Raw genomic sequence first — 72,089 nt, 5'->3', positions numbered from 1 at the left:
TCCTTCTTTCCTTCAGCTCCTGGCAACCACTAATTTACTTTGTGTCTCTATGGATTTGCCTATTATGGAAATATAAATGGAAACATGCAATAGGTAGCCTTTTGTATCTGCTTTCTTTCACTTGGTTCATCCATGTGGTATCACCACTTCAAGGTTCTTCCCTGTGGTGGCATGTATCAGTACTTCATCCTCTTTATGGCCGAAAAATACTCCATTGTATGGATATACCACACATTGTTTATCCATCGATAACTGTTGATGGATATTTGGGATGTTTTCACCTTTCGGTGAAATGAATACTCATGTACAACTTTTTCTATGAACATGAATTTTTAGTTCTCTTGGGTATAGTTCCAGGGTAAATCACATTGTAACACTATATTTAACCTTTTGGGGAACTGCAAACAGTATCCAAAGTGGCTGAGCCATTTTATCCTCCCACCAGCAGTGTAAGAGATTTCCAGTTTCTCCAAATACTCATTAACACTTGTTCTTTTCTTTTTTTATTTCTATAGCCATCCTAATGGCTGTGAAGTAGTATGTCATTGTGATTTTGATTTGTATTTTCCTAAGGGCTAATGATGATGAGTATCTTTTCATATGCTTTTTGGCCATTCATATTTCTACTTTGGAGAAATGTCCACTCAAATCTTTTGCCTCTTTCTAATTATTGCTGAGTTAAAAATTTTTTTATATATATTCTGGATACTAGATCCTTGTCAGATTAATGATAAGAAAATATTTTCTCCCATACTGTGGGTGTATTTTCACTTTTCTTGATAGTTGCTTTGATGCAAAAAAAAAAAAAAAAAAAACTTTCTGATTTTTTTAAAAGATCTTATTTTTAACTAATCTCTCCACCCAGTGTGGGGCTCAAACTCACAACACTGATATCACTAGCCATCAGGAAAATACAAATCAAAACTACAATGAGATACCACCTTACACCAGTTAAATGGCAAAAATTAACAAGACGGAAAACAACCAATGTTGGCAAGGATTTGGAGAAGGAGGAACCCTCTTACACTGTTGGTGGGAATACAAGGTGGTACAACCACTCTGGAAAACAGTATGGAGATTCCTCAAGATGTTAAAAACAGAGTTACCTTACAACCCAGCAATTGCACTATTTGGTATTTATGCCAAAGATACAGATATAGTGAAAAGAAGGGGCACCTGCACCCCAGTGTTCATAGCAGCAATGTCCACAGTAGCCAAACAGTGGAAGGAGCCAAGAGGTTCTTCAACAGATTAATGGATAAAGAAGATGTGGTACATATATACAGTGGAATATCATTCAGCCATCAGAAAGGAAGAATACCCACCATTTGCATCTACATGTATGGAACTGGAGGGGATTATGCTAAGTGAAGTCAACCAGAGAAAGACAATTATTATATGGTTTCACTCATATGCGGAACATAAGTAATAGTATGGAGGACCACAGGCAAAGAGAGGGAAATCTGAAGGGGGAGAAACCAGAGAAGGAGACAGAAACATGACAGACTATGAACCCTGGGAAACAATCTGAGGGTTTCAGAGGGGAGGGGGATGGGGGATTGGGTAACTGGGTGATGGGAGTGCATGTGTTGTGATGAACACTGGACGTTATATGCAACCAATGAGTCACTGAACACTGCATCAAAAACTAATGATGTACTGTACAGTGGCTAACTGAACATTAAAAAAAAAAAAAGAGAGAGCTGCATCCAGGCTGAGCCATCCAGGCACTCCAAAAAGTTTTTAATTTTGATGAAGTCCAATATAGCTATTTTATCTTTGGTTGCTTGTGTTTTTGGTGTTTTCTAAGAAGCCATTGCCTAGTCAAAGGTCATAAAGATTTACACCTATGTTTTCTTCTAAGAGTTTTATAGTTTCAGATACTACATATACATTTGATTCATTTTGAATTAATTTTTGCATATTGTGTGAGAAAGTGGTCCAGACTCATTCTTCTGCATGTGGATATCAATAGTGCTGTCAAACAATAGTGCTGTCCCCGCACTATTCGTTGAAAAGACTATTTCTTGCTCCATTTGAATGATTTTGGCACCCTTGTCCAAAATCAATTGACCACAGATGACTGAATTAATTTCTGGACTCTGATTCTATGCCATGATCTATAGATTTATGCTTATGCCAGTAACACATTGCTTTGATTTTTTTGTTTTTGGTTGGTTTGTTTTTTTTTTTTGAAGTAAGGTTTGAAATCAGAAGTGTGAGTCCTCTAACTTTGTTCTTCTTTTTTAAGATTCTTTTGACTATTTGGGGTTCCCTGCAATTCCATATGAATTTTAGGATCAGCTTATCCATTTATGTAAAAAAAAAAAAAAAGGAAAGAAAGAAAGAAAAAGAAAAGACAGTTGATGTTTTGATTGGGATTGTATTGTACCTGTAGGTTAATTTGGGTTGTATTGTTATCTTAACAATATTAAGTCTTCCAATCCAAGAGCACTGGGTATCTTTCCATTTATTTAGGCATTCTTTAATTTCTTTCAGCAAATTCAGTTTTCAGTGTACAAATCTTGTCTCTCGTTGGCTAAATTCCAAAGTATTTTGTTCTTGTTTATACTTTAAAAATGAAATAATATTCTTAATTTCATTTTTGTATATTTTTTTCTAACATATAAAACAACAACTCACTTTTGTATAGTGATCTTGTGTCCTGCAAACTTGCTGAATTTATTAACTATAATAGCTTTTCTTCAAATAGAGGCAGCTTTAATTCTTTCACTCCAATTGGATTCTCCCCTTCCCCCTCCCATTGAATAGAGACATTCTTTGCTTGTTCCTGATTTGAGGAGAAAGCTTTCAGACTTTTGCCACTAAGTATGATATCTGCTATGGGTTTTTCATAGACATTTATTACTTTGAGCATATTCCCTTCTGTTCCTACTTTGTTGAATATTTTTTATCAGAAAATGCTTTTTCTGCTTCTATTGAAATGATGATGTTGAGGGTTTTTTTCCCCTTTACTCTATAATAAGGTATATTTCATTGATTCATTTTTTTATGTTGAAACAGCTTTGGATTCCTGGATTAAATCCCACTTGATCATGTTGTATAATTCTTTTTATATGTTGCTAGTTTTGGCTTAGTAGTATTCTGTTGAAAATTCACAAGTGATATTGGTCTGTAGTTTTCTTTTCATGTTATATCCTTATCTGGCTTTTGTATCATAGAATGAGTTAGGAAGTGTCCCTTTCTCTCCTATTTTTTGGAAGAGTCTGTGAAGGATTGGTGCTAATTTTTCTAATAAATACTTGGTAGAATTCACCAGAGGAGCCGAATGGTCCTGGCCTATTCTTTGATATAAGGTTTTTGATTACTGATTTAACCTCCTTGCTGATTATAGATCAATACATATTTTCTATTTCTTCTTGAGTCAGTGCTGGTAATTTGTATCTTCATAAGAATTTGTCCATTAAAAAAAAAAGAATTAATCCATTTTCTCCAGGTAATCTAATTTGTTTACATGTAATTATTTATGGCATTTCATTTTAAGCTTTTTTATTTCTATAAGGTTGGTAACAATGTCCCCTATTTCATTCCTAATTTTAGTAATTAAATCTTCTCTCTTTATCATGATCAGTCTAGTTAAATATCTGTCAGTTTTATTGATCTCTTCAAAGATCTAACTTTTAGTTTCTTTGACTTCCTGTATAAAGTTTCTATTCTCTATTTTCTTTATTTCAGCTCTAGTCTTTATCACTTCTATCCTTCTGCTTTCTTCAGGTTTGATTTGCTCTTCTTTTTCTTATATCTTAATCTTAACATAGTTTAGATTGTTGATCTGAAATATTTTCTTTTTCTCCTAGCTTACAGCTATAAATTTTCCTCTGATTACTGTTTTGTTTTGTTTTGTTTTCTGTGTCCCATAGTTTTGGTATGTTGTGTTTTCACTTTCATTCATCTCCAAATACTTTCTAAATTCCCTTGTGGTTTCTTCTTGGAAACATCAGTTCTTCAGATGTGTGTTGTTTAATTCCCATATATGTGTGAATTTTCAAAATTTCCTTTTGTCTTTTATTTCCAATTTCCTCCCACTATAGTTGAAAGAATATATTTTGTATGATTCCAATCGTTTTAAATTTATTGAAATGTGTTTAACATAATGGCCTAACATAGTGGTCTATCCTGGTAAACATTCCATGCACACTTGAGAAGAATATATATTCTGCTGGTGTTGGGTTTTTTTTTTTTTCTATAGATGTCATATCTAGTTGATCTATACTGTTGTCAAATTTACTTCCTTGTTGATCTATTTCACTATTCATTATGGCCAGTGACATATCAAAGTCTTCAAGTATTATTGTCACATTGACTGTTTCTCTGTTCAATTTTGTCAGCTTTTGCTTCATACATATTGAGTCTCTGTTAGGTACATAGATGTTTATATTTATTGAATCTTCATAGCATATTGACCTTATATCACTATAAAATGTCCACCTTTCTCTCTAGTATTATAAATTATAAAACAAATTTTTATTTTTAAGTCCATTTTGTCTAGTATTAGTATAGCCACTACAACTCTCTTTTGGTTACAACTATCTCATTTCTATTCTTTAACTTTTAACATATTTTTGTCTTTAGATCTAAAGTGAGTCTTTTAGGCACATACTGTTGGATCATTGGTTTTTGGGGTTTTTTTTATTTGCCGTTTTGTTTGTTTGTTTGTTTTAAAATCTATCTGCCACTCTGTCTTTTAACTCGAAAATTTAATCCATTTAATGTAATTGTTGATAAATAGGATTTACTATCTATAGGCATCTATTAGGTCTATAGATAAATTTTATCTATTTCTGTTTCTAATTCTATTCTATTTCTATTTCTAATTCTTCTATTTTGTTGTTTTTTATATGTGTTTTGTGTCTTTTGCATTCTTTAGTTCCTCAATTACTGCCTTCCTTTGTGTTAAATAGATACTTTCTAGTGTTCTATTATAATTACCTTATAGAATTTATCTTTTACTATACACCTCAGTTATTTTCTTGTTGGTTTCCTTGGGGATTACCATTAATATCTTAAGGTCAGCTAATCAACAACCTTAATTCCATGTGTAACCTTAATTCCTCTTTGCCATGCAACATAATTTATTCACAGTTTTCAGAAATGAGGATGTGGAAATTTTGAGGAAACCATTATTCTGCCTACTATAGGCACCTAAAAGTCAGTATTTGCAAACTTTTTCATTAAATGTTGCCCACAAATATACAATCACTTACACACACACACACACACACACACACACTCCACAAAATAAACAAGCAAATGACAAACCCCTGGTATTCTCCCAGTGATTCCATATCTCAGTACCTGGCTGAATCATTTGTTATTGTGTAAACTAGATGTAAGTATTATCTTTCACAACTTCCTTTCTCTCACTCTGTTCATTATCAAATCCTAGTTGACTTATCTCTCCCCAAATTTTCTGTGTTTCTGCATTTCTACTTCTATCATCCTAATCTAAACAATTTTTACTAATCTCTTCCTCATTATTATGCCCTAAGAAGCCCTTTTAGACTTTTTTTCCTAATTGCCCCATCCACAAATGTAAGCGCCACAAATATAATGTATAGCTGTGATTTATATATTAAAAACAGTCAGTATATTAAATACAGGAATTTTTTTATTCACTATATGATTAAGAATGGCTAAGTTTTGAAGTTAAAAGGTAAATCAGAAAGCTATCAACATTTAACTTAACTTTAAAACTGTATTTGCTGAGTAACTCCTTTTTAGTAAATAAAAAAATTTATTAACTATTTATTACAAACCAGGTAGTCTGATTGACAATTTTGAAACACAATATGTCATTTAACCTTTTTCCTACAAGTTTTAATTTTTATCAAACTTGTGCATATACATTGTTTTAAATGTTAAATAAAGCTTACTATGGAAAATAGCAATCCTCTACTTTTGTCTCTCTTCCCTTCCACAATTTACACTAGGTAAATTTTAATGTAATTTATATGCTTATGTAAATTACAATGTATCAGATATATGCATAAATGCAAATGAGCAATTTATATAAATACATACTAATAATAGATGTGTAATCAAGTTTTCTTAAAAAAATCATTAAATTGTATTTGCCAGGGTGGCTCAGATGCTTAAGTGTCTGCCTTCAGATCAGGTCATGATCCAGGGGTCCTGGGATTGAGCTCGGAGTCCCACTCCCTGCTAAGCAGGGAGACTGCCTCTCCCTCTGCCCCTACCCCTGCTCATCTTATCTCTCTCCCTCCCTCTCTCTCTCAAATAAATAAATAAGTAAAGTTGTGTTTTCCAGCAAAAGTATAATTAAAAACTGAATTAATTTTTAAATTAATTTCTTAGTTATTTTAATTTTGACTGACTTTTGCCTGATATTGGAGTATAAAATTTAATTTAATTAGTTGCTAAATACCAATTCAAATATTGTTGACATTTTCTTTTCATCATTTGATAAGATGAATGATGAGTTGATTAATTTCTGTCAAATTAAATAACATAATATAAACTGCTTTTATTTAATTCTCAAAGCCCAATTCACACACAAAAGCATTACGATCAGATATAAACAACATGTAAGGTAGCCCAAAGCAGCCCACACCCATGCTCAGACTATATCTTGTAATATAAATTGAAGATCAAATAATCCTGCAAAAGAAAATCCCCAATTATAGCCATCCATTCCCTGTTGTTATGTGACACTGACTTTGCATACACTTTGCGTATCATCCAAAATTCCATGCCAGTGTTGCTCATGTAATATCTCGAAACAACACTAAAACCCAATGAGAGACATTAAATACTGAGGAATAAGATTTTATCAATCCTAATCGGAGGGTTACAAACTATAATAATAATAGCTAAGATTTTTTTTGCCCCCAAACGAACAAATGTTTGCCCTGTTTGGGGTGATATCACCCCCATCAAGAGATCGTGGTTGGGGAGTCTGGGTGGCTTGGTTGGTTGAGCATCCGACTCTTGGTTTTGGTGTGGGTCGTGATCTCAGGGTTGTGGTATCAAGCCCTGCGTCAGGCTGCCATACCCAGTGAGGAGTCGGCTTGGTATGCTCTCCTTCTCCCTCTGTCCCTACTCCCACTCACAGGTATGCATTTCTTTTTCTCTAAAATAAATAAATAAACCTGAAAAAAAAAGGAGGGGGGGTTAATAGCCTAAACAATCAACATATATCACTTGTATTCCTAAAATCATCTCCTAATAGCTCTCAATACCACCTTCTTACCTCTCTGATCTATTCTTTACAATGTTGTCAGAATGATTTTCAGAACAAAGTTTAATCACCCTACCTCTTTTCATGCTTTCAGCAGCTTTCCAAACAAAGCAAAAAGACCTAACAATGCCTACAAATTATGCATGATCTCGTCCTAGTTCTCATCATCTCATCATCTCATCATCTCATCACCTCTCTGCACATCAGCAACACTGCTCTTGATTTCACTGAATACTCTCTTGCCACAGAGACGTTGCACATGCTGTTCTGCCTAAAGATCTTCTCTGCCTTCTCTGCTTTCTTAAAGGCTATTTCTTCAGATTTTTGCTTAATCATTCCTTCCTCAAGGCATCATTTTCTCTTATTTCCAATTTTATCAAATCTGCCTTTAAGAAACTGTAACTCCCCCATATGACACTCATCGCCGTTGTAATTTTATTTGTTCTGTAAGTTCTATAGTCCCTAAGTTTTATATCTTTTTTTCACCAGTATCTCCCCAATATCTAGCATAAATCTGGCACATAATTTTTTTTCATGGAGCAAAGAATGTAATTTATTACTATTTAATTTTATCTGTATTCTTGAATAAGTCAAGGACATTCAGGTATATATCCTTGAATTTTATAAAGAGAAAGACAAAAGTGAATAGAGCAAATCAATATTTAACTACATTTTTCTTTGTTTCTATTTTAAAACTACAGCTATATTTTTGCTAGTTCTTTCATATTTGCAAGAAAAATCCACATTACAAGCCATATTATCTTGTTCTGGAACCCAAAGAAGAAGCAAGGATTTTCAAGTTTTATTACACAACACCAAAACTCTTGCTCTTAAGAAAATCCCCATTCCAAAGCCATATTGTGTTATTCTGGAATCCAAAGAAGAGGCAAAGATTTTCAAGCTTTATTACACAACACCAAAACTCTAACTCTTAAGAAAAATCTCCACCCCAAAGCCGTATTAAAATTTATTTATTGAACAAATACATAATTGATGAATTAATTTTGTTTTAAGGAATTCAAAGGTTAAGTAGTTTGAACAAGTAAAAAAAAAAAAAAATCATTGAGACCCATACCATAATTCTCAGCAAAGGCTTAATGAGGCAAAAGTGAAACTATAATAACAAGTATAAACTATAAAAATAAGCAATGTTACTCTAGACCTTGAGATTTCTATTAAATTATATTCCAGAAATCTTAAAGTCCAATTAAACAAATTGTGTTTGACTGAGAACTGCCATATTGTCACCTAGGAATGCTATCAAATATAGTAAATGCTAAGACTGTTCCAAATACAATAACCCTTTGATACTTCAGATCACATCCTGAGAACCTGCAGTGCCTTGGGGACATTGTTGCAAACCACAATTATCACAGCACAACTCAGCAGTCACAGACAACAGGAGCTTGCTTTCAGCGATCTGTCAAAAATGCTGCATGAGTCTTCTGCCTCCCAGCCTTCTGCTGTGTCTGGGCTGATGACAATACCCTGGCATACAAACAGGCACGGAGAAGTAGCTCTTACAAGCCTTAGGGTGTGAAGGCAGCGACTAATCTCCATCCACAGAAAATGGCCTTCATGGCACTTATGGCACAAGCATTTAATGCTGTCAATGCTGAGGACAGCATTAATGTAGTGAATAGTATAATGGGTTTTAGTCAGAAATTTGGGACTTAGACCTATCATTAACCAGTAGCACGACCTTGGAAAATGCATTTGACCTCATTAGACCTTTGTAGAAGTTAAACCAGATGAGAGGCTGAAACATTGTCACTATTAACTCACCTGCTAACAATTTTCACTCGGGGACATTGTGTTTCAAAATATTATGTCTAGAAAAAGTTACTTAGTGAGCAACAATTGTTTCATTTTTTTTTGTTTTGTTAAAAATTCTGACAAATCTCTAAGAAGGATTAGGAATGGGTGGCCACACAGATGGAGGAAGCTGTGGGAGGCAGAGGGCAGCATAGGTGATTGGGCCAGAAGGAGATGTCAATTTCATCAAGTAATTAAGCAACAATTTGATGTCTTGTTTTTAAAGAACAAAGACCTATAAAAATACACACATTAGGTGGAGAAAGCCCAGCAAAAGTATGATTGTGTCAAAGCATTTTGAAATATTGAAAATAGCGTATGACATCTTATTATTACCTTTGAAATTATTCAAAGATCTCAGACTGGATACAGTGTACACTGTACAGTGACTGAAGTCCCTAGAAAAAGTGCACTCCAGAATGAATTTTTATTAAATGAACTTTGGGATCACTGATTCTGTAATCAAGTTAGGGAACTTTTTGGGGGGGGCAGTAACCCCTTATACATATAACATTATATGTAAGAAGACAAATTAAATTAAATAGTTCCAGGGAAAATATATTTTTCTTGCAAATATGCACTTTATAAATATTTTCTCTCAATGCTTTAAATTCATTTAGATTATGCATTCTCAGTGGGGCACTGTTGCACCAAACAGGACAAAAACTGTTCCTTGGGGAGTGTTAAGAAAAAAACTCAATATTACAATAGAATGAAGCTCTCCAAAGTGCAACTCTACCTAATAAAATATTATTACTTCATATTTTATTCCTTTTGTTGAGTTTTGAGTTTTTAGGGGTATCACATGAGCAGCACTGACATTGGATTCAAGGAAGGTACAAATGTATGCCAGGTCAGTTCCACAAAACTATGGCTAATAGAAGGCTATGAATCGAGGACTTTCTCTTGCTCAATTGTTTGATCTCAAAGTCACATTTCAAGAGGTAGCCTGAACATAGGTATGGGCTATGTGGCCTGGTGATGTTGTTCCCATGCTTTCAGGGGTGAGGTGGAGTTTGAAAATTAAATAAAAATAGTTCATATTTTATTGCTTAATTTGATAAAAATTATTTGATATGTAATCAGTTATGTCGAGTACTAAAAGAAAAACTTTCAACAATATCTGCATGATAAATTAGCAACTAAATTAAAAGTCACATTTTCACATCAAGCAAAAGCTTAAAGTTTAGTTTCCTAAAAACAATTTAAAAATTATTTTAAATTTTTCACCAGTTTTACTTTTCCTGGCAAATAACACTTTTGAGTGATTTCTGAAAAAAAAAATCAGCTACATTGCTATCATTATTATGCATTTATATGTATTGCTAAGATTTGACCCTTCTCTGGAATTTAGTTTCTTTTGGCTTTTTTTTTTTTTTTTGCATTTAACAACTCTCTCTTTTAATATATGAGTTCCTAAGTTTATGTAATTGTTTTTCCATATAAGATGGAGATGACTGTCACACTTTCTATATCCTAACTAGAACAGAATGTCATTTAATTTTTCCATTTTGATAAAGGGAAAAATCAATAGTATACAGGGATTTTATATGTTTGATTTAAGTCTTTAAAAAAGGAGGAGCAAGTCAGCATCTGAAATGGAGATTACTTCTCCAGTCTAAAGACACTAACACACTAGGTTATGTATCCTAAAAGGGGTCTCAATACAGGGGAGTAGCCAAAATGAAATTCTTAGAAAAGGAGTACAATGCTGGGGACAATGCTAATTCTTAGATTTTCTTAGATTGTGGGACAAGAGCTCTTCAAAGCCTTCCTAAGTAGAGTCGGTTGATCCTCACCTTGTAACTAAATTTTCTCATGGCTTCCTTATAGGGTCAAAAGCAAACATGAAGCCTCATTGGAGTTCTTTTCTCCTTGTCTAGCAAGAGATATTAGTCAAAATACTGTAAAACACCAGACTAAATTAAAGATCTAAAGAGGGGTTCTAGTAAATGGAAGAGATGGATGGGATTTAAGGGGTTTCTCCTTTGGACAGAAAGTGAGTCTATTCTGTGTGTGAAGAAAAAAGTGTGCACAGATATCTGGGTGGCTAAAGAGAGGCACTGTGGCTGGGATGGTAGTGTACTGGTGTTCTATTGCTGCTATAACAGACTGTTAATGTAGCTTAAGACTACAGGCATTTATTGTCTTACAGTTCTATAGGCCAGAAGAAGTCCAACATGTCTCCCTGGGTTAAGATTAAGGTGTTGGCTGGGCTGTGTTTTTTTTTTCTGGGGGCTTGAGGGGAGAATCTGTTCTCCTGCCTTTTCCAGCTTTATAAAGGCCATCTGCATTCCTTGGCTCATGGTCCCCTTTCTTCTCCAAACTCAGAAGTGGTGGGTTGAGTTCTCTTCACATGGAACCTCTCCGACACTCCTGTGGTCACATCTGCCTTCTGACCATAACCAGGAAAAGTTTTCTGCTTTTAGGAATCCATGTGATTATACTGGGCCCACCTGGAGAGTCAAGGATAATCTCCCCATCTCAGGGTCCTTACTGCAAAGTCATTTTTCCATTTTTACACATTCACAGAAATATCCTGGGAATTAGGATGTGGATATCCTTGAGGGACTGTTATTCTGCCTGTTAAACCCCCAAATCTATTTTCTTCTTCTTCAAAAGTAGAACCTCCATGTTATTTACTGGAAGCAGGGAACATCATTGATCAGAAAGAAGACCATGTTTCCCTGCTTCCTTTAATACATTTGATGTGACTAAATTCTACCATGGGATATAAGTGGAAGGGCTATATGCAGCTTCTGGAAGTTGCCTTAAAGAAAGAGAGCATTTCTTTCTTTTTCTTTTATCCTTCCTGCTGGCCAAAAGGTACACATGAGGAATAAAGTTGGATCAGTCATATTAGCAGATGACAAGCTGTAAAATGAGGATGACAGAAAGATGAGATAGGAGACAGCATCCCAGTTGGTCATGGAGCTACCATATAAACCCTGTGATTTTTAAATTTTTTTTTTTTTTTAAGATTTACTTATTTGAGAGAGAGAGAGCGGGGGGAGGTGAAGACAGAGAGAAAGAGAAAATCCCAAGCAGACTCCAAGCCAGGGCATAGAGCCTGATTTGGAGTTTTAATCCTACCACCCTGAGACCATGACCTGAGCCAAAATCAAGAGTTGGATGATCAACTGACTGAGCCACTCAGGCACCCCTCAATCCTGTGATTTTAATGAGAAGGAGAAAATTAACTACCATCTTCCCAACTTCTGTTATTAGAGGGTTTTGATGCTCAAATGTATTCCTATCAAATATATAGGGTGCAATGACATTGACCAGCCAAAGTACAGAAAACAAGATGATAAACAGATAAGGAATGAGAAATTGGGACCTGGGATTTCTCCAGGCTTTGGCCAACTAAAGAAAGAGAAGTCATGGATATGGCTATAGAAAACAAAACAAGAACAAAAACAAACAACCAAACAACCAAACAAACAAAACTCGCAAAGAAGGTATAACCAAAGTGATCCAATGGAGGTGTAAGGTTCAGCCTTTTCACTGTAAAAGCCTCTTTCATTGTTTTCCCTGGGAACTTTGAAAGAGTCAAATTTTAATTTTAAAAGTTAAAAGGGGGAATAGGATCCTAAAATCTCAGTGGTTTAAAATAACAAAGATTTGGGCGCCTGGGTGGCTCAGTGGGTTAAGCCTCTGCCTTCAGTTCAGGTCATGATCTCAGGGTCCTGGGATCGAGTCCCGCATCGGGCTCTCTGCTCAGCGGGGAGCCTGCTTCCTCCTCTCTCTCTGCCTACTTGTGATCTCTGTCAAATAAAATAAATAAAATCTTTAAAAATAAATAAATAAATAAATAAAACAAAGGTTTATTTCTCATTCACTCTATCTGTTCACTGCACGTCAGCAGGGAACACTGCTCGTTTCAATAATTCAGGGATCCAGACTGAGAGAATTCATCTTACTGTATGCCTCTTTGTTCACAACAGCAGGAAAAAGAGCGAGTATGGTGAATCAGACACTGACTTTTTAAAAATGGGGCTCAGCATAGCACACTATTCACAGTAGCCAGGAGGTAAAAACAACACAAATGTCCATAGGCAGCTGAATGCACAAACAAAATGTAGACTACTCATACAATGGAATAGTATTCAGCCTTAAAAAGGAAGAAAATCCTGTCATATGCTATAACATGGATGATCCTTGAGGGCATTATGTTAATAAAACAGTCCACAATGACAATAATGCGTGATTCATTCCATTTATAGGAGGTACCTACAATAGTAAATTTTATACAGAAAGTACAATGGTGGTCACAGTGTAGAGGGGAGGGAAGGTGAAAAGGGAAGCTGTTATTTAATGAGTACAGAGTTTCAGTTTTGCAAAACGAAAATGTTCTGGGTTTCATAAGTACATTCATGGGAATATGCTTAAAACTACAGAATAGTAAACTTAAAAGTGGTTACGATGGTAAATTTTATGTCATGGGGTTTTTACCACAGTAAAAAAAATGGTACTCAGGAAAGACAAGCATCACTTATCTTCATATTTAATTAGCCAAAGTAAGACCCATAGCCAGACCTAACTTTAAAAATGGGAGGAGGAAAAGGATAATTGCATTAGAAGTAAAGCCGATGAACAGCACTGATTATTACCATAGTCTTCTCTTCTGGGCATGAAATATTTCTTTCATCCTCCTTCCTGCAAACAAAATGCATTTACTTGATCCCTTCTGAGCAAAGAGAACTCAAAAGTCCCAGTGATGATATCAAGATCAAAACCCAGGACCTCTGGGTGATGTGTGGCAGTCTTCATATCAGAGAATACTATCCTCTCCACCAGGTCCATGTACATCTCCTCTTGATCCAGAGATCTGCCTGGGAGTAGGATCAGGATGACTTTAGTAAATGCTTTAATAAAATAACCCTTTAGTAGCAATAGGAAGAATGGGAAACACACAGCAGTCACTGGCCTTTTATAATTCTGATATTAGACTGAGCAGAAGTTTTAGTCCTCCTACCCCAAAGGTGAGGAATTGTCCTGAACAGGCTTCATGTATGTTTCCTAGGAGGGGCTCCCCTGTGTATTCATCTCCATGGTCCTTGGATTTTCCCTTTGGGAGGCTCCTCTTTTTCTATGATTCTTCTTGACCTTGTCTGAAGTAGGCAGTGGAGAATATATTTGCCTTAGAGATCGAGCAGTTTTCTCAGCATACTTCTCATCCAAGGGGCCAAGGGTCATTTTAAGTCTCAGTCACAGTGGCATTTAATCCAGGTTGGTGCCTCTTTTAGGTGAAACTGTCTTCCAAACTCAAACTTGGTTGACTTCTTATCTACTCCCGTGTTTCCTTTCTAGACATATGAATTTGTCATATTTCTGTGCTTTCTTGCACCAAGGCCCTACTCCCTCCATCTCTCCATCTGTCTCTCTGTCTCCATCTCTATCTCTACCCCTCTCTTTCTCTGCTTCCTTCCCTCCCTTCTTCCTTCCCTTCCTAATTGTAGGTTCCTTGACCCTAGCAGTGAGAACACCTTTCTCCCGAACCATTTTATTTTATTTTGAAAGGAATTTCAGGTCCAACTGAAAGGAATTTCAGGCCACCACACCCTAATCCATGTTCAGTGATTTGCTTGCTACAAAGCTGAATTTTAATAGTTCCTTGTGGCTCAAAGTATCAATTTTATCCTTTACTGTTTAGGTTGAGAACCAGTTGCATTTGAATCCCTGAATTTGTAGACTCTCTAGTCTTTTCTTTTTATTGTTGCAAACTGACCAATTCTTCTTCAAACATATCTCTTTCTTGTAGTATTGTGCCAAATGCAGTTGATAGCAGCAAATTAAATGGTAATATTGTTTTCAATCTCTTCCCTAAAGTTAGGTGTGCCTTTTACCTTCCAATATACTGTAGACAACACCTTTTCCAAATGTTTCGCCACCAGAAAATCCATTTCTCCAGTCTTCAGCAATTGTGTCTTTGATTCTCTCTGACCAGTTGTTAAGCCAATGCCGCATATTTTAGGGTTTATTATTAAAACAGTAGCCGAAGCTCTTAGGTTCTAAGTTCGATGTCATTTCGGAATAAGACAGATAATCTCGTGATAATAAATTTCCCCCAAATATCAACAACTTAAATAAAAGGTTATTTTCACTTGTATCCCATTTCCATTGGAAGGGATTTCAAAGGGCTCTGTTCACAGTGGTCACTCAGGGACACGCACAGTCTACATCTCCAACATCTGTGCCCATAATCATAGGTTCAGATGGAAAAGAGGGTGCCCCTTAAAGCTGGAAATATCTTGTAAACAACACTAATAGAAGCTCTACAGCTCTGAGTTCAAGTGCAGGGAACAGAACCAATTATATCTAATTTAAGGGGGAAGAGATACATAAAAGGAGTCAACGGCTTATGGAAAGCTGGGAGGACTAATGAAACAGACTCCACCTTTAACTTTCAGAAAACTCCCAAAGTTGCACCCCAGAACCAGGTCATCAAAGGAGCATTGCTTCTTCAGAAGTCAGGACTCCACTAGCATCAAGAATCCATGAGAATAAAAGTACTTTCTCAATCAGGAAGCCACCATTGCTCCAGTTCCAGACCACGTCACACCGGCCACAGTCTATGTCTGCAGAGTGGATGCAGGGAGTCCTGCCTAGCAAAACCCACAAAGCCAGTGCCTGGGATCTCTGCTGATGTTGTTGCAGGAAAACAGAAAGCAGCAGACACAGCAGACATAGCCTAGTGTGGCCTCCTCCTAATCTCCACTTTCCAAATCTCATGCTAGTGCATCTAATTGGCCAAATCAAAATCACACCCAGAACCCGAGCTGCATGGGCTCTGGGCTGTGGTTTTTAGATTCTAGCATCAACAGTACAGGGAGGCATATGACAGCAAAGATGGAGTTGAGCAACAAGCCAACATATCCGTCCCTTAACACATGGCAGTAGGCCATAGTTTAGGGTAGCACATTCTACAACAACAATAAAACTTGTTTATAATGTTTATCTCTGCCTGTTTCAAAGTAATTTTAAGACAAACATTCATAATCAGGCCTTTAGAGATTCAGAAAAAGTTAGATTTTTCTGTGTTCTATTTTATAATCTAGGAGGGAATATAATATACATTTTTCTGTATTAAACATTTTATTAATTTATTTTTATTTAGTTTATTTTTTAAATTTAAATTCAATTAATTAACATAAAATGTATTATTTGTTTCAGGGGTAGAAGCTGTGATTCATCAGTCTTATATAATACCCAGTGCTCATTACAACACTAATATACTTTCTTCAAACAAAATATGCTAAGTACTATGCAGCAGGCATACGTGCATTCCTATAGTTTATTGTCTCCTATTTTCACACCAAATCTGTGAGGGATTATATTCAGCTGTATGTCATAGGCACCCACCTATGATGGCCTGATCAAGCAGGTGCTTATTTTCCATGCATAAAAAGTACTGGAGTGTTGCAATCCAGGGCCAGTACAGAAACTTGCATCCCCGTCTTTCTCTTTCACCCTCGACTTGTGTTTCTCGTCCTCTTGGACATAGATAAATGTTCTACTCTAGACATCATTACCAACTTCTGGGATGGAGGAAGGGGAAGAACAAAGGCAGAAGGCAGCTGTGGAGCTGGGTCTGCCCCTGATCTGTTTTAGGTGGTGTTGACAGGATGGACTTGAGATGGCTGCACACACCTCATTCACCAAAACAGTGTCACATAGCAACCTCTCCCTGCTGGGGAAGTGGAGAACTAAGCCTTTTGTTTTGCTTTGGCCAGGTTTATTGCGAAAAACCAGGATTCTGTCAGTAAGTCCGAAGACTAGTGTGACTATTGGGTTGGTAACTAGCAGTGTCTGTCTTGGATCAACATCATTATTGTCATTTTACAGCAACAAAAAAAGCAGATTTCAAAGAGGTTAAGTAATGGGATCGCAGTTCAATGACTTGAGATTTGAGTTCAAGCCATATGGCTCCAAATTCAGGAATTTTTGATGGCCATTTATTTAAAAAATAGTCAAAACTTCAGAAAAGTTGCAACATATCCTATATTTAAAGAGGTAAACTGGATCATTTGGGAAGAAAATTTTTAAAAAATCTTTTAAAAGTTCCAAAGGCCAGAAGTGGGAATAGGAATGAGAGAGGGGGAGAGGATGAGATATTCTGTGGGTATAACGCAATTCCATGCTTCAAAAAAAGCAATGAGAACAACTCTGTGTAAAAGCAACCTTAAAGATTATGGCACTTTTCAGGCTAGTGTTCCACTGCTAAGTCAAAATGTACTGCCTTGAGAATTATGACAGTTTTTAACCAAGCTAACCTGAAAAATCTTCTCCAATTGCCTTTCGGTGTTTTCCAGAATGATTCATTTGACTCTCATTTCCCTAAGCCTGGATTTTGTTTCTTTGTTTTCACTGAGGAAAGAAAATGGTTCAATCTGCCCCGAAAGGCAGGACCACTGGGCATAGTGACAAGAATGGGGCTATTGGATGTTTCTTGCAAGATCCCAAGGATTCTGAGGTTTGAAGAAATACGGAAGACATTAGAAATGGGTAGCCAAGATTGCCATCTTAGAAGGCAGGGTGTGGTCCTGAGAGTGTACAGGCAATGGCCTTAAACTACAAGAATGTATAACTGGGTCGGAGAGATCTACAACAACCCCTGACTAGTTTCTGGCACTTTGCAGCTATAAACTTTTCCCCTAAAGGTATGACTGGTGTCCTTACCTTGCTGTGTCCTCACCACGAAGCCTCAGGCATTCCTGCCCTTAACTTTGACCTCTTTGAACACAGCTGGCTCTTGGCACCAGACACACTCCCAATCTGGCAGAAAGGGATGGCTGAACAAATGGAGCCCAATCCCTGGTTCTAGCTACTGAGCATGGCTAATTCACCCCAGATAGTCATTGGGGAGCCACAAAGAGCAAATCAATTACACTCCGACGAGTTTAAGCAGCAGCAAGAAGAAGGAGAGGTAAATAACACAGAGATTGAACCTGAAAAGTACTGGGGGTGGGAAACCTGTGTAGAACATACCTAGGGTAAAGAATGTGCACACAGATTAGATTTGATTCTCAAAGCTGGGAAAAACAACAAGTTGGTTCCTGTTAGAAGATCACAGAATGTCCTGGCCCCTTGCTGTTAATACAATTACAAGGTATGCTTGTACAATCGCTGAGATAATAAAACATTGCAAGGGTGTGGTTTGTGGAGCTTTGGGCAGGTTAGGTTCCCTTTGAGGATGTGGGGCCAGGGAATTTAATCTTGTTGGGGGCTCAAAAAGCTACCTAGAGCATTGCCAGGGAAGAAGGGAGGAGGTACTATTCTAGGGATCTCAAAGTGTACAGTTTCTAATGACCCTGCAGGCTCCTTGCAAGTACAGGGGGGAGAAGAATGCAAAGAAAGCATGCAGTGCCAAGCAAAGCTGGAGCCAAGGAGAGATGGAGCACAAGCACAGGGGGAGGTCCACGATGGGGAAGTTTCACCCGCAAAATTAGGCTCCTTCTCTGGAAGTGTGGTAAGTAGGAAGCACACTTTTATATCATTTGAATCTCACTGCTGGCATTCAGCAGATAGTTGTTGAGAACTAGGCCTAGCCTAAAATTCTCAAGTTCTAATATAGGAATCGCCAGAGAAGGGCGCCTGGGTGGCACAGTCAGTTAACTATCCTACTCTTGGTTTCAGCTCAGGTCATGATCTCAGGGTGGTAAGGGAAGCCCCACACCAGGCTCTGAGCTCAGCACAGCAACTGCTTGAGATTCTCTCTCCCTCTCCCCTAGCCCCTCCCTCTTGTGTGCACACTCTCTCTCATTCAGTCTCATACATACATAAGAAGATCATAGGAGAAACTTGTCTGATGTGCAGACTCCTAGGTCCAGTCATTACAAATTCTGATTCAAGTTGGGCTTGGGGTCTAGGAACCTGCAACAGACAGCTCCTGTGATTTGGGGTTGGTGGTTCTTAGACCTGGTTACTTTGTAAAAACTAGACATGGTCTCTCCAAAAGTTACTGTTCAGCAAACTAGAGATTTGACTAATAAAAATACGAACAAAATACAGTATTCCTTTGCCACCTCTTGTCAGTGGTTTTTGATGTTTTGTTATACTCCCAAAATCATTCACCTCTGGAATTCTTTGGCCAATTTTCTGAAGAACAATTTGTTCCAAATTACAGAGCTATCAGAAGCAACAATAGATAGATTCTAGATATTAATTCTCCAGAAATTTGCCATTAATTAAAGCAAAACCCTGCCTGTGTCTGCCTAAAAGAGAAAAGAAGGGACAGATCAAGAGGGAGATTATCATTTCCCTTCAAAAGTTCCTTTCAAGATCTGAAGATTTAAGTGCCCTTCTTCAGAGGAAGACATTGCTGGAACCCCAAAGATCCACAAGATTCTCTGGGGCTGTGAAGGAGCTTTAAAGTTTTTTCACCAGTACCTATCCTAAAAATACATTTCAAGTCACAACCTAGAACACTCACACACACCTACACACACATGTATGCATGTGCACACAACTGTGTATGTATGTGTGTGGTGTGTATTTATGTGGGAATGTATGAAAAATGGAAACATTTTAGAAAACACTACTTCCTTTTACCATGTGAAATGCACCCTGACATCTTTCATTCTCTGCCTTTTTTTTTTCCTCCCTTCTCTTTCTTCCTCTTCCTTAATAATAGCCATGATACCACCAATGGGTTTGCCCTGCTGTTTTGAAAAATGCTGTGGTAGGTATAAGATTCCAACTGTTTCGAATAGGAAAGAAGAGAAGAGGAATCAGAATTGGAAAAGAAGTCTCTTCCCTAATTTTACTTTCCTTCTCAGTAACTCCTTTCATTTGTCCATTGTCTGTCTTGACTAAGATAGTCTCCACATCTTGCAGGGAAGACTTTACTGGCTTAGAGGTTGATATTTTGAAACAAGTGAACATTCAGCAGAATATACTGATAAACAAATGAGTCTTCTTACCAGGTTTACCTTGCCTCCTCATTGTCTGGTATGAGGCATGCTCATTTCTGCTCAGGTGTCCTATCTCCTAAATTGGAATTCTAGCTACCCACTAAATCATTCTCTTTGCCTACTCCTCTTTACTCCACAGGTCTGCGCTTATTTTCTCAGACCTTAAAGCTACTGAAGGTACAGGAAGAACCCTCCATCCTGGAATGTTCTGCTCAGGCAGGTGCAATCCACTTCAAAAGAAAGAGAATTGATGTTGTCATTCATTTCAAAACTAATCTGTTATTTTCATCACTTGTGAATGAACTAAGAGGCTCAGATGACTCAAGGTTCCCACAACCAACTTTCTTTACCCAACTAGCAAATTTCATTTTCATTGAAACTATTTTATTATGTAGCAGTAAAAACATTCACAATTTTGTTTGCTGTTGACTGCTTAGTCTTGAAAAATATGAACTAAAGAAGCCAAATTGTGAACCGTTTATCGAAAAATTCACCCTAGATTGCCTTTGTTGTGAAACATTTTGATCTCAGAAAAAAAATTTTCAACCCTGATTGCAAGTGCTACCCAGCATCCTTCCCACATAATCTTATTAAAAATGTCTTCACTGGCTTTTTTTTTTTTTAAACAGCCAAGCATTTTGCAAATAAACTTTTTTCTGAGACAACTCCATTATAAATATTATTTTTATGGTAAAATTATTAACCTCAAAGTTTTTATCCACTTCTCAAGAAAAGAACTGGTTTTATCTGAGTTATTTTGAATATATTGTGATCTACTGAATGCCTGAGAGCAAGAAACCCATCAAGACAAATCTGTCAAAAGGACCAACTTGAAAAACATCTCAGATTGGGGGCAATATGAGCATAAAAAATAGTAATAATGGCAATAGGTTGAAGCATATCACATATATAAAAATCCATGAGTTCCTAAAGATATTACAAAAAGAAAGTCATTGACCACCTCTGGAGTTTGCTAGGATGTCAATTCATTATTTTGGAAATGAATAAAGAAAAAAGCCAAGCGTTAAAATTAACTACTTGATGACATTATTTAATACATATTTGCAGCTTCTGCATGGCCAAAGTGGACTTAGCCATGTTTGTGGTGTGAACTTTTGCCTTTAATAGGATTATGAAAGTAAGCTTGCCCAATTTTGCTTTTCCTCTAATTTCTTAGGAATGAAATAATTCAGTATGGTCTTTTGTATTTTACTTCCTTCATGTGGCATCTTGTTTTTGGCATTTGTTCATGCAGGGATATTTTGTTCTGTTTTATTTCTGAGTATTATTCTATTGCACATGGTTACCACAGTTTACTTACCCATTCACTAGTGCTTTTCCTGTACCTGCTGAAATGATCATTTTGGTTTTTTACTTTATTTTATTAATATAGTGAATTACATTGGTTGGTTTTCAGATGTTAAACCAACTCTGAATTCCTAGGATAAACCTCACTGGTCATGATGTCTTATCCTTTTAAATGTTGTTGGGTTTGATTTACTAAAATTTTGTTCAAGATTTTTGTGTCTATGTTTATAAGGGATATTGGTCCATGGCTCTCTTTTCTTTTAAGATCTTATACTGGTTTGTCATCAGGGTAAAACTGATCCAATAAATTCAGAAGTGTCTCTGCAATGTCAGTTTAATGCCCTGAAGAACTTTGAGAAACATTAAATTATGTATATTTTAAATATATTTATTTAAATATATGAAATATATGTTTCAAATATAAAATAATCTGTTCTGACCTTGTTCATTCTTTTTCTAATTTCCATAACAAACATATCCTATTCATCTTTAAGCCTAGTTTGAAGTTGGCTGAATTAGCGAGTGATTTGTAATCACAGATTTTAGGAAACTAAAACTATGTAACTTTAGAGATTATTGTCACTAGATATCTAGGAAGGGAAGTCGAGACTCTGAAATTGCCACACTCTCCCAGAACAGGTTATCTTCTCACTCTTACAGGTCTCCATCACCTAACATTCATTACAAGCCTTTACGGGGTAGGAAACTTATCAAGTGCCTTGATGTGTCCAAACTTACTCTTTTTCCTGACTATAAAGGCCCACACTGTTCCTACTGACAGGATCCAAATAGGGAGCAGCAAAACAATGAAACTCCAGGACCGTGGGGCTTGGGGGTTACTAGTTGAACTGGGCATGCTCAGTCACCAGGCAGATTTTTTTCGGCTAAGTGGAAACTACAACAGCGCTTACCGTGTGCACTGAGGTGGGCGTGCCCTCGTGGAATTTAGAATGTTGCCGCAGCCAATGGGGCCTCGCGGCCGGCTGTCGGGGCTCCTCATTGGAGGAGCGGGGAGGCGAGCGAGTAGAGGGCCCCCGGAGGGAGCCGCGGAGGTGCAGGTCGGAGAGGCCGGGCTACGCCGTGCCCTGCGCTTGAGCAGCTGCAGCGGCGGCATCCAGCGGCGGTGTCTGCAGTTCCAGCCCGTTGCTTTACTTTTTAGCTGCACGAACGTAGTCATGCCGAAGAGAAAGGTAAGTCTTACGGAGAAAGATTTCAAAGGCCTTCAAATTGTGCTTCCAGCAGATCTTGTCATTGCGGTGGGTTGCGCGGAATGCGCTCGGTAGTAACTCGGGTTAGCGAATCTCTTCCCTTGTCCACGCTTGTTGTCAGATGCCTGTTGCGGACATTCCTCCTTCCCTCTCTCCCTCCCTCCGCCCTCATCGATTTCTGACTGTTACTTTCTCTCCAGCGACGCTGCTTCCCTTCTTTTTGAACTCGTGCTAGCTGGAATGGTTTCCACCTCGAACAACGAGAAGCAAAAAGCTTTCCATTACCCCTTCCAGGAGGGGAGTTTCCTCTTTGAAACTGCCGGGTTGTGATTAGTGTGGAGGGAAAGCCGTGATGGGGGGGAGGGGAGGGAAACAAGTCCATGCATAAGGAGATCGGAAAAAAAAATAAATAAGTCGGGCAGATGTTGGGGTTGTTCCCAGGTGGGCCTAGCCCACGGCTGGGCGCGCCGCGTTGGCTCTGAGGCCAAGGGAAGGGAAAGCCATGTTTAAAATAGCACTCACCCCCCTGCTCGCCTCTGCTGCAGACCCGTATGTACCAACTCCCGTGTCAATCAGGGCTGGGGACTGCGCAGGCGGGGCCGGGCGGCCGGGACCTGCCGGCAGTTCGCGGCGGGAGCGGAGGAGTTAGCCACGCGCAGGACGGGACAGCGCCGGGGGCGCCCGCCGGGTCTGCTAGGGACCGGGGCCGCCAGCGGCCGGGGCCACCCGCTCCCCTCTGGCGACCCAAGCCCACACTCAGCCGGGAAAGGCGGGGTGCGTGTTCCCCGGCGCCCCTCGGTACTCACAGGGAACTGGGGACCATTTCGTCTCAGCTGCAGCTCCTTGAGGTCTATTACGTCCCCTTCCGCGCGGGCCCGGGACACGAAGTATCTCGCACCTCCACGCACGTTTCGCTCGGAGTCGCCTCGACTGACTGACTGGTCATTGTCCCGGGGAGGGAAGGGACGGCTTTCCTCCACCCTGAGAAATCCGGTGTGTGGCAGCTGTAACCTAAGAAAATGTTTTGCACCCTTCCATTGCCTGCCAGCAGGGTAAACCAGCCAGTGTCTTAAATTTGAGGCAAAAATTACAAATGTTATCCTGATTTATCAGTTAAAGACTGTGGCCTGATTTGTGTCAGTGAATGCATTATTTTAAAATATCGGAGTATTAAAAATACAGAAGCTTTTGCTTCCTTATCTGCCATTACCAAGAATTTGATGGGAACTTGTCTCCTCTACTTTTAAAAAAATACAACAAAAGTTTGTTTGCTTTTTGGTCTTAAAATTTATTGTTCACATACTATGTGCTTCATACTGTAGGAAGAGTTTGACTTGTATTCTTTCTTTTACTGCTCAGAACACCTTGAGAGGTGTTAACGCCATTGAACTAGGGGTTAAAGACCTGTTTCCCAACGTTTCACTGACCAATAGCTAGTACCAAAGATTTAGTGGTGGGTGGGTCAAGATGAATTTAGGAAATGCAAAGAGATTAGGAACCTGAGAAGTTGGGTGGCATATAAAGAGTACTAATACTTGAGGTTCACTATTTAGATTTGTTTATGAAGATGTTGCTTTCCAGGCCTGTTTTACTAGAACTAGGGTATTTAAAATGATACCACCATTTTCAAAATTGAACTGAGGTTTAATGACCAGGGTGGGAATTCTAGCAGAGTTAAAAGAACCAATCATCAGGAGATGAGTTATAGAGTGAATTCGTGCCATCCCTTTTCCTGAGAATTATTAACAAGTTTAAATGAACAGTAAGGTAGATGTGCACAAACCCATTATCACAATAGACTCTGATGTGCTGGAGTCCTTGTTTTTTAAGGGCCAGAATTGGTGAAACCATTACTCTTACTTGATCTCATTGTTCACCTCTCTTAAGGAAACAGAAGGGAAGAAAAGGACAGTATTGGCTTTTGGTTTTATTTTTCCGGAAGGCCCTGGAGTCCCTGTGAAGAATCTCGCCAAGCATCCTGGGATTGGGGCAAATTTGTGGACAAGGGCCTGAATGTCATCCTGACGGACATCAGCATGTTCTTTGGAGATGGAAAACCTGTCCTTGATTAATAGGAAGGCTTTTCGTTTATTCCTGGAGCCCAAAGTTGATACCTGGACAGAAGCAGCCACAAATTTAACATAGTTACCATGGCCATGCCATCTATCAGTCACACCTTAGAGCTGCCATATGGAATCCTGGAGGTCACTGGAGCTTACACTGGAAACCACTATCATTAGGTAAAGCCTAGCTAGATACGAAGAAAAGAACTGAAGACAATCTGTGCCTAGCATTTCAAGAGCTGTAAAGCTGGGGCACCTTCTAAAGCGTTTACATATTGCTCCACATTCTTTTTCTTGACTAAAGGACTGCCTGTTCTACATTAAAATAAATTTTTAAAAGTGCCCCCTCAATACTTTTTTGCCATCTTGGCCCCTTTTTCTCAACTTTTTCCAGAAATCAAGAAAAGTTGTTTGATGAACACCTGTTTAGGCTGTTCTGCAGAGTAAAATCTGGAATCCTAGCACTGCTTTAATGTCATGGGGATACATAGTTCACTCTCGTGGAACTTATATTTACATAATTCATTGAAGGTGATAAGAGTAACAGGCACAAAGCACTTGAGTAACATTAAGACTGTGTGTGTGTGTGTGTGTGTGTGTATTCATTCCAGAATATGCTGTTCAGGTGTAGATTGTAAACACTGTAGGAATGATAGAGAAAGAAGGTCAAATTTGGGCTGATCTTGCAAGTGTAGGTAGGCGTCAAATATATACAGAGAAAAACAGAGTCATTTTCTGTAATCAGGCGTTTGAATGCCTCTTCTGATTGTATATTAATATATGCAGGGCTTGGTTATACAACTTAAAGGCCATAATATCCACATTAATGTAAAATGTTCTTTTATTTTTTTAATCATATATTTATTTTGTCTGTATCTTTATTATGATAGTTACAGTTATATTAAACCAAATGGTTTTTTTATAACTGTGGTAAATATTTTTTGAAGCAGTATGCACTCAACAGTAGAGAATTCTCTAGGTAGCATTAGATCTCTGAGTTTGCTAAATTTGAAAAAAGTTCAACTTCCAGTATTTATTACCTAATGGGTGATGGGTCACCCACCACTTTTTAGTAGTGAGTGGAATAGCAGGGAAAATGATAATATGCATGAATGCATGTGGTGGTGAGATCATGAGTGACTGAGTTCTAGACTGTTCTGGTCAGAAAGCCATGAATGCCTGCTGTAATCACGTTATTATGTGATGATATGATGTTCTACAAAGAGGAATCAGCCAGTGAGGCCTAGAGTCATGGTCCTGGTATGATTAGCAACAGCAAACACATTTTCACATCCTATTTTTTATTTTTCCAGTACCTCATCACTGAAATTATTGGAAATGTCTTGTGTATCACATCAGAAATATTCTAATGAGGCAATTTTCCATAAATTTAGGATGTAAACATTAGTGTCTCTTCACACACAAAGGCCTAAGAAAGAAAGTCTGTCTCTAGCTTTGAAATTTGAAATGAGGTTTTATCTCTTTTCTTAAAGTGGAGAGTCCTAGTAGTGCTGGGCTTGGCACAAGAGATGCTTAACTAACAATATTCAAGGTTTCTGATTAATGTTTCAAAAAGGTATCACATGTCATAATACCAGAGACAGACTCTGTAAATTAAAATACAGATGGATGTGACTGCATGAAAATGAATATTTCAGTATGACAAAAACCCATTGTTAACAAAATCTAAAAACTTAGGAAAAACTGGGAAAAAGTATTTGTACCACATATCACTGAACAAATTTGCTATTTTTAAAAAGATAAAAGTGTCACATGTCCTTATGAAAAGGTGTATATCCTTATAAGAAAACAGCAGACTCAAATAGATGAAATGTTCAGTTTTGCTAGACAACAAAGAGATGTATATTATTAAGAATAAGGAGATGTGATTTTTTTAAAGCCAATCTGGTAAAAAAAAGATTGGAAGTGTCACTGCCAAGAGGTCAACGATACACTCTAGCAACAATCAAGCAGTGTGGACGGGAGTATAATTTCCCTTAAAAAAAGAAAAAAAGGCCTTATTTAAGGTATGATCTACTTAACATAATGTCCATTCATCTATTCAAAGTATGCTAATCAGTAATTTTAAGTAAATTTATAAAGTTGTATAACATTACCATAATCCAGTTTTGAACCATTTCCATCACTCTGAAAAGGTTTCTCGACTTGTTTGCATCTAGTTTCTGCTCCCACCCCAGGTCCAGACAACCACTAACCTACTGATTCTATAGATTTGCCTTTTCTAGAAATTTTATATAAAAGGAATCAAACAACATGCAGCCTTTTGTGTCTGGTTTCTTTCAGTGTAACGTTGCTGAGGTCCATACATGTTGTAGCATGAATCAGTACTTCCTTCTTTTCTGTTGCCTAAAGATATTCCATTTTTTATTCTTTCACAAATGGAAGGACATTTGGATTGTTCCAGTTTTCAGTTATTATGAATAATGATGCCATGAATGTTGATGTGTAAATCTTTGATGGGCATATTTTCATTTATCCTGGGAAGTTTCCTAACTATAGAGCTGGTGGGTGGTAAGAAAGTCTATTTTTAACATTTTAAGAAACTTTCAAATTATTTTCCAAAGTGATTGTACATACTGTCAGTGGATGAGGGTTCCAGTGTCTCTATATCCTGATATTGTCACTTTTTATGCTTATAGCCATTCTGATTAATTTAATTTACATTTCCATAATAACTAATGACAATGAGCATCTTTTCATGCGCTTACTAGCATGATGTTTTCTCTTAGGTAAAATGTCTATTCAGATATTTTGCCCACTCTTTTTTTTTTTTTTTTAAAGATTTTATTTATTTATTTGACAGAGAGACACAGCGAGAGCGGGAACACAAGCAGGGGGAGTGGGAGGAGAAGCAGGGTTCCCGCAGAGCAGGGAGCCTGACGTGGGACTCGATCCCAAGACTTTGGGATCATGACCTGAGCCGAAGGCAGACTCTTAATGACTGAGCCACGCAGACGCACCTTGCCCACTCTTAATTGGGTTGTTTGTCTTACTGAGTTGTTAGAGTTCTTTAAATATTCTAAATACAAGTCCTTTATTAGCTGTATGGTTTGTAGATTCTTTCTCCCAGTCTGTGACTTTTAAAAATAATTTGTCTTAATGATGCCTTTTGATTTTGATAAAATCTACTTAGCATCACGTCTAATAAATCTTTGCCTAAACCACAGTTACAAATATTTTCTCCTAGAAGTTTTATAGTTTTCACTCATATTTAGTTCTGTGGTCCACTTGGAGTTAATATTTTATCTAGTGTGAGATAAAGGTTTAAATTAGCTCTCTCTCCTTTGTTTTGGTTTGGTTTGGGTTTTGGTTTTGGTTTTTTGGTTGGTGTTTTTTGTTTTTTGTTTTTGTTTTTGTTTTTTGCATGTTGATAGCCAGTTTTCCCAACACCAATTGTTGAAAAGATCATCCCTTTCCCACTAAATTGCATATGTACCTTTGTGGAAAACCAATTCATCATAAATATAAAGATTTCTTTCTGGGTTCTCAGTTATTTTCCATTGTCTGTAAGTCTGCTCTTCTGTCATACCACATTATCATGATTATTATGGTTTTATAGTAAGATCTGAATTCTGCTAGTATCAGTCCTTTAGTTTGTTGTTCTTTTTCAGAATTGTTTTGTCTGTTACATTCTTTGCAGTGTAATAGACAAAATACCTGCAAAAACAAAATACCTGCAAAAAAAAAAAAAAAATACCTGCCATGATTTTAAAAGGGATTGAATTAAATCTATAAATCAATTTAGGATGAATAGCCTTCTTAACCATATTGAGGTTTCCAGTATGAATATGAAAGGGCCTAAACACATTTGCCATGCCATCCAATAAATGCTTGCTGAGTTTAATTGAGTTAATATTGATATGGTACCTATGTTGAGTAAAGGCTCCAGAATGACGGCTTTTACATTTTATTCATTGATTCACTTATTTCATGTTAAATAAACATTTATGGAGCATCACCTTTATGCAAAGTACCATCATGTTGGGAAAATAAGTGAATTGGGTTTTTTTCCAACCCTTTTTGAAGTAAGTAAATGCCCTCATTTGAAGGATCTTTTAGTCTGATAGGGAAGGTAATATACATATGTAAGTAATTATAATTCATGGCAAGAATTAATAATGAGCCACAAAAAAGGCTGAGAATTTAAAGGTTTGGCCAGACCACATGTCCACAGAAGAAACACTGACAAGAAGTTGTTTGGTTAAGAGGGTTGGAGGTTAAAGCTTTTTTTTTTTTTTTTTTTTAAATCTCAGGAGGATCGGTGCTAGTTTGTTATTAAAGGTGATCTGTCATGGGTCTTTTCTGTGAAGTCTTGCTTTCTTTGAAGTATAAGGAAGTTAAATTCAAGGTCTGTTAGCAGTTGAGATTACATTGTGTGCAGTAACTGCCCTCCCTCATTAGTAAGTGACTTCAGGGCCTTTATGCCTTTCTTGTAACCACTGTCTAGTATTATAAAGGTGGTTGTCTGACAAGCACCATGTTTCTAAATTAGCACACATTATTTGATTACTTAATACAGAATTAACTTCGTAATCTTCCTAATTTGACTTGACCATGAGATATTTGATTTTCAAGGAAAGAAAGTAGTAAGTTTAATTATTTCATATACTTGGTGAGAAGATAGCCTGGTATAGTTCGGACACGTACAGTTTACTAGCTGTATGATTTAGGGGGCATTGCTTAATTTCTTCCTAAACTTGGAAGTTCCTAATTCTCTCAGACTCTGTTTTCTTGTCTGTAAAAGAGGGAAGCAGATATATTCTACCTCATTGGGTTGTTGGGGGAGTTAAATGAGATGGTGAATGCAAAGTACTTAGCATAGCACCTGGCGTGTGTAAAACAGTCAAGGGGTGTTCATTATTGCAACGATGATATTTTCAGTTATTCAGAGAACTATCGTGAAATAGCAGGCTTCTGATAAGTACCATGCTTCCATTTTGTAGGAGGACAAACAGCACACACGGTGTATAGGGAGCCGGTAGAACTCACCCTGCATGTTTAATTAACTGCAGTTCTAGAAGGAGATGTTCAACAACCAGATAACAAATGCATGCAGTGTTTCTGAAGGAACATAGCTTTAATCTGGTGCATTTTTACATGGTTAGCTTTTCTCAAAGAAAAAATATGTTTAAAAATATTTCCATAGAACATTAAAATTCCCTTGGCAAATCAGTTATCGAGTGATCCTCTTTTCCTGTATTTTCTACCTAAAACACTGCTTATGTTTACACCAAAGTTAAATATATTCCACTTTCCTGCAGGGTACAATTTGGAAACGGTGACTGAAATAAACAGCATTTTAGCTGTCTGCTTTCACAGTACCTAGTATGTTGAAATATGATGTTAGTCTCCTGAGTAATTTAAAAATCAGTGTTGAAGATAACAAACCAAATCAAAATGGTGCATTCCTTTTTCACTGGCTGCATATTTTTTTGCCCATTTCACTGTGTTCTCAGAAGAGTTCAGTCACATCAATTGGTGTGATTTGGTTCAGTCGGTTCAGTTGGTGATATTGGTTCCTGGTCAAGGTATTTATCGAGTCCAGTATTATATCTGTGGACATATCCAGAAATGGGGCCATTTAGACATGCTGAAGGCAAATGCATATTTGGTCACACATAAAGTAAATGATACACATATTCAGAAGAGGGAAATAGGAAAAACGTTTTTAAATTTCAAAATTGGTTGCAAAATTTAATACTTTAACAGTAACAACATATAAATATATTTATTACTATTAAAATTGAAATAGCTGCGGTTTATTGAATGCCTGGCTGTACCAGACCTTAGCTGTTATATGCTTTATATTCATTAGGCATCTTATTTTAAACCAAAGTATGTGAAGCTGTTAGAGACAAACATATATGGGAAGTATTATCGTGTAATTTAATATTATTTCATGTTTCTCACAAGTTATATGAGGCTATTCTCATCTCACGGATACAATAATGACAGCCACAATAAATAACATTTAGATGGCTTCCTACAACTCAGGACCTGTTCTGAGCACTTTGCATTAATGAATGGAATCCTCCCAACGACCCACTAAGGTATACGTACTCTTCAAACTGCCATCTTACGGAAGGCCCCAGTGATAAGAAATGGCCCAGCTGGGACTCCAGTCCTGGCAGTCTGGCTCCAGAGCCTGTGTTTTTAACTGCCAAGCCCTACGGCCTCGCATGCACAAGAGAATATGAGGATTTAGTAAGATGAAGGAATTCCCCCCAGGTCACGCAGCTAGGAGGTAATAGACCCAGGAATTCTAAGCCAGCCTCTTTTACCCAAGAATTTTGCTCTTAACCATCACACCAACAATACTTCCATAAATGTTTATTTCTGAGAACCTCGTGTATTTTTACTTAAACTAAGATGCCAGGTGAATGAAACAAGGAAGAATCAAGAGTTACATAGATACGCGAGTGTTCATTTAAGTAAATGTTGTCTTTATTAAGACATAGGCTGATGCCATTTTTTCTAGGTTCCTGTCCAAGTTACCCAACAAGTCATCATTATCTGTGATCGTGCCCTCAGGTTGGTCTCAGGGTCTAGGCCTGTGCTTCTGGGAGAGGCACACTGCCATGAAGGCTTCTGGATATTTCAGTTAACTAATGGACCTTAGAGCCATATACAAGATAGGTATGTGAACGGTGTCCTCACCCAAGTATTGATATCTTTGAGTATCCAGACTCAGTGTTTCCTCTAATTACCATAAAGTGCTGGATTTACTATTTCCAAGATATATTGTCTTCACTAATTTATTCTATATAGAATAATAGGGATACACTCTTGTGATCAGAAACATGTAAGTACCTGGCATAGTATACAATATACTGAGAGATTGTAATGTAAATATTATGTTTTTTTTTTACTTAGGCATTGGATTTTAAAAATAAGCAGGTGCTTTTGTTTTTGGAACTCTTCAAATAAGAATAAAAGCTTTATAATTTAGAAAATCTTTTGGACCTATGACTGAATGGATTTTTATTTCAGGTTCTGGATTATCAAGATTAATGTGTAATTACAAAAGTTATTTTTAAGAGGTATGCTGTTAGGTGATATTATTTTAAAATTGTATTTTGATTATTATGACCCCATGCAAAGATAAATACCAAGTCTACCCTGAGAAGTGTTGAGTTTTGCTTTTGGGTTTTTTTTTTTTTTACTTTATTTTATTTTTTCAGTGTTCTGAGATTCATTGTTTATGCATGGAGAGGAGAAGGGTGTTGGGGGAAATTGGAGGGGAAGATGAACCATGAGAGACTGTGGACTTTGAAAAACAAACTGAGGGTTTTGGAGGGGAGGGGGCTGGGGGATTGAGTGAGCCTGGTGGTAGGTATTAAGGAGGGCACATATTGCATGAAGCACTAGGTGTTGAGTTTCTTATATATTTTTATTTTCTCTCTTTCTCTTTTCTTTTTGAGTATAAGCTGTATTTTTTTACAATACTGAACAGAATTAGTTAAATTCTACTTTGTGGGAAGTCATGAGTATTAAGCATGGTGTATGTGGAAGATAAAACATACCAAAGATTTGAGGTGATCAAAATGTGAAGCCTTGAAGGCTCCTTCTGAAGTTCTACATGTGTTCCATATAATACATTTTTTAAAACTATATTCTTTCTACTTCTCATTGCTTTCCTTTACCTCTCCTCTTCATTACAATTTTTAATTTTATTATACCCCTTTTGGTAGTCACATGCAATCACATCAGACCTAGCTGATTATCAGTTTTGCAAAAATATAAGGAACATCATAACTGTATTTACCATTTGCTAGAAATTAATTTATATCTGGGCAGATAGGAAAACAAAGTAACCATCTGGAAAGATCCCCAGGTGTAAAAGTTGGAAAACTTGGATCCAGTGTGGACTCCACCACTCTTTACCAGGGCAAAGTCACCTGACCTCTTTGAACTTCTATTCTTTGTCTGTAGAATGGGATTGTTAGAGTCACCCATGTATATTCCCATGTTATCGAGAGGACCAAGTACAACACAATGTACAAGTCTCTGGAAAAAGTCAAGGGCTAATAAAAACTAATAGAAAAGATTTGGTATTTTGTCTTTAGTCTGAATAGTGAGATAAAGATACTTTTGTCTGTGTATGTGACCATTCAGAAATCCGAAATGGTACATTTGTGTGCATCTCAACATACAGTATTTTTAATGAGAAATTGTTTATTATTGTTCATGGGTAATTATTTAATGACTCAGCAATGAAGGGCATAGGAAACATTCCACTACATGTTATGTGCTTTTCGGTAAGATCTACAGATTAAAATATTTCCCAATCCGGAAATCTTTCGCTCTTGTAGCATTCTAGATCTGCACCCAATTTTGAAATTCAGAAAACTGACACAAACCACTCTGAGAGGTGTAGTGCTAAGGAGAATGAACTCTGAGCCAGCCTACCTGGGTCTGAATTCCAGGTCTCAATTTACCAGCAAGAATACCAGCTAGGTAATCTTGAGCAAGTTACTTAACCTCTCTAGTCTCAATTCCTCATTTATAAAACTTCACAAGATTGTGGTGAAGGTTAAAACATTTAGATCATTGCCCATCACATAAGTGCAAGATACATTATTTCTTCTTCTTCTTCATTGTCCTTTGTTTTATCCTTTTCCCAGACCCCAATACCTAGAGCCGTCCCTGTAATATACACAGGGACACTTCTGCAGTGTGATTAATAAGGACGTGAGCAGCTAAGTAAGTCAAGAAGATGAGATCTTCAGGCCCATCATCCTTCATTTGTACTCATGAAGAAACTCGGGCAGAGGGAAGTGAGATATGAGCCAGACTGGAATTCAGGCTTTTGATTTCAGCCAGGTGCTTTCCCATCTGTACAAAATCTCTCACGTGAAAAACGTAAGTCAGGTGGAAGAGGTGATTTAGACCAAAGAGATGTGTGAAATGTTTAAGGTTGTTTATTTCATATTAAAGATATACTTCTGTTATACATTATATATACCTATGCTAATAAAATATAACCCAACATCCTAGAACACGGCTTTTTTTTTCCCTTGTTATCTTTTATACCTGAATCCCCTGAAAGTGTTTCTCAGAAAAGAGGTAGTTGCTATTGATTTTGGGTCATCCAATCTTTTACAGACAAGTTTTTAACTCAACTGCTTTTATTTCTAACAACAAAATAATATTTGGGGAAGACATACTAGTCTGATGTGACCTCAATAAATGAATTTGGGTTTATAAAAGGTGATGAAATTAATAGACATAAGCAAGGAAGGAGGTAGCTGAGACATTTAACATTAGTTTGAGTAATAACTCTCTTAATGTGATCTCTCATTATAAGTATTGGGTTTTTAAAGATTATTGTAAAAGTTATGCAGTATTGGAGGATCCCAAACATAGATCTACAGAATGAATGAAAAACAACCATACCAATGTTAAATAACGATTCTTTTGGCTTAAATAAAAATTTTAATGTCTGTTTCATGTATCATAGGAATATTTGAATTTAAGAGTACTACCTATTATTTGGAAAACCTTGAGAATTTCATTGGCAGTGCCCCCATTTGAGGGGGAAATTAACATTATTTTAATCAAATAGTTGAGTTATATATTCATTTTAGCAGTAGAGCAACAGAGTTCGTCATATGCACATTTCTCTGTGTGGGTTATTTGGATCTTTCCTCTGAGAATTTCCTCTGCTAACCAGCTCACTCTTAGACTGCTTTTCTTCAGTCTTGGGTTTGTAACAGAAAATGTAAATTAATTTTTAACGAAATTCTAGATAATAATAAAGAGGCTTAAAAAAAATTGGCCAGCAAGTTAGGGAAGAATCACCTCAAAGTAGGTTAAAAGAAATAATTATTGGTTTAATTGCATTGATTTATCTGCTCCCAGCTTTCCCACATTAGCATGGACAGCCCAGGAGTTGAGACCGGTTTTGTTCTATGGCTGCTAGAAAATGGTTACTTGAATTTCATACAGACTCTAGGCTCTTAAGTAATTCACTTAATTTATAAAGCAATATCCCTTGTCACTGTCAATCTTAGAAGAAAATCTCTAAGGGCCTACACTTACCAACAAAGAATTTTTGGAACTTTAATATAAGGCCCTGCACGGGTTGCTGAGAATCCTGAGCCTTCCCCCTTTCTTGTCTTGTATGGCTCAGAATGATGGCACAAGCCTGGTACTAGCCTTACACGTGCCAGCCATAGGCCACACCGTCAGTATCTGTCTGCTCAGTTAAACCCACAGGCGCATGCCATTTGAACTGTCCCCAGGTAACTGCTGAGGGGTGTAAGGATTTTCCTGTCTTCTCTGGTATCTTCTTGAGTTTGGAGGGAGTTACCACTATCCCGTGGTAACTGCTGTTTTCGAAGAGAAAGAAGCTCGGCAATGGGGTAAAATTTTACCTGTTGATTCCTTCTGGATCATCTGTGGAACAAAAATTTCAAGTTTCTTCCTCCTAAGGACTGCCAGTTTTGTTTAATCTTCAGGAGAATGCGGTTGTGTCCCCTTAGGGCATTTTCGCATCCTCCTGTGCAGGGCTCAGGCATGTCTGTGTAGGGAAAGAATGGGGATGGGACCGTTGGTCCACTGCTGAAGGAATCCATCCTCCCCATCAGCTCTCCTCCTACGCTAGCCCAAGGAGCATTCTCATCCATGGGGTTGTGCTCTTGGCTTACCGTCTTGCTCGCTCCAGTGTCTTCCTATGAACCCAGCTTGAAGCAATTATGAATACATGTCTTAAACAGAAAAGAAAGAGGCAGTATATAAACCAGATTTATAAGTCATTTAAGAAGTGCAGAAAATGCTGTGGATAAGCCTAGTCATGGAATTTGTGTTAGGGCACTGTTAAACCAGACTGAATGGAACAAATTTTCTTCTAGTCTTTTTTTCCCTCAATATTGCTAATATTTTTATTTGGAAAAAAGATAAATACAGAAAAATCCAGAAAATAATATATTCATTTACCTGCCTCTCAAAATTCACAAATTTTAATGTTATCATTTTGCTTCAGATATTTTTGAAATAAAGTAAAATGTTACAGATAAAGTTTATGTTTCCTTAGAAATATCCCCTTGGTTCCCTTCCTTTATCATCCTCCTTAGAGGTAACCATTATCATGAATTTGTTGTGTATCCTTCCAGTCTATGATTTTATACTTTTTTGATATATGTGTCATATATAAATCCTTAATATTGATTTGTGCATGTTTTAAAATTTGTAAAAGTGGAATCATATACAAACATTATTCCGTTTTTCTCTTTCTGTCACTTGACATTATAATGGATGAGTGTAATTTGTTTAGGTATATTGTGATTGTTAATGTATTTGGACTTTTTTCTAAGGACTTATTTTGTGGTTTTTATTTATTATTTGTTCTTTTCTTTCCTTACTTTTTTTTGTTAAATTTTGCTTTATTCCACTCCCCCTGATTTGGAAGTTTATAGATCCTGTTCCTTATGTTAAAAAATTTAAGGGCTATCTTTAAAATTTATTTTAACAAAGTCTAAAATGATTCTATGTCTGTATCATCCTCCAGAACAAAACCAGGATTCTAGCATGCTGTAACTTCTCATCTATTCATTCTGCTCTCATTTTTTGTGGTTATTATGGTCTAGAATAATGCTGTCCAGTATGCTAGCCACTAGCTACATGAGGCAGTTAAGTACTCTTTAAAAAAGAGAATGAGCTGAATTTTTTAAATTTCAATTTTAATTGATTTAAATTAAAAAACCTATATTAGATTAAGTTATTGAAAAAATTTAAATATGTTTGGAACAACCTGGATATGTGAAACTACTATAAATTTTATGAACTCTTAGAGATCAGGTAGTCTGGTGAAAACCTAGCATTTGAGTGGAGATGTACTTATGTAAAGTGTAAAGTACATGCTGTATTTTGAAGATTTAATATCAGAAAGCTTTGTAAAATAATACTTCATTAATAATGTGTAAATTGATAGCACATTGAAATGATACAATTTTAGATAGATTCAGTTAAATAAAATATTAAAATTAATTCCATCTATTTCTTCTTTTTTAATGTGGCTGTTAGAAAAGCTGGAATTATATGCTCTATTTCTATAGGACAGCACTGGTCTAGGATTTCTGTTGAAACTCTTAAACACAAAAAAATAGGTGTTATTATCTACAAGTAATCGTTAACTAGATTTACCAGTATTTCATACATTACTTCATATATACTTTGCTTCTATCTGAATTCATTTTTCTAATTGCTAAATTTGATCCATTAGTAACAGGTCCTTATTAAAAGGAAGGTTCTGTTGATAGTTAACTCTCTTAAGTATTTGTATTCTGAGATATTTGTATTTTTCCTTCATTCTTAAATGATAGCTGGTTCTAGGTTGACAGTTATCCTCAACTACTTGAACATTACTCCATATTTCTTGCATTTGTAGTTGCTGGTGAGAAGTAATTCTTTGTAGATAATCCATCTTTTAATTGATAATTTCTAAGATTTTTTTCTCACTTTACTGTAGTTTTACTACATCATGTTTCATTGTATTTATTTGTCTTGTTTCCAGTTTGTTCCTTGGCGTAAGCTTTTGATCTGGAGACTCATGACTTCAGTTTGGGAAAATTCTCAGCCAACCTGTCTTTGCCTTCCTACTAGTACGTCTGTTCCTGACTTCTGAAATGTCTGTTAGGTGTATGTGGAGTTTCTCAGTTAACCACCGTGTCTGCTAACCTCTCTTGCGTAGTGTTCATGCCTTTGTTGCTCTCTGTTGCGCTCTGAGCTAATTCCTCCTCAGTCTATGACAATTTATTATTTCTTCTGTCCCTGGTCTAGAGCTTATGTTTTGAGAGTTTTTTTTTTTCTTTTTTATTTCAGTGAGCCTACTTTTACTTTCAGAATTTGTGATTCAAAAAAATTCAGCTACCTGTTGATTTTTGCCAAAGTTCAGGCCTTCTTGGCTAATTCTTTGTACCCATCTGGTCACCAGGTGTTCAGTGATCCACCTTCCTGATGACTTGCCCTCAGATCAGCTCTCAATGGTCTTCTAAACTTCTAGAATCCCATCTGACCACCATGTATGTCTGCCATTCCCTTCCTGGCTCCCAATTCACTACTTTGTACTCAGGTGCTGAAGTAGCCTCAGATAGGTGAATGAGACCTTTTTGTTTGGCTGTGGTTCTCTACCCTCTTGACCATTCTGGATTCGAACCAGATTACCACAAACCTGCTCTATCCTGGGAAGTGAGATGAGAACCTTTCTGCCTTGGAATTCCTCAGACTCACCTCATCTTTCCCATTAGCCCACTAGAAAGTTGAAGTACATCTGAGATCATCACTATACATCCCGCAATCCCCTTTTCCCCCTTTGTCTTTATTCCTCACAATCTCTTGGAACAAAACCTTTGGGCTTCTGTTTTAATCCCTTCATACCATACCCTCCTTCCTGTCCCCAGACTCATGGCTAAGTGTTAAAGGTAGGTACCACACTGATCCCAGGGTAAAGATCATCTGGCTTGTTTCTGACTAAATTGTAATGCGCTTGTTAACAGAAGGCCCTTGAGGAGAGATTGCCGAAGAAACCAGCTTTGCCTTGAGTTGTAGTTCTTCAGATTTCCAGTCTTATATTCATTCATCTGAAGCCATTAACATTTTCACTTATACCTGTTTTTTTTTGTGTGTGTGGCGTCTTTCTGGGTTTCTTTTTTTTTCTTTTTCTTTTTTTTTTTTTCCCAGTTATTTGCATCTGACTTAGGTCAGTGTTTAGAAAGTAATCTCCCAGTCATATTGCTCTCACTAATGTACTTCAGAGAAAAATACTGAAAAGTATGTCATTAACATCCATTTTTAACTTTTTTAACATCAGTTAACATCAGAATAACTGTGTGCTACTTCTTTAAATGCCTGCCAGTTACAGGTGGCCTAACAGGTGTGAAGCGAGCCCAGCACGTCTTTTTTTTTTTTTTTTAACTTTTATTTATTTTTTTAATTTCAGTGTTCCAGAATGCAGTGTTTATGCACCACACCCAGTGCTTCATGTAATACGTGCCCTCCATAATACCCACCACCAGGCTTACCCAACCTCCCACCCCTTTGCCCCTCCAGAACCCTCAGATTGTTTTTCAGAGTCCACAGTCTCTTGTGGTTCATCTCCCCCTCCAATCAACAGAGGGTCTCATTTGTGGCCAGAAGGGTCGAGTTTGTAGCATGGAATAGAGCAAAGCCAAATGGTCCATGTACAGACTGTCTTCATATGCTCGCACTTTGTAAGATTTTACTGTCTCCAACTTGGCCGGCTGATATAGCAAGATCTGTGAATTAGAAATTCCTGTGCAAGAGAGTGGGGAACAGAAAAGAGAAGCTCTGTTTCACTTCATGATAAAGAAGGTTTCAGGGAAGAGGGGAAAATGGTTCATTTGGGAAATAAAAACTCCATGAGAAGCGCCTGGGTGTTGCAGTCGGTTAAGCGTCTGACTCTTGGTTTTGGCTCAGGTCCTGATCTTGGGGTCCTGAGATTGAGTCTGGCAAAGGCAACAGGCTTCCCACTCAGCGGGGGGTCTGCTTCTCCCTCTCCCTCTGTCCGTTCCCCCGCTCATGTTCCTTAGCTCTCTCTCTGTCTCTCAAATCTTGAAAGAAAGAGAGAGAGAGAAAAAGAAAGAAAGGAAGGAAGGAAGGGAGGGAGGGAGGCAAGGTAGGAGGGACGGAAGACTCCTAGGAGGGAGGGAGGACTCCAAGGAAGAAAGAGCTCACTCCATGCACATGCATGCAAGGTTCCAGAGAGAGGTAAACTGACGGACTGTGGGTACCAGGCAGCCCTCAGGGAAAATTAAAGGTTTACTAGATTGTCTGCCTTGAAAAAAAGCTTTTGATTTTCTAAACGACTTTATCTACTTCTGATCTATGTTTTACATGTTATTTTATAATCTCAGTTTTTTGAATTTAGCATTATTTTATGTGGACTTTCTATGTATTCACACAGCCTAACTATTTTTAATCCCATTGAATTAATAATTACATAGCTTACTTAAATATTTCTCTTTATTTACTGATCATGTGAGTTGTTTCCAGTTATTCCATATTAGAAACAGCATAACTAAGACTGTAATTTTACAGCCTTTCTTTGAGTCCTGGTTCCAAAACTGGGATTACTGGATCATTATGTAAGATTAGTCCTGTGTGTCTTTCTCAGATTGCCAGTTTGTTCTTTGAAAATATCATATTAATTTACAGTGTCACCACGGCCCACCAGACAGTGGGTTTTATGATCTTTAAAATTTTTTCCTCATTTTAATAGATGAGGCATTACCACATAGCTGTTTCATTTTGCTCAAGCCAAACATTATGCTAAATGTCAGTTTGCTCTTTGTATGTTTTCTCTTGGAAACTCTATTCATATTTTCTGCCCACCTGTGTCATAGAGATTGAATATTCACCTTCCACCTTTATATGTTTTAAAGTATGTGAAATAGTTCAATTTTCTAATTAGTTTCATCATTTTCATCTTACCTACTGCCTTTAGCCAATAAAAATATATTGGGATCTGCAACATGTCGCTTAAATCCAAGAATATTTTCCCCACAGTTGTATGCACAGTTGTACGCACATAAAGGAGTCAGGTGTGAGCTGTCACCAGTGTGGGCAGGTGCTGCCCAGGGGCGGGTCAAAATCAGGAAGCAAGTCAGCTGGGGTGGCAGGGCATTGGGCTGTCCTCCCAAGGCTGGGAGTTCGGTAGAGATGCTGGAATTGATGATGGAAGAATAATAATCAAGACACATTTGTCAAGTCCTTTCAAGAAGTGGACTAGAAATCAAAGCGAGGCGAATATGGAACAAAAATATGCTTTTGTGCTCAGGCCGAGCTTTCTTAGCAGCCTCATCTTAGAGAAACAAAGCTACTGGAACGTGTGGTGGATTCCTGGCACCACTGCCTCTGGCCGCTGGGTCCCTATTCTTTAGTGATGGAATCATCAAAAATCAATGCAAATGGCTTAGGGTGAGTGCACATTAAAAACAGGGGTTCCTATCAGTTCTTGCACCACTCCGGTGTTAAAATTAGAGCAGTTATGCAGATAAATGCTGTGTGTGTGTGTGTGTGTGTGTGTGTGTGTGTATAAAATGTCTCCTCTTACAAACTTACTTTTTCTCCACAAAATATCTGTTGACTTATGTGGTCCTGTGAATTGAAATAGCTATTTTTTTTTTTTCCAAATCTGCCTCAAATGTGTGCTTTCCCTTTTAAATACAATTCACTGAAATATTTTCTTTCTAGTCTCCGGAGAATACAGAGGGCAAGGATGGATCCAAAGTAACTAAACAGGAGGTAAGTGTATCCTTGACATCCTGTATTTATTTTAACTGGAATTTTTTAATATTGTTAGGATTGTCTATATCTGAATGCATACAATTCTGAGTAAGGTTGTTGAGACTACATAAGCCAGAGATAAAAGGGTCACTGTGGAGTGTCTCTTGGCCTAGGTAAATTTCAGTTGAATACACTGATGAGGCATTTTTCACTTACTGTGTTGTTTATGTTTCTACCTGTTGGTCGTGCTGTTAGAGTGGATACTGAGAATTCCTTCTGGGCAAAGAGCGAGATAATAGGTAAATTCATCAAGGAGAACAAAGTCTGCCTTTCACACCAAGAAAATGATACTGTTGATTTAATAAATTGTCTTCTCCAGTGAGTGAACTATAAATTTCTTTTTTTGGTTCTGAATATTGGCCTAAAAGGAGTCATCTCTAAAGTAAAAAACTGTGAAGGACGCACAAAATGTCAAAATATTAAAGTTCTTTTTTAATCAAGGAAATTCTTAAAGCTTAGGATAATTAATTAGGTAACAATTCAAAGAAGCTCTGTATTAAAGTACAGAAACCTCCAAAAAGCTAAGAAATGGAGAGAGATGGTTGCATCCATGATATTATCATGAACTTCTAAAAGAAGATGGATGAAAAAGTGGCAGATTAGATGCTGACTCTGATGACAGCCATTCACTTTTGCACGGAGCTTTATAGTGTGTAGAAAAACTGCAGCTCTTACCCTTGAGCTTATAAACTAAAAGGGGTCATGTGAGAGACAAACCATATCTGGTTAGATTCTTTGATTGGGTGATTCATACTGTGGTTTAATAATTCAGAGGAGTTTGTCATGATAGCCGAACCCCTCCACAAAGTTTGTACAAGGAAATGTGTTCTGCCAAATGGAAAATCTTGAACAGAATCTATAATTAATTTAAAAGCAAAACAGGGGCGCTTGGATGGCTCAGTCCTTAAGCATCTGCTTTCGGCTCAGGTCATGATCCCAGGGTCCTGGGATCAAGCCCCACATCAGGCTCCCTGCTGCACAGGAAGCCTGTTTCTCCCTCTCCCACTCCCTCTGCTTGTGTTCCCCCTCTTGCTGTCTCTTTCTCTCTGTCAAATAAATCAATAAAATCTTTAAAAAAAATTGAAACAAAACAAACAAATCTGCCTGTGGCCAAGGCCCCACCATCCATTTACCCAGCATTCAGTGTCTAACAGTTTGGGAGGTGAAGTTTGTGGTCCCATGTCGAGTTACTGAACAAACACTAGAATCAACCAAAAAATGATAAATGCATGGATTTCCTTGAAAATGGCAAAATGTAATTTGTAGGACAGTTGGCTAAGTGTAACAAATCTTAATGTAATTTTTAGATTTGGACACAAAATGCATTTGGATTTTTCCTGAGGAACTGCTATAAATTGATCTGTCAGTCAGAAAACCTAGAAACCATTACACACAATAGATCTTGGATAGTGTAAACAGTCTTTCTGATCCTTCTACACAGCAATCAAGCTGGTTAGAATATATGTAAGAGATTTTTGCTTATCCAGGTAGCTGTCTTATACGTATTATTTTAGCTTCAGTATTGTAATTATTTGTGTTATTTATGTATTTTATATTATTATTTTTAATATTTTACTTTGTATTATTATATGTATTCTGTTACTGCTAGCAAAAATCGTTCCTAGAAAAAAACTCTTTCCCTGTCATTTAAGCCGAAACCAGCTTAAAACTCAGGAATTGTCTTCAGGACATCAACACAATTGTTTGAAAAGTGAAAAGGTCAGTCAGCTGATAGGTTAGGGTAAGAACTTTTAGACAATATATTGATTGATTCCCCCCCCCCAGTGAATTGACTGAATTTTCTAGTTATGTCATTGAATATGCAAAGGCTTGACTATAGGGAATCAGACTATAGATATAGGATCCCTCTTTTGAAAATCCTCTTCCACTGCCATGATATTTCAAAGGCGTGGAGCAGAGTATAGTTTTTGGACAATAAGCGACCACAACAATTTGTTAAAAGCATTACACTTGGCAGTTTACAAAGCCCTTTCATGTTCATTGTTTTATCTGATCAATTACAATAACCCTGAAATGAGGGCAGAGCACATTCATTCCTCAACAGAAATGTATCATGCACCTGTAATGTGCCAAGCACTGTTCTAGGCTTTGGAGATTTCACAGTAAACAGAAGAGGCCAAAATCTCTTCCTTCATGGAGCTTCCATTTTAGTGGAAAGAAATAATGTCACTGGATATTTTTAAAGAGAAAAATAAAGCCAGGGAGGGGAATAATGAATATCAGAGAGATGCTGTGTTGGAGAATAGGCATATATTATTATTTCCAGCTTTACTGGAGGAAACAAGGTCCTGAGAGAAATACATTATTTTCCACAGATGTCACAACTTGTGTGTTGCAGAAACAGGAAAGATATTTGAGTCTCCTGATTCAGAATCCCCTGTCCTAATGCCACTTTTGTGGTAATCATAAATCTGGTTATCCAGTGCCATTTTTCTGTCTTTTTCATTCCCCAGCCAAGGCTCCGATAGCTATCTTTCTCTGCTTCCCAGTTTTGCAAAAAGCTAATTTCTACTTGGCTGCTCATTTGTCTTTGGAAATTAAAAGCAACTTGACTTCTGGCTTTTGTCTTCGAGTACACATGGTCCCTGACTTGGGATGGTTTGACTTATAATTTTTTGGCTTTACTGTGGTGCAAAAGCAATACTCAGTCAGTAGAAACCCCGCTTTTTCCCAAGCTAGCTATGTGTGATATGATACTCCCCTGTGATGCTGGGCAGGGGTCGTGACCTCCCAGTCAGCCCTATGATCATGTACAACCCTTCTATACCCAGACAACCATTCTGGTTTTCACTTTCAGTGTAGTATTCAATAAATTACTTGGGTTATTCGACACTTTATTATAAAACAGGCTTTGTGTTAGATAACTTTGCCCAACTGTGGAGTATGTTCTGGGCACATTTAAGGGAAGCTAGGCTAAGCTATGATGTTTGGTAGGTTGGGTATAAAAAATGCATTCTCAGCTTATGATATTTTCAACTTATGATAGTTTTATGAGGATATAACTCCATTGGAAGTTGAAGAATCTGTACATGGTCAAGCTAAGGAGTGTTAAGAAATCTTATAAAAATAAACAGACTTCCAAATCCCATTGGAATGGCCCATACGTTTCAAGCAGTATTCAGCAAAGTCCAATGGTTCTACTTGAATCCAGCTACCGCAGTGAACTTTGTCATAGTGAAATTAGACTTCCATGTTCTTTTGCAACCAAGATGCTAAAGTAAAAGACTCTGTCTCTTTTGGAGTAGCCTTCACCAGGATTTGCTCCAACCCAGGGAATGATCACTTAATCAAATGCTTATTGAAGACTTTCATTGTGCCCAGCACCTATACACCATAGTGACAAACCCTCCCATTTCTTGTTTCTGTAATTCTTGGGGACATGTCATTCTGAAAGTCTTCTTTCCTCCTCTGAGAACCACCCTTTGGCCACTTTTCCCAAGGATTCACTGTCAACAAATTGAGAAAAATTCTTCCTGTCTTTTTTTTTTCCTGTCCTGCCCAGCGGTCCAAGTCTCAAATGAATACTTAAAATTCTAGTTCTTTAAGGAGGAAAGAATAGCAGTCTCATCCCTTTTAGAGCCAATAAATACAGCCCATTCGTTTATAGATTTTGAGGCTGTGCAAGCTGGTGGAACTTTCTAGGAAGGTGAACACACTTGCATGCATAACCATGCCGCTGCCTGAGTGAAAGGTTCGTCTCAGCCTCCACTGTTTGCTGTGAAAAAGAAAATCTCTTATGATGGTTACTGGAAAGGAAAATTCAAGAAAAGTCCTTTTTTTATAGCATAGAAAGAAGAGCTGGTAAATTTTAGACAGAAAGTCATAAAGTGATTTTACAGTTAAAGATGTGCTTTTTAGAGACGGTGGTTTAGACAGCCTGGAGAGGCAGATCTTGTTTTTGCATTAATTTCCTGGGCTTTTTATTTTGAAACTCTTATACTGGGCCTGAATTATAAAAAGATAGGGAGTCCTTTGGATCAGAACAGCTTTTGGGCCCTGTAGAATAGTACTTGCTTGGGGTTGGACTATCTCTGGAAATCCCAAAGGGCTCTCTGACGGCTGCCTCTTCAGTATGCTCAGGGGTTCACATGGAGAGGAAAGGAGCTACAGCACCAGAGTGGGGCAATTTTTCACATGATTTGGCCTCACTTCTGTGAGATTTTACTCAGAACCACTACTTGGTGGATAGGAAGGCAATAATAAGTAGTAGTTAGTATATTTGGCCTCTTTTCAGATCCCAACCTGGACAATAAGTGAGCAGTGGCCTCAGCCCGGCTCCCCTCAAGTTCCCACTACTACATGTTTCTGGTGCTTATGCATTCTGTTCACCTCAGCATTTATTGAGGGCCCCCGCTAAGCACTGGAGCTACAGAAATGCAGGAGGGGTACAGACATGAGACAGATGAGGCTAACAGTGAGGTAAGGCTTAGGAGGTACACCTACGTTGACACAGCTAGAGAGGGAGTCAGATAAAGTCCCTTCATCCCTCTTGAGCATAAAGGCTGCCATTTTTTCTCTCAGAGTGTCTCCTTCTGAGCCCTCTTCTTCCAGGTGTGCGTCACTGGGGAGAGAGGGGCCAGCTCTTGAGGTCATGCAGAAGCATCCCTTCGAGTTCTGTTTGGTAATTAGTGGATGCTCTGAGAGCATTTTGAAGAAGCACGAGTTACTTGCTGGCTGGCTTAACTGCGACTGTTTTCTTTCCTTTGGTGATACTCAGTTCATTGCAGTTAGCCCTCCTGAGAAAGGCATCATGGGATTTGGGTCCTGGTTCCCTGTGACTCATGGGTGCGTTGTCATGAATGCACCCATGGTAACCCAGCAGACATCGTGCTGTTTCCTCCGGAGCATGTGACACAGGCGCTCCTCCCGTGCTAAGCATTGAGCTGTACATTCCCTTACCCCATGCAGGGAGTATATCGTGGCTGCCTTCACTGGTGCCGTCTCCTAGTCTCTGCACCTTCTGCTCTTAAGTCCAACTCTGATTTTTCCCTTGAGACCCCAGGGTTAAAATTATTCATGGAGGCTCTGGCCCTTCATTTCCTTCTGTAGTTTAAAGAAAGATGAGTTTAGCCTCCTCCGGCTATTTTCAGGAAGAAAGTTCTTAGACGTGAAGATGGCAAGAAATATTTCTTCCAGTTTGGCCTGACCAGCTGACCTGCACTGACCAAAGCACGGCTTCAAGAATTCCATAATTTCTTGCCATTGTGGCCTGGGTTCCTACTGACCATTTCTGCTGACCCCCTTAAAACAATTATTTGAAGCACGTAAGCTATTGTAATGAGGCAAAGTCTGCGTAAGGCAGCAAGAATTAGGGAAAAGATCAAGTTCATTTTTTCAGCACAGCCTTTTGAGAATCTACTATACGTTTGGTGGTACGTACACTGTGTTCTGCCAGAGACAGAACAGTGAGTACAACAGACAAAAAGTATGGAGTATTTATTTCTGGAACACTTTTAAAGAAAGGCAGTTGTACTTTCAGCATGTGAAATCCCGTGGGGAGCCATCTTTTGCTGATGGTAAGGAGAATATCAGTTCTGTGTGCTTCTTTCTGAAATGCCTACAACAGTTTGGCTATTTTAAATTTTCTTTGCAGTCTCATTTGCTTAATTTGTACCGTCCTTGAAGAGAAAAAGATTTCCTGAAAAATGCCAATCTCAACCCGGTTTTCTAAATTTTCTAAACTTCCAAATTAAAAGAAAAGATTAATGAATTTGGGGGGGCATCTGGGTGGCTCAGTCAGTTAAGCATGTGTTTTCGGCTCAGGTCATGATCTCGGGGTCCTGGGATGGAGCCCCACATCTGCTCAGCCGGGCGTCTGCTTCTCCTTCTCCCCCTGACCCTCCCCCCTGCTCATGCTCTCACTCTCTCTCTCTCACTCTCTCCCCCAAATGAATAAATTTTTAAAAATCTTTATTTAAAAAAGATTAGTGGGCTTTTTACTCTGTCTAAATCTTTAATTAAACATACACATTTAGCAAATAAATAAATATAAATACCTGTTACAGGTAAAAGAAAGTCTTTCTTGTTAACTGCCTAAGATTTATCCTCATTCTCCTTTCAAGCATAGTAACAAGTCAGGGAACTCCTATTTCTGTTTCTACACAATTGTATATGTCTTTTTTTGTATTAAGGTATAAGTTTTAGTTCTGTTTGTAAGGAACAAGAGTCAGACTGGAACTAGTTCTTAAATAGCTCCTCAATGCTCCTGTTGCTCATTTTATCACAAAAGTAGATTATGGGTCGGAACCTAAATTAATCTTCCTTTCTTCTTCTTACCCACAATACCCTTAATTTGGAGAGGCCATTTCTTTGAACAGTGTGTCTACACATCTTTAAAAACTTCCTCTTGAGTATTATGGTACCCAGGGTGCTCAAAGTGTGTCTTACTGTGCTGACCAAGAGCCATACCATTATGGATCTTTCTGGGCTTTTTCTACTGCAGCCCAGTAATGGGAGTCATACCATTACACTCTTCCAACAAAGTCAGATATCAGGAATGGATTTTTAAAAACCAAATTGGTTGGGTATAATAAGAATACATATTTTTTTCATTTCCTTTGTAGCCCACCAGACGGTCTGCCAGATTGTCAGCGGTGAGTACTGTGGAACCCCCTTGTTGTTACTTCTTATGAGTCCATGTTCCCCCTCCATTCAGGACAAAACAGCAGAAAGAAGATTAAGGTGTTATTTCCCTTGAGTTTTTTTATTTCCTTTTTGGAAATTACCTAGTCAGAATTTCTAGTAAACATGACCAGTGTTGCCAAGCAGTTCACTTGAGCAGACAGGTCAGTGAAAAGTCACACAGCCAGCCCCATTACCAAGAATATAAAGCCCAGGAAGTTGTTGGATATTGCTAGATCTCTGCAACAAAAGAAGCACGTTAAGTCAAGTCCTACCTTCTGATTCCACATACAATGTGCTCAAGTGGGTAAGAATTTGGAGTCTCCATGGCTTACGCTTCCATCAGAATGTGCGAAAAGCTATCAGAATCCATGTGCTAGAGCCTCATTTCAGAACCAGAGAATCTTTGAAAAAGTAATGATTCTACTTTGCCACTCAGAGTCTCCCTCTGTGGGTGAGGCCTGGGGCAAAGAGAAGGGTTAAGATCATTGGGTATGACCAAGCTCTGGCCATGAATGTGCTCCAGCCCTTCTCACTGTGCTGTGCTCCTTGCTGGCTCTCATGCTCCTCCTTGCTGTCCTGCCAATGTACCAGTCCTCATTCTGCTGAGACAGGTGGTCAGCCTGGCTCTCCGATGTAGGAATTTGGTTAAAATAGCTGCAGCCCATGTTGCACACTAAGATACAGGGAGAAAGGCATTGGCTTCTTGGCTGCCAGGATATGCTAGCTATTTTGGCCTTTAGTGAAGCATGGATTTCATCCTTGGCCAACACCTGTGCCTGGCACAGAGTAGGAAATCAATGCAGAAATGTTTATTAGGACACTGACAAGTTCAGAAGTATGGCCAAATTTGGGTTGGGTGAGGCAGTGTTTCACGTGAATAGCAACCTAAGGAAGTGATGTCAGAGCCGCCAGAAGGATTAAGAGCCGGGACATGTGTGGGTACACAGTGAAACTGGATTCTACAGAAGCCCCCTCAAGATGGTGTTCTCTGTCCAATATTAACTTTCACCATGGTTCAGTAGTTCTGTTTTAACTTTTGTTAGGGTTATACATTATACTACAAGCCACTGTAGTCCATGGACCTGTAGCCCAGTAAAGACCTCATAAGTCAAATAAAAACCAAAATCTAAAACCAGGATTGTCCTGAGCACCATAAACGCGCAGTATAAGCACCTTCCACTGAGATCATTGCCCATGCTGCTCACCCAGAGCCTCCTCGGTGGCCAGTGGGACTACGGACTGTAGAACCTCCTCCTTTCCTGTCCCATGAATGCACTTGAGTGCTGAATTGGGGAGAGGTCTCCTTTACAGAAAATATATAAGAAAATTATTTGCTGTAAATTGTGAAAAAAACACATGTTAATTCAAACAATCAAAACCTGAAATAACACAATTTTTTAAATCCTGAAAATGTAGGAACTCTGCAAGTTGCTGTATTTGGGGAACAGACTATAGATTTAGAGTAACAGAAACGCCCCTTCCTTCTCAAACCCAGTTTTCTGGTGTTTTGGGGTTTTTTTAATTTGAAAATTCATGTCTAACAGCCTGTCTTCTGGAATTGCACTGTCTATGATTTTCCTTTATGCCCTTGATGAGCAGGGCCAGATTCAATTATGAACCTGAGCCACCTAGAGACATTGGGGAGGAATTTTTCTCCAGAGGGGGAGACCCTGGGCAGTGTTTTCTGCTTAGAAACCTTTCTCCTTAGTGCTCCTAAAGTACACTTATTTTTTTCTAGCTTGATGAGAGAAATATTTGCCCTAAAATAGCTATAGAAAACCAGAAGCTTAAACCCGTTATCTTCCCCAGTGTCCCCACATGCACCCTGGTCTAGGAGCCCTGAAAAGCAAGAGAGAGCTGAAGCCCCCTATGGAGGGGACCTTAGCCACAGGACAGGCACTGCTCATGGCGATGGGGAAGAGAACCACCCGAATCAAGAGAAAAATAGTCACTTCGCGGACTCTTCGGCTACGTTTAAGAAAAATCGTAAACTTTGGATGCTAACAGTGGACATTTTATCATTATAATCATGTTCTTAATAAAGAGCTCCAGAGGCAAGTGAGCCCAGTGTCTGGGCGGGCGAGAGATTCTTCTCTCACCTTGAGCTGGCATTGGAGAGGATGAAAATAGGAAGAAGCTTGGCTACGGAACTTGAAATCAACATCAGAAGTGGAAGGATGTGGAAATGATTTTGAAATGCTTCAGAGGCAGCAGTCTTCATTACCGGATGGGCTTTGCCTGCGATTGTGCTGTGATTTCTAGACTGTTGGGAAGGCCAGTATGACCGAATTCATTGAGTCATTTGGCCGAGGGCCTGAGTCATTCCTCTCGCCGATGTGCTGTGATCAAAGGAAGTACAGAGATATCGGAGATGGAAGCTTAAACCTGTTCCTGGAGAGCTACTCTGGACTGGGGAATAATGAGTCGGCTTTTAAATCTCACCTGCTGTTCACTTGAGAACCCGGGATGAAAATAGTTATGAAATGCACAGATCTTTATGCTATTACCTGATGCTGAAAATAGAACGAAATATTTTTAAGTGAACAGAATCATAGTCAAAATGGACTGTTGTCTTTTGCAGTCTTGCTGCGTTCCTTTTGGTCCCGAGGGTTGTCTTTTTCCAGTATTTGTGTGATTTAATTTATCTTTACAGAAACCTGCTCCACCCAAACCTGAACCTAAACCAAGAAAAACACCTGCTAAGGTAAGAGGTGCTCCCTCCCCACGTTGGCCTTTTAAACAATGAGTAAATTATAATTCCATATCTAAAAATCATCCAAGGAGAGATCACATTTACCAATTCAGGCTCAACGTACAACTAGAAAAGTGTCACCATTGTTAACAGTCTTTCTCAAAAGGCATAGAGCACAGTTTTATGCTGTACCAGGAATGTGTTTCTCATTCGGTCAATAAAGGCAAAGGAAGTCCCAGCGTGTTGCTCTGAGAAGCCTCATGTCCAAGAGGGGTTTGGTAGCAGCACGCAGTTCACATGGTGGCTCGGGAGGCATGAGGCTGGACCCTGGCCATCCAGGTGCCCGCAGCTCCAGGGGTTGGGGGAGGGGTCCTGACTGCCTTTAGCTAACTGGTCTTAGGCTAGTCTGATGACTCATCGTACAATAATTAATGCTAGCAAATAATTAACATCCGCAAACATTTATGTGGCTCTTCTACTATGCCAGACCCTGTTCTAATTGCTTTTCTTATGAAGCCTTCACGTCAATCCTACTGAGGTAGGTACACACACCCAGTTTTGCAAATGAGGAGACAAGCCCAGAATTATTAAGCTTATCCCAAAGAGCTTTTCTGTGCTCTGCCCTTCGGAGCACTGTTGTGAATTGTTTGAAACTACCCATATTTGGGGGCGGCGCCTGGGTGGCTGAGTCAGTTAAGCTCTGCCTTCCACTCAGGTCATGGTCCTGGGGTCTTGGCATGGAGCTCCACATTGGACTTCCTTCTCCCTCTGCCCCTCAGCCCTCTCATGCTCTCTCTCTCTCTCTCTCTTTCTCTCTGTCTCTCACGTGTGTGCTCTCTCAAATAAATAAATAAATAAAAATTTAAAAAAAAAAGAAACAAAGAAAGAAACTACATGTATTTGTGGCATTGAGTAGATGATTCTGAAGCAGAACTCACTTCTGTGGCTTCATCTTAAAATGAGGAACTTTTCTTCATGTAGGGCTTCATTTTCAAGCATTTTCTCAGCCTTCTCGTCCCTCAGCCCCATGTCCTCACATGAGGGTTTTTCTCTTGCTGGCTCCTTCCCCAGCTTCTGCCTCATCCTTCCCACAGCCGCTGTTCCCACAGCCACTGCTCTTGACCGGCAGAACCCCTTCTCTGTAGCAAGAGCGGAGGCCCACTGAACAAAGGCATAAGGAAAAGCCTCATCTTTTCTGCAGAAGAGAAAGTCAGTGGACCGTCCAAGCAGCCCGTTAACATTCTCACAGGGCCTCAGTGTGACTCACTTGAAGCCCTGCAGACTTGGCTTCCCCTCTGCCCCCCACAAGCCACCATGTTGGCCATAGCTGCGCTCCACCTCGTGTTTGGGCGAGGCCGACAGATCTTCCCTGACCTCACATCCCGTCTAACACACTTTGTTTCCCTGTGCTCTGATCCTCTGTTAGAAAGAACCGGGAACAAAGATTAACAAAGGTGCTAAAGGGAAGAAGGAGGAAAAGCAAGAAGCTGGAAAGGAAGGTACTGCACCATCTGAAAATGGTGAAACTAAAGCTGAAGAGGTACTTGCCATGACTACCTCCCGCTGATTGACTCAGTGTCTTAACAGAAATTGCTCAGTGCTTCAGCCAGTGATAGCACGTTCATAATGTCTCTTCTTTATTGCCCGTAATGTTATTGCAGATCCACATCTCTCGCTCAACTGTTAATGTCTCAACCTCCAGAGGTACCCCACCCAGCACACTGTCAGTAAAGGGGCAGATTGAAACAGTGAGAGTTAAGGGTACAGTAGAAATTCTGCATGTTTGCAGTGACTAGAAGCAGATAGTAGTGTGGTGTTTTTCTTTTAATCACGGACAGTGGGAGCTTGCAGGTAAACGTCTGTGGCCGTTTGAAAAGCAGAAAGCAATAAATGCGGCAGAGTGTTTGCGTGCTGTATTCCTGCCTTGTCTGCTTTACACCCAGAGTTGAACTAGGTTTTGCAATAGAGCTGCTAAAAAACAGATGTTCAAAGCGTGTATGTTGGCTGGGTAGACTTTTCTTTGACTTCTAGTAGCTTTAATAGTAACTGTCTCTCTTTTTTTTCCCCCCTTTCTTTTTCACAGGCACAGAAAACTGAATCTGTAGATAACAAGGGAGAATGAATTGTCGTGAAAAATTGGGGTTGATTTTATGTACCTCTCGGGGCAACTTTTAAAAGCTATTTTTACCGAGTATTTTGTAAATGCTAATTTTTTAGGATTCTGCTAGTTGGCATACAAAAATATATAAGGACGGACATTTTATCTTCTCATGGTTGTGCTTTTTGGAAATTTCCATCATCCTCAAGTGAAATAAATATCAGTTTGATATTGGAAGCTGTGTGTAAGATTGATTCAGCATTCCATGCGTTTGCTTTAAAAATCGAGTCCTGCGCAAACTGTGGTGTTTTTACTGTGCGTATTTAAATTTTTCATGCAGTTTTTCTAGAGCAATAATCAGTGGTGCTTTTGTACCTAGGTTTTATGTGATTTTAATGAAACATGGATAGTTGTGGCCACCTGCTGACTATTTGTGGTTTAAAATAAAAGGTTTTCTTGCCTGCAAATTACCTGCCTCTTAGTACTGTCTTTACTAAACTTGGACAGGGTTTCATTTTGCTGTTGCAGAAGACTTGAAGAATAGTTACAGTTTGTGCCATAATGGTATCTCTAAGAAGTCAAATAGGATGATTTCTTAATTGTTGGGCCTTTACAAATGTTATTATTTTAATAAAACCATCTATGAGAGCTAGCGTGGAAGGACTACATCTAAAACACTTGATGCCAGAAGTGGTTAACAATGATCACCATATAATAAGCTTAATAAAACGCTGCTTTTTAAAAGGTCTTTATAAACAGAATAGAGTTCTCTTAAACTAGAGCTGGTGAAAAACCACAAACTAGGGCTGATCCTTGAAGATCTGTCATTTTTGGGGTGCCCAGTGGCTCAGTTGTTAAGCATCTGCCTTAGGCTCAGGTCATGATCCCAGGGCTCTGGGATCAAGCCCAGCGTCAGGTTCCCTGCTCAGTGGGAAGCCTGCTTCTCCCTCTCCCTGTGCAGCTCCCCCTGCTTGTGCACTTTCTCTCTTTCACTCTCTTCCTCTCTCTCTCTCTCAAATAAAATTAAAAAAAAAAAAAAAAGAAAATCTGTCACTTTCAAAATACACTAAGTCACATTTTACTAAAATACTTTCCCATTTGTTGAAGACTTCACCACTTTGAAAACTCTTTACCCATCATGACCACATTTTAGCCTTGCATCAGCTGGAGAAAGGAAGTGGCATAGGTAGTATTAGAGCTTCTTTCTAGGCTAAGAAAAAGGGACTCGGATGCATATGCCTTCAGGAATGAGAAAAACCAGGATTCAGACCTGGTCTTTCGAATTTTAAACATAGCCTGTCTTGGTCTGTTCAGGTTGCTGTAATAAAATACTACAGTTTTGGGTGTCTTATAAACAAAAGAAACTCATTTCTCACTATTCTGGACACTGGGAGTCTAAGCTCAAGTTCTCGGTATGGTTAGGTGAGGACTGGCTTCTGGGTTGTAGACGTCTCGCTATGTCCTCCCATAGCGGAAGGGGCTAGGGAGCTCTCTGGGTCCACTTTCCTAAGAGTACTAATCCCATTCATTAGGGCTCCACCTTTCCCACTTTCTAATACGATCATCTCTGGGGGGTGGGATTTCAACATAGGAACTTGGGGAGATCACAAACATTCCAACCATACTGGGGTCCTCTTTCTGGAGGGACTTAGGAGAGCTAGGAACAGAGAAATTATTTGTAAATGTAAGTTTTTAAAATTTCTTTGCATTCCTGAGAAGTTTGGAAACCACATGAGCACCCCAGGATCACTGACTTCTAGGGTTTCCTCTTAGATGAAGACTTGACTCTTAAGATGGAAAGTAGCACCTGCACTGCTCAGGACTCTTGAAACAAGGCCATTTTTCCTCGGGCCCTTAGCATATAGTGGAGGGCTCAGAACTTGTGTAACTGTCCCCAAGTCTGTTGTGAGTCAATTGCGTTTACCAGCCATATTATATACAGCATAATCTTGCTCTTAGTTGTTTTTGGCTTCTGATTATAACATGTACCTTAATTTGTGTCGGACATGCTGAACACAACTTTTACCCAAATGAAAATAGCTGGTATCCTGTGAATACTTTATGAAAATATTTTCAGTGTGCAGTCAATACGCAGGTGAACTATATTGCCGACTAGCTTTCAGTACACAAATGCAGCATAAACTTCACAGGTCTACTTTTTAGACAATGACAAAAGTGCTACAGGTGATTTTTTTTTTTTTTACCAGACATAATGATAGTACATAAAGAGAGATGTCAAAGTCCTCCTTTACCCACTCTTGTGTCATAGAGGTAACACTTCATACAGCTTTCTCTGTGTATATATGTGTGTATGTATATGAACATACTTGTCCACACACATATGCACATGTCATATGCACATTCAATTTTCAACTTATTAAACCAGTGAATTGGAGATAAAGATTATTTCTAATACTGCAGTGCTGCCAATGATAACTACAGTAAACATTCTTGTGTACAAAGTTTTTGCCTACTTAGATATTTCTACTCAACTAAATAATTTCCTGGAAGTGGAATGTCTGGATCAAAGGGAATGTACATTTGACATTTTGACTATTGCCAAAAAATTGTACCCATCCATTTCCATCAACAGCATATAAATGCCATCTTTTCTTACCTTTGCCAGCACTCTCATTTTTGTCAGCCTAGTAAATGAAAAATAATGCCTCACTGCTTTAATTTTAGATTTGTTACTAGTAAAACTGAACTTTTCATATATCTAATGGTCATTTGGATTTCTTTTGTGAATTATGAGGTTTTTCTGTCTTTCTGTCAGGGATCAGTGAGTTTTAATCATTTGTGAAAACATATCATTATTCACAATGACCATTGACGCTATTACTTTTACTCAAATATGCTAAGATCAGGGATTCTTAGGTAATTGGTATGTGTCTATTAACGTTTATGAGTATTGGGGCACCTGGGTGGCTCAGTCAGTTAAGCTCTTAGCTCAGGTCTTGAGCTCAGGGTCATGAGTTCAAGCCCTGCATTATTAAAAAATAAATACTAAGTTTATGGGTATTATTGTTACCATATTAACAAAGTGAGGGAATACCATAGGGCAGACAACTACCAAAATAACATAAGAGCCCCAGTTTGGTTCCCCAAAATTTGATCTGATGGATACACTGCTGGCAAACAGATAGAAATTTTGGGGATACCCATGACTACCACATAGCTTACCCCAGGAGTGAATTTATACATGTTAGATAGTGGCCTCCTTTTCCAAAACACTGTCTGCTAATCTGATGGAAAGTCATAACCCTATGAAATCTACAGTGACTCTGAGTTATTGGCATCCCCTCTAGTTAAGCAATGCACTGCTTCTACGATATTATGTGCTAGTCCTAATATTCTCCCTGGAGTTGGCCCCATGGATTGTGGTGGAATAAGAGTGAGCTAAGAAACAAGTGGCCCTGAAATTACCATTTTTAGGTTATGTGAAAAGATAATCTGAAAGGCAATAAACAATAGGTGAATTGCCCCATAAAATCTTGAATGTACATTTACATAATTAAGGAATTTGAAACAAAGTTATGAAACAAAGGCTTTTTTTCCTGTCCCCAAATTTTAGAGGACTTCACTCTTGGCTCAAGGTACAAGTGCTACCCTTTTGCCAATCCTAGCAGACATAGGGAAGTCATCTCAACTTTTAGCTATCACATGGGCTAACATGTCTCTGAATGCTTTTCATTTAATCATGAGTTCCAAGTTTTTATTACTATTTTCTGTTTATTATTTTATTCTGAACATTGATTTAAATCTCCCAGAATAACTTTATGATTATATTAATGATAAATGATAATAAATAATTATGATTTATTTAATGTCCTGTGGTAAGTACTTTACATAAATTAATTTGGGAGAAAATTTGTGAATTCTGTATTAAAATAATACAGGTAAGAATGAACCCAATTTTCCAATCCCAAATAGAGCTCAGGTTTATTTAAAACTGCAAAGGGAACTTTGTGATTATCTCTCCTTTCATAGGAGAAGAGAAATCTTTGAAATCCAAGTTTTAAAATGATATTTATATATAAACTTCATGACTTTGAATGAAGCAATGGTTTATTAGGTATGACACCAAAAAGTACAAGCAACCAAGCATCACAAAAATTTCAAGAAAGGAAAAAAAAAAAAAAAAAAGAATGGGAGAAAATATTTGCAAATTACATCTGGCAAGGATCTCATATCTAGAATATGTAAGGAACTCTTAATGATTCAAAAATAAACACTGTTTTAAAATAATTTTAAGATGGGCAAAGGAGGGGCACCTGGGTGCCTCAGTGGTTAAGCTACTGCCTTCAGCTCAGGTCATGATCCCGGAGTCCCAGGATTAAGTCCCACATTGGGCTCCCAACTCCACGAGGAGTCTGCTTCTCCCTCTCATCTTCTCCTCGCTCATGCTCTCTCTCACTGTCTCTCTCTCAAATAAATAAATAAATAAAATCTTAAAAAAAAAAAAAGATGGACAAAGGATTTGAAAGCTGTTTTTCCAAAAACGTACATCAATAGCCAATATGCAAATGAAAGGATGCTCAACAATTAGTACTTAGGAAAATGTGAACCAAACCATTACAAGACACCAATTTACATGCATTGGGGTGACTTTAAAAAATGAAAAATAGCAAGTGTTGGAGAGAAAGTGAAGAAATTAGAGCCCTTTTTCATTGCTGGTGGGAATGTAAATAAAATGATGCAACATCTACAAAAAACAGTTTGGAAGCTCCTCAAAATGTTAGAGAGTTACTGTATGACCCAGCAATTCCACTCCTATGTATGTGCCCTAAAGATCTGAGAACAAATGTTCACAAAAAAGCTCATATGTGAATGTGTAAAGCAGCGTTATTTATAACAGTCCAAAACTGGAAACAATCCTGATATCCATTAACTGATGAGGGCATAAACAAAATATAGTAAGTATATCCATACAATGGAAAATTATTCAGTGAAGAAAAAGACTGAAATGCTGATACGCTACCACATGGGTGAACCTTGAAAACACCACGCCAAGTGAAAGAAGGCAGTCACCCAAAACCACTGATTATATGATGTCATGTATATGAAATGTCCAAAATGAGCAAATTCGTAGTGGTAGAAAGTAGATACATGGCTACCAGGCACTGAAGAAAGGGGAGAGTGGGGATTGGCTGCTACTAGGTACAGGGTTTCTCTTTTTGGAGGGATGACTGTTCTGGAATAGTGGTAATGGTTGCACAATCTTATAAATATACGAAAAACCACAGATGTGTACACTTTTAAAATGATGTTTGCAAGGCTGTTCTAAGCATAGCACTTAGAATTAGGTCTGGTTTTAAATCTCAGCACTATCTCTTGCTAATTGTGTGAAACCCAATAGGTCATTTAACTTCTGCCTCTCAATTTCTCATCCTCAAAATAGAATTAATATCTGTTTGACAAAGCTGTTAGGCTCAAATGAGATAGACTATGAAATCACTCAGTGCAGTGCCCAAAATACAGTAGGTTTTCCATAGATGCCAACTGAACTGGAATTGGAAGAATACACCTGAACTGAGTAGGCTTTGATGAGTGCATATCATGTATGTTCATTTTAGGCAGTCAGCCTTCAGTCAGCCCCCTTTGAACAGTGCAAAAAGAAGAATTGTGTTCCACTTAGAAGCCAATATAGTAGAATGGTTAAACTTACGAACTCTGACACCAGACTGCCTGGGTTCAAAACCTCTTTGGTACTTACTGACTGTGTGTCCATGGACAGATTACATAGTCTCTCTATACTCTGTAGATCTTAGAGTTCCCGTCTATAAATGGAAATAAAAATAGTACCTACTGTCTAGGGTGTTATAAATGTTAATGGTACAAAGTAAGTGCTCAGGAAGTATTATATTCCAGATCAAAACATGGAGCAGATGAGATGTTAAGTCCTTGAAGGAAGGAATCATTGTCTCATTCTCCTTTGTGACACCTAGTAGAGGTCCAATGAATGTGGTCTTCCAGAGACAGGGAAGAACCAAGTTCAGGGCTGTTAGCATTGCTATATCCATCTCCAACTTAAGCTAATTGGATGGTGTAACTCAAATATGCAAAACAATTCTGGCCAGTCTTCCTTGGAATTAATATAAAAATTAAACCATCTTAAGGAAACAAAAAACAAAGGAAACAAAAGTGAGAATGAACTTTTGGGACTTCACCAAGATAAAAAGCTTCTGCACAGCAAAGGACACAGTCAACAAAACAAAGAGGCAACCCACAGAATGGGAGAAGATATTCGCAAATGACACTATGGACAAAGGGCTGATATCCAAGATCTATAAAGAACTCCTCAAACTCAACACTCAAAAAACATAATCACGTCAAAAAATGGGTGGATGACATGAACAGACACTTCTCCAAAGAAGACATACAAATGGCTTACAGACACATGAAAAAATGTTCATCATCATTAGCCATCAGGGAGATTCAAATCAAAACCACATTGAGATACCACCTTACACCAGTTAGAATGGTCAAAATTAACAAGACAGTAAACAGCAAGTGTTGAAGAGGATGTGGAGAAAGGGGAACCCTCTTACACTGTTGGTGGGAAGGCAAGTTGGTGCAGCCACTTTGGAAAACAGTGTGGCGATTCCTTAAGAAATTAAAAATAGAGCTACCCTATGACCTTGCAATTGCACTACTGGGGATTTACCCCAAAGTTACAGATGTAGTGAAAAGAAGGTCCATATGTGCTCCAATGTTCATAGCAGCAATGGCCACAATCACCAAACTGTGGAAAGAGCCAAGATGCTCTTCAACAGATGAGTGGATAAAGAAGATATAGCCCATATATACGAAGGAATATTACGCCTCCATCAGAAAGGATGAATACCCAACTTTTGTATCAACATGGACAAGACTAAAGATTATGCTGAGTGAAATAAGCAGAGAAAGTCAGTTATCATATGGTTACTTACATGTGGAGCATAAGGAATAACATGGAGGATATTAGAAGGAAAGGAAAAGTGAATTGGGGAAAATCAAAGGGGGAGATGAAGCATGAGAGACTGTGGACTCTGAAAAACAAACTGAGGGTTTTGGAGGGGAGGGGGTGGGAGGATGGGTGAGCCTGGTGGTTGGTATTAAGGAGGGCACATATTGAATGGAGCCCTGGGTGTTGTGCATAAACAGTGAATCTTGGAACACTAAAAAAATTAAATGAAATTTTAAAAAATTAAACCATCTTTACTTCATTTAGTTGGTATTTAAGCTAAAGCCTTTTAAAACACTATTGCTATAACTTTAAGAACATTTTTCTGTTGGTTGTGGTGTTCTTATAACAATACCTGTTTAAGCTGTGTACTCACATACTTTTAGACCCAGCTTCACTGTCCTAGAAAAATACACAACAATATGTAGTGCCTTTATTTCTAGATCACAAAGCACTTAACAATTAAACAGGAAATATTTATTTAGAGATAAATACACCTGGACCTAGGTTAATGGGTCTTGTTGAGTTCCTTGAAGCTAAATCATCAACTCTGAAGATGGAAAGAATCCCTGAGGTCATCTAGTTGCTCTCTGATGTGGCTTGGATTCCCCTCTATAACAGGACAAGCAAAGAGTTCCTCAGACTTATATCTGGTCATAAAGGAGTTATCCCTCAAACAGCTCTGAGGCTTCTTATTGTTGAGCCAAGATCTACTTTCACTGGGCCCGGGAACACAAAGAACTGATTCTTCCCCCAGCAGTCCCTCAAGCATCTGAAAATGACAGTTATATTGCCTCAGAAACACCTGGTCTCTCTCACACATCCCTCTTAGATTAGGGTCATAGGACATAGACCTTTTTAAAAAAGTAATGCATTTAAATTGGTCTCATAAATTCATATGATTGAGAAATAGAAGCAGAAAAATTTCAAAACGATGACGTGAAGTTGAACTATATGAATTGCCTATCTTCTTTTCTTCTACAGACCTTCCAAAACAGTGGTTTCTTATGGTTCAACCTATACTTTTCCTCAGTTTTCCCCCCTTTTGGAAGCTTGATTAGTGAGTTCATCCTGATCTCTAATAAGTATGTTTACAGGGCAAAGAGCACTTCAGGACTGCACCAAGTACTGTCTTCCAGATTTATCCATTCATCAAAAATATATTGAACATCTAAATTATGGGCATTTTGCTAGGCATTAGGGGTTCAGTGGTGAGAAGGTCAGTGTCCCTACTCTTAAGGAGCTTAGACTCTAGTGAGGAAACCAATGTTAATTACTTAGTAACACAAATAAATGTGTATTTACAAGAGCCATTACAGAATTCTAATCTCTTCATGGTAAACCTTTCATGTAGGCCCTCTAATGGACTCCATTTTGAGAAAGATGTTAGCCACAAACGAACCCACAAGAAACTAAGCTAACTTACTGAATAGCATTTTTAAAGTATTAATTCACCTGGTTGCTATAAAGTGCCTGTGAGAAATGACAATTTGGGCTTGGTATAATAAATGTTTAGTTGCTCTTCCAGGAAATAATTGGTCCTGAGTACTTCTCACGGCTCTTCCACTGATGTCTTTTTGACTAAAAGACTCCAGTCACTTGAATCACTGGTAGGCTTTGAAGGACTCTACAGGTGAAACAGATTTTTTGAAAGAATGGAGGATGCAAAGAGAATGGTGTCAGAGTTGGGAATCACAGAACTGGATTCACCTTTGTGGGCACCTGATGTAGCCTTACTCTTACAGCCAAGTCTCCTTTGAATTCTAAAACAATTGCTTTGTTTTTTCTTCTGCACAGTTTTTGAGGTCTTTTACTAGTAGGCTCCAAATCAGAACAAGTGGATTTAAACAATATACGTTTACTTTTTGTGATGGAATTCAGCTTAAGAAATTGATAATGAGTGGGTCGCCTGGTGGCTCAGTCAGTTAAGTGTCCAACTCTTGATTTCAGCTCACATCATGATCACAGGTTCATGAGATCGAACCCCAAGTCAAGCTCTGCACTGAACATGGAGCCTCCTTAAGATTCTCTCCCACACCCCATCTCTCCCTCTCTAAAAATACTAAAGAAATTTTTTAAAAGAAGTCGGCAATGAATCGTACTCTTAAAAACTGGTTTACTGAGCATGTACAAAGTGTCAGGAGCTGCACTGACCTAGTGACTATTAGGCAGCTACAGTGTTCTGACCACTTTGCTACAGAAGTACTAACAAACTCAAAAAGTGATATAAATTTTGGCTTTGCTCTTAGAGATAAAACAGGCCTTGGCTGTATGCATTTCCGGATTTTTTTTTTTTTAACAAGAAGTTGAATACTGATTCTTCAAAACTGACCTTCAATAAAATACTCCATTAATCAACAACTGTTGAATGTCTACAGTGTGCCCCATGGTGAATAGCAACAAAAGGAAACTTCACTGACCTTTTCTGTCACAATGAGTTGCTTTTCCTCTCCATTCTCATAGCACCTTTCCTGACCTATATTTTGTACTTATTTTATTTGTCTGGTACTGTAAAATGATGTTTCCTGGTCTGTTTCCTCAAGTAGAATTTGAGCATCTGGAGGCAGGGAATTTTTCATCCTTATTCTCCAAAGCACCTAACTGGTGTTTGGTACATAGGAATTACTTAATGAATGTTTACTGAAATGTTTAAGTGGACTGAATTAAAAGTCCAAACTGTTCTTTCCACTTTCAAAGTGCTACTGACCAAAAAGGAAGGCAAAACTATGGCACATAAAAGAGGAAATATACTCTACAATAGTAAGTGTTAAATGTGTACGGTTCAGAAATATTTTGAGTGGCTGTGGGAAGGTTCAATGGTGGGGAGAGTATAGAGGCTCTTGATTTCTTCAGGTGGGCTGGATGAGTCAGAGAGGAGCAGAAGGACCCATCAGACAAGGGAACAGCCTTTACGAAGGCTAGTGTCAAATACATCTGGAAGAGGTTCATCTCCCAAAACTATGTTTTAGATACCTGAATAAGTTAATTCACCATTGCCTGCTTCCATTTCCTCTGTAAAATGATTGGGTTGGATTTGATTAATGGCTTGTAAAGCCACTTTTAAAGCAGTAAGAGACCAATAATTCTCCCTTGATAATGGTGGGGGAAACTGAAGGGGGTGTCTAACTCACCCTCTTGACCCATCACCCCATCCCTTGGGGCTGCTCCTAATGTTCATTGACTGAGCCCCTGGAACACAATTTGAAGACTATTGAACCAGGGGATCTCTGAAGGCCTGGGTGACAGGTTGACTCCTCCTCCCAGCTGTCAACATGCACAAAAGACAAGGATACATGATGACTGAAGAAGAGGGTTGATGGTGGGAAGCAGAGAGAACTGAGACTAGGAACATAAATCACTTAGCACTGTGCCTAGCATACAGTAACAACTCAGGAAATATGATGTAAATGTATGGGGAATGTGATAGTGCAGGCTAGGAATGTGAAATCTACACGGTCATGGAAGCACTTAATGGCAGTCATCAGTGTTTGGACCTGATTAAGCAAGAAACATGGAGCCACTCTGGATTCTTCCACAGAGAAGAGACAGGATGAGCACAGTGTCTAAGGAAGAGGAGTCGGGCAATTAACTGGGTCCCTCAATTACCCCCGTTAGAATTACAATATAGTCTGGATATTGCATTTTACAGAATTATTTTTAGTTTTTTTAAGGTGACAAATAGTACTATAGTTATTCTCAGGAAATATATGCTGAACTATTTTAGGGATAAAGGGTTGTGATAATGGCATTTTCAAATAATTCAGATGCATACACATATATGTGTACATATATCCATCTACATAGATACAAGTATGACAAAATATTAACTATCAGATCTAGTGGTTGGTATACAGGAACTCCTTGTAATTTTTTTCTGTATGCTTGCATATTTTCATAATAAAAAGTTAGAAAAGAAGTGGGAAAAAGAAGTGTTTTTTCTTTGATCTTTTTATAGGAGAAAGAGAACAATTAATAATGATAATAAATAATGATACTCATACACATTAGGAGAGTACTTACTCTGTGACACGTTGTAAGGTAAAAAATTTGGCTAGACCCAAAGCTCCTGAGAAGTAACCTATAAACTCTCGGAATATCCCAAGTGAATATTCCGATGGGCCCCATGGGCCATGGGTATCAGCCCAAACTGGGGTGGGAGGGATGACATGTAAGACTGGAGACTGATGGGCAATCAATAAATCAATCATCCCTCTGTAATAAAGCCCTAATAAAAACTGGACATCAAAGCTCTGGTGAACATCCCAGCTTGGCAGTATTCCATGAGTATTATCACACATCAATACCGAAAATGTAACATATCATGAGGAAAATGGAAGCTTTGCCTTTGCCTCTACCCTATGTGGCTTTTCCTATAGCCTCTTCTAATTTAGACCCTTTCCCTTAATAAATCATAACCGTGAATGTAACACACTTTCAGTGAGTTCTTTGAATCTGTCCAGTTTTATCACATTATCAACCCTGGAGTGGTTTGGAGAACTTGAAATTGCAGTTCATCTCAGAAGTGAAGACAGTCTTGGGGATCATACCCTTGGACTTTGCAGCTTGGCCAACACCAAGCTCAGACATTCTTCTTAGTACTTTTGTGCAAATATTTAATATTCATAACCTAAGCATGAATGAATGGCAATAGGACCTACAATTTGGCTGATTTCACAGATAAGGAAACCTAGGAACAGATAACTAATTTGCCTAATATCATACAGTGAGGAAATGCCAGAACTGGAATTTAAACCCTGGCAGGCCATGCCAGAGCTACCGTATCTTGTTGATAAGGAAACAACTCTCCATCAGGAATACAAGTGAAAAGAATTCCAGAGTATGTAAGTCCAGGGAGCAATGTAGATTGAGTCCTGTGTCCTCGTTCTCTAACTGCAGAAATGTGAAATAATAATAATAATGGACCTTCAGAATAAACACCCTGAAGCACAGCAAGACACTGCCCCAAAAGAAAGATTCAGTGATGTGTAATACTACCCACTTTGTTTTCTAAGACCATTAAGTGGACTAATTAATTTTATAAAGGAGTCCAAGAGTTCTAACAGAATGGGCTTTCTCATAAACTTTCCCTTTATCCGATCAGCAAGACCTCCACATTCTCTGACCATTCTAGTTAATAGGAAGCCTGCTGTAAAATTTCAGTGGCATGGAAAAAATGCTTTAAAAGAGAGAGCAGTCCCACACCTCTCTCCGCTAATTGATAATTGACAATAATCCAAATCTAAATGACATGAGCTTCAGAACTCAAAAATAGGAATGGCAAAAATTTCAATACCCTAAAGAAATTATATGAGGAAAGATCTATCTAACAAGTGAAGCTCCTATATACTCTTCTTTTGCAGAATTCAAAATCCTCCAATAGGAAAGGTCTAATTTTAACAAACCACAAATTCCAAGACTCGGCAAGCACTTGTGTAATTTTGTAAATCAACTAGCTGAATATGCGTTAAATTTTAATCAAATTGTTACAAAAGCTTCCAGACAAATGGTACTATATAGGTGCAAGCAAAAAGTGTGAATGACTCTCTATAGTAGTCACCAAAGTTGGGCATTTGCTCTTTGAATATGTGCATTGATGTGTGAACAATGCCCTTACACAGGTTGTGAGGATGCTATTCTCTTGCCGCCCCAAAAAGCCTGGAGGTAAGCAATTCACTAGTGGGGGGAAAATTAGGCAATGCCAAGAGTCCATAAAAACAAGAGAGATCTGAGAGATTGAACCTCTGGTGCTGCTTTATTCTGCTAACTGGAGCCTAATGGCCAAACGAACCTCTTGAGAGGTTTTAGTTTGTGCCCCTCTATGGCATTTCTTAAGTGGCTTATATTTCATCTAAAACATAAATCCCAAATGTGTCTTGAGAGAATGCTTTGCTCTGATCTCTACTATGATATTTTTCCAATTTTTCCATTCATTAAAAAAATTTTATTCTAAAACATACTTAGGCACGGTCCTGAAACCTTAGGTAGGAAAAAGAGAAACAAAATGAAGAAAGAAAAAAGAGGAAACGGTGTTTACATGTTGACTTATCCGTAAAAAAAAAATAATCAAAGTGCCTACAACATAGGGATATTATGAAGATGAAGCAAATTGATATTTTTTAAAGGGCTTGGGACAGTACCTGGCACATAGTAAGCTATATAACTTTGTTTAATACAATTTTTTAACACAAGCAAAAGAAACTTTTCAGGCACAGGAAGAATAAAGTGAGTGAACATCAGAAACCTGGCTTTGTTCTCCTTATAAGTAATTAAGTACCATGAGGCTGTTCTAGAGGCAGAGAGAATTGAGGTGCAGTGGGAGAAATGTGTTTCCAGCAAGTCTTAGCTAAGTGTGTTATTCCTTGGTTTATTTTCATTATATGAGTTTTTTGATTCTGCATACTTTGAAGTTTGCCTCAAGGGAAAAAGTTGAATTGGGACTCTTTGTGACTAGAATCTTTGGCCTGGAAGGTTGGCACCTTCAACTGTTTCTCATGCCAAGCCTTTGAGATTCTGTTCCCGTTCCAAAAGCTGACAGGAGCTTCCTTGCAAGTTTTTCTAAAAGAAATGAATGAGACTAAACTCCAACAGATTTCTGCCTTTATGGACCCTTAACTAGCCTAATTAGCTTGGTGAATTAGCAGTACGGAGGCCAGAATGCAGAGTGCAGCAGGCTCCAGCGCTGGGGGTGGAGACATGGGAGGCCCCGCGGAACACGAAGTGAGACCAGTCCTATTGCCAGTGGGGGCCACTCAAGAAAGGCTGCCGTGAAAAGGCTGAAGAAAAGTTGCTGCCATCTTTTGGTTGATTGCACAGGAACATGGATTTTGAACTATGAGCCATGTAAATTTGTATCTAGAAAATGTTTTATAATGCCAAACCCAGTGAGCATAAGATATTACATCATTTCCACTTTGGGCGTGAAAAAAAGAAGGACAGTTTTAAGGTGGTTCTGAGTAGTTCTTTTCCCTCCCCAAAGGGAGGGAGAAATGACTGACAATGGAAAGTGTCATTTAGCAGTGACAGAAGGGACTCATGTCAAATGCAAAGAAGAACTTCCGGGCCTTCTCAGAACAGTTATACTAGACCCGATCAGATTACCTACTTTGTATAACAAATATTTGTTAACATCCCCTTTACCATACTGAACTAATGCTCATAGATAATATAATATACCTGTAGGCATAATTTTAAAAACTCAATATACAGGGGTGCTTAGGTGGCTCAGTTGGTTAAGTGTCTGCCTTCAGCTCAGGTCATGATCCCAGGGTCCTGGGATCGAGTCCCACCTCAGGCTTCTTGCTCAGTGGGGAGCCTGCTTCTCCCTCTGCCTGCTGCTCTCCCTGCTCATTCTCTCTCGCTCTCTCTGGCATATAGATAAATAAAAATCTTTTTTAAAAAATCTCAATATATTACTCTCACTGCACAGGGCAGAAGAATTTAAAATAAATTTATAATAAACTATTTTCTATATGTAAATGTTTGATCATGACATAAGAAGACATACTGGAGTAGATAGATGCACAAAATAAGTTTAGATATAAGAAAAATAACACATATTCAGTGAATGAGTAACATACTTCCCTTTTACTGGAAACCTTGCAACCGGGCTTAAACACGTTTATAGCATGCATGGAATCACCAGGCAGCAACAACTGCAGTTGCCCTGAGACTCAAATACTCCAGTGGCGTTGCAGTTGGTGATGTGGTTTTCTGAAATGTGCACAACACTTGTGAAAGCTCCAATCTAAGCACAATGTTTAAAACTGTGCAAAAAGCATTCAGAATATTCAGTGCATGGGGTGTCTGGGTGGCTCAGTCAGATAAGCCTCTGACTCTTGATTTAGGCTCAGGTCATGATCTTAGGGTCGTGAGATTAAGCCCCACATGGGGCTCTGTGCTGGGTGTGGAGCCTGCTTAGGATTCTCGATCTCCCTCTGCCCCTGCCCACCACCACCCCCTTTCTTAAACACACACACACACACACACACACACACACACAGAAACTTATGAGCACTTATGAGCAGTGGGGACATGAATGTCCAGTGGGGACATGAGAAGGTTGTAAGAGATGTGGGATGATGCTACGCTGCATGGGACTGTTCACACATTGCAGGATGTCCAGCATCCTGGGTCTCTGCCCAGGAAATGCCAGTAAATTCCTCTAGACCGGTCTCACCCACCTCCCAGCTTCTGGTCATTGTGACAACTAATGATGACTCCATGAAAGACCAGAATACCCTCTGAGGGCATGGATTGGCCTCCATTAAGAAACACCAGTCTAGAACCTTAGTAACCTCTCAGTAAAGTCTGGATGGGAATGAATCTGGGTGTGAGGTCAGGAGTTAAGGGGTGGGGTCTCTGCTCTGGTTTGGGGCCTGAGGGCATGGAGGGTGCAAGTTCACAAATAAGCTTCTTTCTCTGTGTTTCTCCATTCCAACTTTTTAATTTTAGTGTACTTTATTTTTTAAATCAAATGTTTCAAAAGCCAAGTAGTACCTAACAGTTAGTGCTACACACTTCTCCACCAAGCCCTTTCCCAAAGGCATATACTTTCAGATATTTCCTTTGGTATATGCATCCATAATTCTAAATAATGTATTTTTCTCTTCCTAAGGATTGATATTTTAACTCTATGGTCAAATAATCTTCGACAAAGCAAGAAAAAATATACAGTGGAAAAAAGACAGTCTCTTCAATAAATGGTGCTGGGAAAATTGGACAGCTATATGTAGAAGAATGAAACTCGACCATTCTCTTACACCATACACAAAGATAAACTCGAAATGGATAAAAGACCTCAACGTGAGACAGGAATCCATCAGAATCCTAGAGGAGAACATAGGCAGTAACATCCTTGACATAGGCTACAGCAACTTCTTTCAAGATATGTCTCCAAAGGCAAAGGAAACAAGCGAAAATGAGCTTTTGGGACTTCATCAAGATCAAAAGCTTGTGCACAGCAAAGGAAACAGTCAACAAAACAAAGAGGCAACCCACGGAATGGGAGAAGATATTTGCAAAGGACAGTACAGACAAAAGGTTGATATCCAGGATCTATAAAGAACTTCTCAAACTCAACACACACAAAACAGATAATCATATCAAAAAATGGGCAGAATATATGAACAGACACTTCTCCAATGAAGACATACAAGTGGCTAACAGACACAAGAAAAAATGTTCATCATGACTAGCCATTAGGGAGATTCAAATTAAAACCACATTGAGATACCACCTTACACCAGTTAGAATGGCCAAAATTAGCAAGACAGGAAACAACATGTGTTGGAGGGGATGTGGAGAAAGGGGAACCCTCTTACACTGTTGGTGGGAATGCAAGTTGGTGCAGCCACTATGGAGAACAGTGTGGAGATTCCTCAAGAAATTAAAAATAGAGCTTCCCCATGACCCTGCAATTGCACTACTGAGTATTTACCCCAAAGATACAGATGTAGTGAAAAGAAGGGCCATCTGTACCCCAATGTTTATAGCAGCAATGGCCACGGTCGCCAAACTGTGGAAAGAACCAAGATGCCCTTCAACGGATGAATGGATAAGGAAGATGTGGTCCATATACACTATGGAGTATTATGCCTCCATCAGAAAGGATGAATACCCATCTTTTGTAGTAACATGGACGGGACTAGAAGAGATTATGCTGAGTGAAATAAGTCAAGCAGAGAGAGTAAATTATCATATGGTTTCACTTATTTGTGGAGCATAACAAATAACATGGAGGACATAGGGAGATGGAGAGGAGAAGGGAGTTGAGGGAAATTGGAAGGGGAGGTGAACCATGAGAGACTATGGACTCTGAAAAACAATCTGAGGGGTTTGAAGGGGCAGGGGGTGGGAGGTTGGGGGAGCCAGGTGGTGGGTATTAAGGAGGGCACGTATAGCATGGAGCACTGGGTGTGGTGCAAAAACAATGAATTCTGTTACGCTGCAAAGAAATTTTTTAAAAATATATTAAAAGTCGTATTTTATGATTTATGATATTTTAAATCATAATATTTTAAAATTTACATATAATCATATTATATATAATTTTACATATCATATATAATTAAATAAAACTATATACTGTATAATCTATATACTATTATAATAACATACATTATTAAAATCATTTGTAATCATAAATGTTATCTGTTGGCTTTCAAGTAGGGAATATAAACTTTCATGGCATATGTACAGAATATATTAAAATTAAGCTACTCTCATATCGTGTTTTAAAATTTACAAGTGAGTTTGCACATGCATCATTTCATGTGATATCCTCACAGAAGTTGCTGTTGTTTTTTTAAGATTGTATTTATTTTTTTATTTTAGAGAGAGGGTGTGAGTGCAGGGGGAGGGGCAGAGGGAGAGGGAGAGAATCTCAAGCAGACTTTGCTCTGAGTGCAGAGCCCCATGTGGAGATCAGTCTCCCTACCCTGAGATCATGACCTGAACCAAAATCAAGAACCAGGCATTTAACCCACTGAGCCACCCAGGAGCCCCCCCTTCTCACAGAAGTGTCCATTGGGATGCCATTACTGTCATTCTCATTTAAAAGATGGGAAATTGGAACACGAATAAGTCATATATTCAAAATCTTGACTATGAAATAGCAAAGACAGGACTAGAGCCCAGAATGTTTGCTCTTAGTAGACTGTTATTCTCTACCTTGCTTCAACAGTTTATTTGTCTGTGGAACTATCCTGGTTAGATTTTTCCTTCTGGCAGAAACTCCTTCAAGGCTATGTTCCAATGGCACCTTCTTCCTGAAACTTGACTGACCCTCTGCAGGCAGATTTTTTTCTCTGTGTGTTTCCAGGACATTGCCCATGCTTCTGTCATAGCACTCATCGCAGTGAATCATAAGCTGTCCTTTTCACCCTGCCTGAAGTTGGATCATGAGTTCATCAAAGCCCTAGGCAGCTCCTACTTCCTCTTTATGTCCCCAGAGCCTGGCAGGTTGTCAGGCACATGGAAAGTGTTGGTTATCCAGGAACGTGAAGAGGCATCTTTGTGCTGGGACCTCTGCTAAGTGCGGAGGGTACACAGGTGACCAGAACAGAACACACTTACTGGCTTCCAAGCCTCCAGTTTAGTAAATATGTGAATGCTTAAGTGCTACTTTCTGAAATGATAGAGGAGAAATGATTTCAAGAGGAAAGCCATACAGAGACTGAAGTCCTCTCAGATTTGGCTTGCTTTGCACCTTAAAATTTAAAAGATTAGCCAAAACAGACTGCAAGAGATATGTATGAAGGACGAACTAGATTCATAAGGTAATGAAGACCTTGGGAAAGGAATGGAGTTTACAAAAAAGGAGGTCATTAAAGATATATTCTTATAAGAACAAAGATGAAAAATGATTTTTGGTGAACAGAAGTGATTTATAAGTAAGACCAACAGAAGTTTACATTAATTGAGATGGGAAATTATAAGTTTGCAGCTTGATATTTTATATGGAAGAATTTTGAATAGCTTTAACAACAGAGAAAATATCTTTGGCTTACTAGGTGGTCAAGGAGAAAGAAGAGGAACAATTTAAAGAGATAAGCCTTCAGTGCCAATATGATAGGAGCAAAGGAGTAAGATTTAGCAATAAATTAGTAATGAAATTGAAGGGAGTTTATAAAATTATCAAATCAAATGATATTGAGAAATTATAAAGGAAAGAGGAGGCTCTATGGGGGGAGTAATTTTTTCAATGACTAATTGACTAAGAAGTGACAGCAATGAACACCTAGTAGAAACTACAACATGTTACATATAACATATAGGTTATATCCATAAATGCTATCGAAAGTTATTTGAGTTGACAGTCATGCATTTCTTTCCTTTTTTCAGCCTAGGAAGGAAAATAACCATATTAACGTCAGTAATAACTGCAGTTACAAAAAAGATATTTGGGGAGTACTATGTTGGCCAAATAACCCTAGTTCAAAGAAAGAGTTGACTATTTGCAAAGAATAATAATAATAGGCATAATAATAGACACATACATGTACTAGGCCTTAACACAAACTTGTCCTAGTATTCTGCAAAGAAGTTTTAGTGAGAAAAGTAAAGCAGCTTTCCTTTGGTCACATAGAACAGCTCAATAAGGGGGTGCCTGGATGGCTCAGTCGGTTAAGCATCTGCCTTCGGCTCAGGTCAAGATCCCAGGGTCCTGAGATCGAGCCCTGCGTCGGGCTACCTGCTCAGTGGGGAGCCTGCTTCTCCCTCTGCTGCTCCCCCTGCTGTGCTCTCTCCGTGTCAAATAAATAAACTCTTAAAAAAAAAAAAAAAGGCAGCTAATAGATTTGTTGTGCTAGATACTGCACTAAGCACTTTATATATATTATGACCTCTGATCTTCGTAATAAATCTAAGGTGAAACTGTTATTCTTATTTCATTGATGAAGAAGCAGGAACTTGGGAATAATTCTTGCCCAAAGTTCATAATAAAAGTTGTAGGAAGAATCTCATTGAAGTCCACCTGATTCCTCTCTTCCATGTGGCAACCAGTAATTCTTCATTGACAATATGATGCCTATCAATTCTGCAAGGGTGTCCATGTAAAAATGAATTATAATTTCCAGAAAAAGCTGGTTACACAAACTCTCTTTGGTCAAGAAATCATAATTATCGGGGCGCCTGGGTGGCTCAGTGGGTTAAAGCCTCTGCCTTGGGCTCAGGTCATGATCCCAGGGTCCTGGGATGGAGCCCCACATCGGGCTCTCTGCTCCACAGGGAGCCTGCTTCCTCCTCTCTCTCTGCCTGCCTCTCTGCCTACTTGTGATCTCTGTCTGTCAAATAAACAAATAAAATCTTTAAAAAAAAAAAAAGGAAATCATAATTATCATTATCATCATCATCC

At 38.5% G+C, this 72,089-nt stretch overlaps 1 protein-coding gene across 4 annotated transcripts; it reads left to right on the top strand.

The window, feature by feature from the left end:
* The first annotated feature begins 22,193 nt into the window (after window positions 1–22,193).
* Window positions 22,194–52,760, top strand: HMGN3 (high mobility group nucleosomal binding domain 3). 4 transcript variants are annotated; one of them, XM_032873207.1, is made up of 7 exons: window positions 22,194–22,448; window positions 40,763–40,813; window positions 47,440–47,469; window positions 50,154–50,204; window positions 51,619–51,732; window positions 51,854–51,896; window positions 52,276–52,760. In XM_032873207.1, the coding sequence occupies exons 1-7, from the start codon at window positions 22,209–22,211 to the stop codon at window positions 52,287–52,289; spliced, it is 543 nt and encodes a 180-aa protein (XP_032729098.1). In that variant the 5' UTR covers window positions 22,194–22,208; the 3' UTR covers window positions 52,290–52,760. The 4 variants fall into 4 exon arrangements, with proteins under 4 accessions (XP_032729098.1, XP_032729096.1, XP_032729097.1 ...); XM_032873205.1 differs by having other exon boundaries at window positions 51,854–51,940; XM_032873206.1 differs by having other exon boundaries at window positions 51,854–51,953.
* Window positions 52,761–72,089: the final 19,329 nt, after the last annotated feature.

This window comes from Lontra canadensis, unplaced genomic scaffold (assembly GCF_010015895.1).
Source record: "Lontra canadensis isolate GAN:19392208 unplaced genomic scaffold, GSC_riverotter_1.0 scaffold47, whole genome shotgun sequence".
Lineage (NCBI taxonomy): Eukaryota > Metazoa > Chordata > Mammalia > Carnivora > Mustelidae > Lontra > Lontra canadensis.
This window is presented reverse-complemented; position numbering and strand designations above follow the sequence as displayed.

Coding starts and splice junctions, on each gene's coding strand:
- HMGN3 (XM_032873205.1), top strand. CDS start 22,209: ATGTTGCCGCAGCCAATGGGGCCTCGCGGCCGGCTGTCGGGGCTCCTC. Junction 40,814..47,439: donor CCAAAGTAACTAAACAGGAG/GTAAGTGTATCC, acceptor TTTCCTTTGTAG/CCCACCAGACGGTCTGCCAG. Junction 51,941..52,275: donor TAAAGGGGCAGATTGAAACA/GTGAGAGTTAAG, acceptor TCTTTTTCACAG/GCACAGAAAACTGAATCTGT.